The sequence below is a fragment of the Ictidomys tridecemlineatus genome, chromosome 10, assembly GCF_052094955.1.
Source record: "Ictidomys tridecemlineatus isolate mIctTri1 chromosome 10, mIctTri1.hap1, whole genome shotgun sequence".
Classification (NCBI taxonomy): Eukaryota; Metazoa; Chordata; class Mammalia; order Rodentia; family Sciuridae; genus Ictidomys; species Ictidomys tridecemlineatus.
In genome coordinates, this window is record NC_135486.1 from 100,070,047 (window position 1) to 100,130,994 (window position 60,948).

General features: G+C 34.2%; 1 pseudogene; it reads right to left on the bottom strand.

Moving 5' to 3' along the window:
* Positions 1-13,942: 13,942 nt before the first annotated feature.
* On the bottom strand, positions 13,943-60,141 carry LOC101974185 (G-rich sequence factor 1 pseudogene; annotated as a pseudogene).
* Between the last annotated feature and the right edge of the window lie 807 nt (positions 60,142-60,948).

The following is a 60,948-nucleotide window of genomic DNA, read 5'->3' on the forward strand; positions in this document are numbered from 1 at the left end:
GTGATTAAGCTCTATGAGAGTAAGGAAATGATATCATAGTGAACCCAAATCTGCAGGAATAAATGAAAAGAATAAAAAATATAAATGTCATTGTAACTAACTATGAATGTTAACATGCTCTTGTTTCTTCTCCCAGTTCTTTTAAAATTTATGATAATATAAAGTAAAACTTGTATGTACTTATTGAGTTACTTACATATATACAATAATACCACAGAAAAGAAGATTAAATGAAGCTATATAAAGTCACACAGAATGTCTGTTGTGCTAAAAAAGAAATATCAATCAGAAGTAAGTTCTTATAAAATGTACAGAAAGTCCTCTGTATCCACACATTTTTATGTCCATGAATTCAAACAAATGAACATTGAAAGATATTTTTTTAAAAAAATTAAGATTAAGTGTTGTCGCGACCCCCTTGCCCGCAAGGAAGACGCGACTCAGGAATCTTCTTTCAGCAGTTTATTCAGGCCCTTGATATTCTTCTAATAATTCTTCTAATAATCCTCGGAATAATCCTCGGATGCCCCTCCCAGCCTTAATAAAGCACCGCGAACCCCAATGCGAAGCTGCCACGTGGACCCTTCTCACAGGGTGCTAGAAAACAATACACCAACTCTCTCTGATAAGGAGTTGACAACATGCCAACTCTCTCTGATACGGAGTTGTCCTTCACAGACCACAGTGGAGCCAGCGCCATCATGTAATGGCGACCACAGTCCGCAGGAACGGCTCACCACAGCTCCCCCTTTTTGTTTCACTAAGACAATACAGGCGAGAGTAGAGGTCCTATCCCACTGTGCAGAAGTGGCTGCATAGTATGGCCCAGCCCTAGTAGGCGCCTTCCCCAGATCTGACACCATATCAGCCGACGCCGTTTTTCGTGGGGCGGGGCGGAGACACGTCAAACCCGCATGCAATAGGACATGCTCCCCTTGAGGTCCCTCTTCTCAATGGATCACTCAAGTGCAGTGCCTTGCCTCGCATCCTGTATCGTGACGATCGTGAGTAAGAGGGAATAGCTGAGGTTGAACTGTGGCTTTCTAGAAGTACAACTACAAACAAGTTGGCAGCACCCTGAAAGAAAGGCACGGACTTTAAGGCGATAGAGAAGCACTAGCGTGGAAACCCATGTGCGTGCAATGGCAGCAAGACCGGCAGAGTGCAAAGGCTTTCCAACACTAGAAGGATGACAAAGAAGGACATGTCGAACCCAGTGCAATGTTATAATAACTTGGGGTGCAACGAACATGTCAAAGGCACTAGTGCGGAAACCCATCTGCGTGCAATGGAAGCAAGGCCTGCAGAGTGCAAAGGCTTTCCAACACTAAGAGAATAACGAGGAAAGACATGACAAAAGTTTATTGCTTAAGATGCGCAAGCCAGACCTGTGGCGAGTTACCATTTTCTAAAGCTGCAAGAGCTTGTATGATCATAGCCTTATCTTGAGCACTACGAGCTTTAAGGCGACAGAGAAACCACAAACAGAGGAACATACCAAAACCACACAGTGCACCAAAAATGCCTACTCCCACCCACTCCTTAAAAAAGGAAAAAGCAGAAGATATCCAATTGGTGAATTGACCCAGAGTCACGGGATCGACACGGGTACTATTCAAGACAGCTATCTGGGTTAGTTGAGACTGGATCATGTCTTCCGCTTCCATGGACCAATTCCCGGCCAAATATCCACCAATGATGTGGGAAGCATTCCTGGAATCATTAAATCTGACAGAGGTTATACATAAATGTGCACGTTGGTCAATGCAGCCTAAAAGTACTAGGTCAGCCAATTCCTCTACCTGAGCTTGAAGAAAATCTATTCTTTGGTTGGCAGCTAAAATCCCTGACAAAATATGTTGATTAATCGCATTTTGCGATTCAAGTATAGTGGACGTTTGTTGAACAACTTGATTAATGGTGGCAGCAGTTTGTACTTGACTGGCCATGGCTACTCCGGCCATAACTGCTGCAGCAGCAGATGCCGCCACGGCTGTCACTATAGCTGCTGTGATTCCAAAATCTCTGCGGACTCTAAGTAGCTCTACAATAGGAAATTTATCTGGATCCGCAGTGACTGGGATTGGGACAAAAGTTGGAATTTGCATAATCACTGCTACAGTCCAAGAACCATTCCAACACTCAGATAAGAAACAGGTAATATTAGAACAATCCAGCATCCCCGATGAGGTGTCATTAGCTAAAAGGAACAGGAACGGGGATTGGATACAGACCATTGCAGGAGGCAATGTGGCATAATGTAACAGAGAGTTGAACGAAACAGATGTAAGCCTATTACCTCGTTCACTCTCCTTAGTAGTGCCAGAAACATTAGCCAGCCAACTTTTGGCTCCTAGTAATTGAGCCAATGCAGAAATATCGGCTGAAGCCCCCTTCTCATTGGAAATGAGCCATTGAAACCAGGACCAACCTGTTCCTGTAGAGGAGTTGGCATTGTTGTTAAAGTTATAAACATATCTCTTCAGAGGGGGGGGAAAGGAGAAACCTTTAGCAACTTGATGTTTCTCCCAAGAATGATCCTGACAAGGCGTAAATGTTGAGGGAAAACCAAAATTAGGGGTACAGTAAGGAGAGGCCTTGAAATGAGTGGCATTGCAAGTACTATTAGAAGAAGGAGGCCCATTGGGATTAGTACCTCGGAGATAATAGCTAAAGTAGTTATGTTTAAAACAGAGCTAGTTGCGGGGGTCCCTGAGCCTGATTGCTTCCCTGAAACTACTTGGCTCAATACAGCACTGAGAATACTCCCTGAGACTCGACTGGACCGCAATAGGTCCTCCCAGTTAGTCAAATTTTTGGTCTTAAGGCTAATACAATTAGTGTTCCCAAGGCTGAAACAAAAAACTCCTGTGAGATTAACTTGAGACTGATTAAAAATATATTCCATGTCCCCTCTAGGAGAGGTACAAGGAGCAGACATCTCACATGAGGTAGAAAAAAAGAGTGGGGAGGACACTAGAATTACTATGAACTGGCATTGGCATTGGCCATGCCCGTGCCACTGCCCACCACTGCATTGGTGTCATGTGTACCGTTGGCACCAGCATAAGAGCCAGAGCACTCATCAGAATGAAGCTCCTCATCATGGAACTGTTGTGGCACCTCCTGCTGCTGATTATTAGATCTCGAGACTCTTCTTGTCAGGCTTTCAGGGATCCACAGCGGCTCCGTGCGATCCTGGGGAAAAACACATACAGATCCTCGTGCCCATGTCAGCACGGGGTCAGGGCCGTTCCATTGGCCCGTAAGAACATCCTTCCACTTAACATAGCCAGTCACAGAGGGCTGAGGGGACACATGTCTATCGGCCGCAGAGCGGCCATGAATATCCAAATTCAAAAAATTAATGGTAAAAAGAGCTAAGGACATGTAATGGCGGCCACAGTCCGCAGGAACGGCTCACCACAAAGTGTAAAGATTATTTTTGGTTCATGGTTTCAGACGTTTCAATTTATGGTAGAATGGCCTGATTGCTTTAGGTCTATAGCAAGGTAGTGAATAATCAGAGAAGCACTTGGTGGAGGAAAGATGCTGATCTAATGGCATTCAGGACACACAGAGATCTCACTTTTATAAAAAAGCCATTCCCCTAAAACCATTTAAGGTATGAATCAACAAATGTATGGATCCATTCATAAGGCCAGAAGCCTCATGATCCTATTACCTCTCCACTCTGCTATAATTGGAATGAGGCTTCAACCCATGATCTTTTTTTTTTGAGGGGGGGGGATTTAAGACACAAGTCATATCAGTAATTAAAAATATGTTTCCATCTAACATCAGAGGGAAATAAAAGGTAAAATGATAAATAAATTCAAAAGTATTAATTAGAGACTTCAACTTTCTCTTATGATGCTACATAGAAAAATCAATAAGGAAAAGAGCAAGAACAGAGAATTTTTGAACAACAATGTAAGACAACAGACTTGTATAGAATACTCTCCTGAAAAACACATTAGACATTCTTTCTAAGTGCACATTAAATATCCTCCAAAATAGACCATGTAGTAGGCCATGAACAACCCTAAAGAATTTAAAGAACAACCCTGAATAATACAAAACAATGTAAATGCAATGGAATGATTTCCTTCTAGAAATCAATAGCAGAAGAAATTTGGGAAAATTTAAAAATAAGGGGAAATAAAACAAAATATTCTAAAATTACCAAATTTTTAAAGAAGAAATTTATAAAGAAAGTGGGAAAATACCCTGCAAAACATGAAAACAAAAACACAACATACCCCATGTCAATGTTTATAGCAGCTCAATTCACAATATCTAAGCTATGGTACCAACCTAGGTGTCCCTCAAGAGATGAAAATGTGGTATATATACTCAATGGAATAATACTCAGTTTTAAAGAAGAGTGAAATTATGGAATTTGACAATCAATGGATGAACTTGGAGAATATCATGCTAAACAAAATAATCCAATCCTGAAAAACCAAAGGCCAAACATTTTTACTAGTATGCAGATGCTAATTCACAATAAGGCGGGGAACATTTAAGACACATTACATATTAATAATTAGAGAATAATAATATTATTACCTTAGTTTAGGTAGAGAGAAGTGATGGAAAAAGAGGGGAGAAGATGTAGGGATGGAAAAGAAAGTAGAATGAAACAGACATTATTAATTTATGTATATATGTGACTATATAACCAATATGATTCTACATCATGTACACTCAGAAAAAACAAGAAATAATACCCCATTTCTGTATAATATATCAAAGTGCATAAATGCATGCTACTGTCATGCATAATTAATTTAAAAATTAGATTAAAAAACATTTTCCAAAGACAAAAAATAAAGAACAAACCAACATTTATTAGGACAGAGCTAAATAAAAAAGTACATAGAGAAAAAATAACAGGTATAAAAATGGTTAAAATCCAAAATGTAATTTTCTAGATAAAGAAGAGAAAACCTTAGAGAAAGAAAAAATCACCCCTACACAAGTAGAAGAAATAAGATAATAAGGTGTATGTACAAATAAATGAAATTGAGAACAGAAAGAAAAAGACTGAAAGAAATCAATGAAAAAATTAAAGTGAGTGGCAAAGAATAATGCAATCAGATGGTCACTGAAAATGACAGAAAAGAGGACTTTATGAGAAGAACAGAATCCAAACTGCAGGAAATTTAAGAAGTAAAAATGGGAAGGAAAAATGAAGATGGCATCTGTAGATTCTTCTTCCAATAAACTTGAACTAAAAGAAGTGAGGAGGAAGAATCAGAAAATACAAGAGAGAAGAAATGATAAACAGAGCAGGGTCTTCCAAGAGACTGAAAGGAATTAAGAGCCCAGGCAAAAATAAATTTGTGTTGGGAGTAGTTAGAATAACAGAATTCTACTTATGTTCACACTTGAAGAGTTGGAATGCTGTGAATTTTATTAGCCTCAGCTAGACAGGACCTGTAGGCTCCTGAGATGCCATTAAAGCATATGAGATGAAATTTTGGCTAGAGAGGTCAAGTTTTCTAGAAGACTTTTAAGAAACTCTTTTTCACTCTAAAAAAAACCCATAAAAGAGATACCCTCTTTTCTTACAATCTTGATGACTTTAATATGTAAGTGAAATACTTGTAGCTCAAGCTGCCAGGTGTTCAAAAGAAAGGGAAAATTCTGACAACAAAAGGCAACTCATCCATGATTGTACAATGGAAAGACAGAAAGAACCAGTTTCTGAGGACAGTAGTTAGTTGCTACATGAAGCAAGTATAAAACCAGATCTTCTAGTGATATAAGATAATAAAATGTACTTATTATTAAAATCATTTTCAGTTGAGTCTTTTTTTTTCTTTCCAGCTGAAAGCAAGAAAATAATACAGAAAAAATGCCATTTCTCCGATGGATGTGAGTGAAATTAACTTTGCATGTGGCATTCTTGGGAACTTCAGAGATTCAGATACAGTCTATATTTTCATTAAACTAAATAAAACTCATATTACTTAGTTTACAAAGGTACTTCCCTTAACAGCTTCTTCTTGCTTTAAATATTCAAGTATTTCTACTTCTAGCAATTGCTTCTGGTGATGATGATGATGATGACCTATAGTTATGTATTTTTTAAAGGTAGGCATTTTTTCCATTTATTGTTAAATTTCTGCATTCCACTTGGCTTCTTAGTGAACCCATACTAATTTTTCATTTTCTGTTAATTACAATTATCATTTTAGCTTCATTTTTCATACTTTTGTCATAAAACATACCCAATAATATAGTTTACAGAGGAAATTCTTAAATTTTAAGAACATCTTGAAAACCAAACAATTTATGAATATTTATTTTTATATATTTTCTAAATCTGGTCAAGAAAATAAAATTCAACTACATATCTAGAATGATACATTTGACTTATATCAGAGAGTAACAAAATCAATAATGTAGCTTCATTGAAAAATACCAGTAAAAACACATTTTTAGCATTAATAGCAAAAAGTACTAGAGATATGCACTTATCCAAGCAGTTCCCAAATGGCTTAAAAACAATTTTTAAAAGGTAAATTATAGTACAGCTTTTAAGGTGCAGAACAGTTTTTCTTATAGAAATAATGTAACCATTCCATTATTAGGTCATCCAATAAAAGCCTTGTAAACCATAAGCATAAGACTACAGCTTGAACTACACCAAGGTAAAATAACACTATTTCCTTCTACATCATTTTCTGCACTCATCCAAAGATCCAGGGGTCACTGCCTAGTATGGGCTCTGTTCACTTCTTCAAGATAACCTCCCATCAATCTCACCCCACATATTCATGTGTCAGATAAACTGAACTCCAACAACCTGCAGCCTCTTCTCTCCTCTAAGACACTGATTGCATGCCCATCTTCTCCTCTTTTTGTAAGTCACCTCCCCTAAGCCTTTTGATCTCAGTTTAACTGCAACTTCCTCAGGAAGGACATCCTATGTCTTCCACTGAGTTATGTGCCACTGATGCAGGTTCTCACATATCACCTTATCCTTCCCTATCACAGAATTTACCACACTTTATTATAATTAATGTTATAAATCTCCCAACAAACACCACTGTATCTGGGACTCATTTTATTTGTTATAATCATTCTCCATATTGACCTCAAGTTTCTTTAAAAAGCACAAACCTGATCATGTCATATCCCTAACATCTATCAGTGGCTTCTCAACATATGCTTTACTTTTGTACCTCTGCCTTTCTGTTCATATTTTTCTTTCCTCCTTCCAAAAATTTTGTCCATTTTCTGAATTCTTGCTGAAGAGTCATCTCACTAGAGAAGAATCTTGCATTTCATTAGCCTCTTTTTGTTTAAAAAAAAAGAAGAAAGAAAGAAAAGAAAAAAATGCTCATGGTACTCATGGTAGTTTACGAAGTGCTTCTGGATGTGTCTGTCTTCACTAACAGACAAGGGCTTATCTAAAGAAATTCTCTATGTTAGTCACAAGCACATGGTCAATACTCAAAATATGTTAAAGGAATAGAATACTATTTATACTTAAAATCATTAGAATCTATGGAATTTATTGCTGATAATAGAAACACATTTGTAACCTAAATCCAACTACCATACACCCATAAGATAAATTTATCTAGAAAATAAAATATCTCAAGCTACATGCATGAAGAAACACTGTAAATTCAAATATGCTCAAGGACCCAATTCCACTCACATAAATGCGACTATCCTTAAATTTCACAAAATGTGGAGGACCATAATGCTTCATGTTAGAACAGCTCACTGGAGAGGAGTTTCAGAATTAAGTCTGTGATTGAGGAGGTAGAGATCAAGTTTGCCAGTTGATTTTTTAAGTTACATATTTTATCTTAAAGACTATCATAAATTTTAAATTTTTATCAATAGTATAAAATCTGAAGTAGTTTATTTTTACATATTACTTTTCAAGTGCTACTAAAAATCACACTGAAAATATAATTTTGTACTTATTACAAAATTTTGCCAAACTCATATTTCTAATGATCATGTTATTTTAACAACCCAACAAACTGCAGTTCATTTAAAAAGTCATAAAATTTCAAAGATTTTGGTGAATTTTCATCTAACAATTACTGGGTGCCAGGCCCTGAGGGAGGATTTGACTATCCCAAACCTCAAGACCCACCTGTGAGTGATAATGACTACTCATGTGCCCATGGCAGCAGAGGAGGATGCTCACAAGCACTGAGTCAGGAGGGATGCCCCCAGGTTTTGACTGCAGCTCTAAAAGGGTAAAAAATCTGAAAGGGGACAAAGATATAGAGAGGAACCACCCATGAGGATAAGGTACAAGAGTCTAAAATCACACAGAATATCCAGAGAAAAATAGTGACTAGGAATAGATAAAGCATATATTTTAAAAAAAGCATGAATGGGCTCCTTTCTTTTAAACCTCTCAAGAACATGGAACTATTTTAAGTAATTTGAGAGAATGGAAGTGGTAACTCAAGGTTGATTTTAAAATGCATTTCTTTGATTTCTCAGTTATGGTGTACATTCCCATATTTACTATACTACTTGTTAACTACTAAAATACTATCCCCACTTATGTTTTGACAAAACTCTTTGGGTATTTTAATTATCAATCTTTAATCATGCTTGATACACTTCTGTGCATTGTGGTGCACATTTGTAATCCCTGAATCTTGAGAAGCTGATGTAGAAGGTTTGAGAGTTCAATGCCAGCCTCATCATCAAGGAGGCACTAAACAATTCAGTGATACCCAGTCTCTAAAAAAATACAAAAATAGGGCTGGGAATGTGGCTCAGTGTTTAAGTGCTCCTGAGTTCAGTCACTGATATCACTCTTCCCCCCAAAAAAACATAAGAACAAAAAACTTTCAATTAAAATAAAACCACAAGAATAATTTGAAATTTAATTTGCTCTGCTTATTTATTGCTTAAAGCATTGCCATCTGTATTAATTCAAATAAAGGCTAAAATATTGTAAATCAAGACCAACAACACAATGGGTAAATAAAATTAAAAATAAAAAGAGTTAATGTCTCGTTCATGAGAGTTTAGGGGCAGGCAAGTGGTCCACAAGAGGTAGGTAGCTCTGTTCTACAAGTTTGTCTAGAGACAGTGTTCCACCTGACTCAACACAGCTCTCCCTGGAGCACTGCCCTGTCCCTAGCTCACCAACACTTCATGGGTAGGAAAGGAGATGTATAAAAGCATATGACAGAAAAGCAGCTTTTGTCATACAAATATGCCTTAAAAGTAGCATATATAACCTCCACTCTCACCCCACTGCCAAACACATAGCTTAGTGACTTTATCTAGCAATAAGAAACCTGAGAAATAGGTTATTTCTATATAGAGGCTACATGCCTAGCTAAATATCAGAAGTGGGAGTGTGATCTTCTTCCCACTATGCAACAGTAATCTCCTTTCTCATGAGTTAATTGGAAGTTCCACTCAATTACTGAAATCTGTTCAAAGTCTAGGATCTCTGGGTGAAAACAACCCTCTTCAACAGGTATCAATGTGGCTCCTTCCCTATCAAGTGACTTATATCTGAGAACTAATCTTTGGTATGTCCTACCACCATTACACCCAGTATGCAATGGTCAAATACAAATATGATTAGGTGTTACATTCTGAATAGAAAATCAAAAACAAATACCTATTTTATCAATAATGAAACACCATTGCAAAAGAATTACAGTGAACCTATGATGCAGGAGAAAATAATTTTTTTTTTAAATTAAGTTTCCATTCCCTGAAAGTAAATTTCTTTTCCATTTTTCTGGGGGAGCCCTGTCTTGGCCTCTGGCAGATACTTTCTTTTCCATTATTCTTTCTGCTTCTATATTAAGTGGACATAGAAGCACTGTGCCTCAACATCTAATTGCCTACGTCCTGATGGTGTAAATTTGGGAGCTATGAGTTACTCAAGTGTCAAGCAATATCAACATACCATAGGCTTTTGCAAGTCAAACTTTTTTTATTTTTTACAACATAATCATCTCAAAACTCAATAGATTTCTTTGTTTTTTTTTCATTGCCACAAGAAAGTAACCACAAATAACTCTTTTGTTTGTTATGGATATTAAACTTGTCAAATGTGTTCTTTATTTTCTGACACCAGTGAAAGATCCAATCCTCTTTCTGTTGATTTACAGCTAGCTACTGTAACATTGTCTGATTCATACCAGGAGTTTTTTTCACCCCAATTACATCAGCAACTTGAGATATTTCTTTTTACTTGATTTCAGGCTCAGTCACTGACTTGGGTGGCTTTTGCAATAAAATATAAAGAAAAGTAATTTCACTTCCAAGAAGCAGAGTCTGTCACTTCTCTTTTTTCTTTGTTATAAAAATGGCAATGCCCATACTCCTCTCCAAATATGGCAATTTTTCTTTAGATTAAATCTTTGGTGTCACAGAGGATATAGAACACAGCCTCAACTAACGTATCATGAGTAAAAAGTAAACCTCTATTCTATAGGGAATTAAGACTTCATATTTGAAACTGTAGCTTTTACTTAATTCAATTGATTTATTCAGGTGTAAAATCAAACCCTTAATTTAATTCTTGCCTGAGCTAGCTTCTACAGTTAAACCAAGAAAATTAAGAGGAGGTTCTTGAGAATGACAAATGACAAGCTTACCTTCACTATTTGGCCACAAGAGAAATTTTTTTCCAACACTGCAATGCCCCACCTTATAATAAGTTCAGACCACAGACCATGAAAAAAAGTATCTTCAATAGCTATAAACTATTAACCCCCTTTGAACTCGAAATAAAATTAACTTGCCCCTTTCTTGATGCCCTCTTGTAGTTCCTGCTAAAGAAGCAAGCGATATTCAAGTCATGTTAGCAATCTGATTCTTTCTAACTACTTCCCTGGAAGAATAGTATGGATAGAGAAATTGATGCAATATAAAAATTATCAGAGGTGACAGTCACCAAGTATTGTACCAATGTATAATTCAGAGTCACTGGTTCTTTAACTTACATTTTTCAATATTTACTTTTTAGCCATAGGTGGACAAAATATCTTTATTTTATTTTTACATGGTGTTGAGGATAAAACCCAGTTCCTCATGCATGCTAGGCAATCATTCTACCAAGCCCTATATAATGTTCTTTAATTATATCAGTCAATGATGTACCTAATGTCATGCATTTATAATTATAGAATACTCTAATTCACGTACTAAATTTTGGCATTTTACAGGGTATGGGTTGAATAGTTGTAATGAAGCAATTCCCAAATACAATGGCTCAAACAAGGAAAATATGTATTATTTTTCATGAAACAACATGGAGCTACCCATGTGGCTGAGGGGAGAGAAAGCAGTATTAGTTTCCTCCACAAGGTCATCCAGGGCTGATATCCTCAGGACAGAGCTTCTATATGAGTTCTAAGCAGTATTTGCCATTCCAGTCTGTGGCAGGGAAAAGAAGATGGGCACACCAAATACAGGACAAGCACCTTTAAAAAGACAATTCAGAAGCTGCATATTTCATTGCTGTTCACATATAACTGGCCAAAATCTTAACACCCAGCCACACAAATTACAATGGTTACATCTCAAAACTATGATAAATCTAAAATATAATTCAAGAATGTGTTTAATACACCTGGCCTACCAAACATCAGAGCTTAGCAGCAAAGCACACTGTAGATTACCAGTCATTCATCTTCATGATCTAGTGTCTTACTGGGATCTTCAGCTCCCTGCTGTTTGTCAGCATCAAAAAATAATATCCTGCAGGATGATGGCATATACATGTAATCCCAGGTCCCCAGGAAGCTGAGACAGAATAAATGCAAGTTCCAGAGTAGTCTGTGTAATTTAGCAAGAGCCTGTCTAAAAATTTAAAAAGCTGGAAATGTAACTAAGTGGTAGATAACCATTGGGTCTAATTTATTCTCTCCCCAAAACAAATATGAATGGTATAAAAAGATTAAATTCAAAATCTGAAATTATATTCTACTGAATGTTTATTGCTTTTATGATGAAAAATCCTTGATCACACCATTATACATCAGTGCTGTAGAATAATATATTTGCAACTCTACATAATGACAATTTCTTAAAGGAAATAAAAGCATAAACAACACAGTGAAATTTTGAGAAAATTGTCTCTGCTGAAATTACAGACTTGTTTTTCAACAAAGAACATTATGAATTTTAAAAATAGTCAAAACACCAGAAGAATATGTTTCCAACATTTAAAAAAGACAAGGGAGTATTATTCAATATATGCTAAGTACTCTTACAAACACAATAAAAAACAGAAAATACAACTGAAAATTTGATAAAAAACATAAAGTAAAATCTGCATTACCATGGGCTGGGCTTGCAGCTCAGTGATGAAGACTTGCCTAGCCTGTTTGAGGCACTTGGTTTGATTTTCAGCCACACATATAAATAAACAAAATAAAGGTTCACAGAAAACTAAAAAAAAATATGTTAAAAAATGAGTGTTAAGAGAAATTCAGGATGCTGCATTAAATTTGAATTTCAAATAGATAATTAGTGTTGTTCAGAAATAAATATATCCAAATTATTGCATAATACAAACAAAAATATTAGTTGTGGTTTACATAAAATTCAAATTTATCAAAAAATCCTCCATTTTTACTATATAAATTTGGCAACTTTAGGTGAAATACACACAGCTGGCAAGTAAATAAAGAGAAGGTTGGGTTCACCAGTATTCAAAGAATACACATTAAACCAAAAATACCATTTTACCTAATATATTAGCAAACACTAGAAAACAAAACATATTTTTGGAAAGCATACTATCCTCTTTTTATCCAATTGGAAAAGCATACAATTCTCTTTTTCCCAACTTACTCAAAAGACCATCAAAAGATCGTTTTTTTTCTTTTTTTGCACATAAAGATAGGTTATTAATTAGTGTATAACTTATACATTTTAAAGCTACCCATTTTATCCAATATTTAAATAACAAGATATTTAATATTAAAGCAGAAGGTACTGTCACAATGTGGCAGAAGTAGCTTTATCCATAAACCCTTCACACAATTATACATTAAAAGCTATTTTTATTTAAAGCAAGGCCCCCCTACTTGTTCTAAAATATGGGATGTGCTACTGCACTGAAAAAGCAAATGAGGAGACAGACTTTTTTCCTATATAGAAATGGTTCAAATCAAGTAAAGCCATCAATGTCCTTCCAAGTCTGGACTATTGTGACATATCACTTTACCACTAGCAAATACCTTTAAGGTTTACCCAAACCAAAAAAAAATGGGGGGGGTCAACTTTTAAGTTGAGACTAGACTTTTCTCAAAATAGACAGGCACCAATATTAAATTTTTTAACCCCAAGGTTTATAAAGGCAAAACATTTGTAAAGACAAAAAACTGCCAAATGTCATTTATACTCACTAACCTGTAGTATTTATTTATTTTAATCACTACCCCTATATAAATAATCAAATATAGCTAAAATGAAAACTATTCTGCCACACCATAGTGGTTTAAAGGTCTGAAAACTTTCCTTGCTTTGGTGAGTGTTTTGTTACAATAAAACATTATTTTATCCATAAGAAGATTTACATCAGAGCCCTCAATTTATAGGCAAAATCAAAACCTTGAACAGATTACTTTTCAAATGAGAAAAAGATTTTAAAGATAGTACTGAATAAATATATGTGGTCTTTACAATGGGTAACAAATCTTCTGCAAAAAAAAACAAACTGCTTAATTATAAAAAATAAAAAAATAATAATCTTATTTTCTTTATCAGATCCTGAACAGCTTAAAAAAATTTAAGATTTGTGGTTTATTTCACAATATCAAATTTATTTTTTCTCCTTCTCAGCAGTTCACTATGAATGTATTTTAGAAGCATGAACCCCAAACCCCAAATCCTTTCTCTAGCTGTTGCTGCCAAAAAACAGAAACTTTATAGACCATGTCTAAGAAAGATGTGAAAATGAAATGCTTCTTGTTTCATCCTTACTATCCGGTGTCCCTGGAAGTCTTATTTTCCTTCTGGACATGAATTCAGGAACAGTTCCATATACCTATGTTGAACATGGGACCTATCCTTGAGCATAGCTGCAAAAGCATCCTCATTGGTATCCAAGTGCACATCAGTTTTTACAGTAGCTTTTTCACTGGAACTGTATTCCATGGTGATTCTCACAGGCTTCAGGGAAGCAAAAAATTCACAATAACTTGGGCATTATCTTGAAAAGAAAATCCTTTCTTGTGGACAAAATACAATGAAGGTGTAGTTTCAAAATCAACAGCCTCTGGAAACTTTTCTGACATCTCTTTAGGCAATTTTTCAAAACCTGTCATGGGTATAATGTCCTCATTTACTTCATGTTCTTCAAAGATAATTTCTGGCTTAGTTATATACTTAGCAGTAGCAGAAGATGCCATTTTCTTTCCCTTATGAGAGCCAACATGGGTTCGAACTTTATTCCTTCTGCTAGAAATAACTCTGTATATCAGTTACCATTTTTTCCCTGTGTTTCAACAAGGCTTGGTTGGCCATTTCTGGTTCTTCAAACTGCACATATGCTTTCCATGTTTTTCTTCTACCTTTATACGCTATCACAAAATAATGTCCACTGTATTCAGTCCTGCAAAGAAGTCTATGATGTCTTTCTTATTGCAACGATAAGAAAATCCTCTTAAACGAACTACACCATCATTCACCACAGGTGATGATTTGACCTGTAGGCTCTTCATTAAGGCATCTCCATCATCATTTTTTATCTCATATACTTCCACATATCACTTACCCATGTACATGCAGTGCTTTTCTTAGGCTTTCTGCACATCCTTCTCTGACTCCATTTCAACTAAGGCATCACCCCTTTGTTTTTCAACTCTATTTAAAAGGAAATGTATTCCATTCTCACTATTGTGGATTCTGCAGTCTGAGAAAAACTTAAGCACATCTTCCACAGTACATGACCAAGGCAATCCTTCAGCTCCAATGAGATAAATATCATCCACCTCCTCTTGTAACTTGGATGGGGCCAATTCATACTCAAGGAGTGGTGGAAGGCCCTCTAGGTAGATAGTTTTGTACTCCTGGATGTAGCTCTGAGATGAGCCCGCGGTGGCCGCCAGTGACTGGGGTAGCAGAGTAGCATGCAGAAACAGGTACGAGGCGGTGGCTGCTGCTTAAGAGGCCACCAGGAAAGGGCCCATCAGTCTCTTGGTGGGCTGAGGTCTAATCTGGAGGCCCAGTGTTTAAGAGGCGGCCGCAGATGCCCTGTGTAAGTGCAGCATGCAGCAGTGGCAGCCAAAAATGCCCAATGGGAAGGAGCCAGAGGTGGACTAAAAGGGTAAACAGGCAGCTCTGGTGTTGCAGCTGCAGCCCCCGCAGCTGCTGCTGTTACAGCTTCAGCCCAGGAAAAGTGCCCAGAGTACACAGCGCATTCTGACCAGGGGTTCCTCCTGAGGTGGGACTAGAGGCAGCTACCTGTGAAGTGCTAACAGAGGGGAAGTGGAATCCAGGGCCAGGGAGGGGTCACCAGGGGCAGTTAAAGATCCTTTTGCAAATCAGTTCACTAGGCAACAAAGACCCAACTAATCACTGGATATATGCAAAGAAATACTTTCAAATCCATTACTTTGTAGGACAAATATTGCTGAAATAAACATAATAACCACATTCAGAAATAGTGACAGTTTAATTCTTATAAATAAAAGTGCTAATTAAATATAAAATTTTAAGTTTAAATATTCAGGATTAAGGTATTGAATGTCATATGGTAAATAAACAATAGCATTTCCATAAATAATTCTCTAATATAAATTTTAATGCTGGGCTAAGATTAATGTAGTTAGTTGTCTTTGCAGGTAAGAAATTAGGCCTGTAAACAAAAGAGTCAAGATTTACATTTTTTCAAAAGATTTCACATAAAATTGTTTTGTCTTTACTACTAGATAATACCTATCTAGAAGGCACAGGTTTGTCATAAAAAAACGTAGGTTAAAAAAAGTTACAGCCTTCATGTAAAAACAATACCAACTCTTTTAAATAAAATTATTCTGAACTTATATGAAAATATAGTACTTTAAAAAATTTAAACATAAAAATAAATTACATGAAAAACTCATTTTGGCTTCTCTTACTTCTAAGATAATGAATGCCCCCACTTTATCTTAACATCTATACAAGAAAAATAATTTAAATGAAATTATTCTAATTCAATATTAAAAAAATGTTTTGTTATAATTTCACCAGATGTAGAAGGTAGCATTTTATTTCATTCTGAAGAGTAAATATATTTTAAATATTAAACAACAAAATGTATTTATATAAATTCTGCTAAGATATAATAATTGTAGTAAGATAATTAAAATATACTAAAATGATTAAGTGTAACTTACCATATTAAAGGAATAAAATAATCATCAAATCTTCTAAAATGTTAGTAGGAAAAATTGCTACTAAACTTTCCTTCCACAAAAGAATCTATCTATAATAACAGCAAAAAACAACAATCTTTCAGATCCATAATTCATCATCTATGAATACTAACCTTGTCACACATATAATACAATGAGAGAATAATAGACATAAAAGTAACACAATATTCATCATAATTTTTAAAGTATTTCTACAAAAAGAAAAAAAATACATTTTACAACATAAATAATTTGAAGCAGTGTGTCTCAAATGTGAAATAATCTTGAAAATGGTAGATTGAAAAGAAATAGTATTTGTTATACCCCTTTTTCAAAGGTTGAAAATCAAAATCAGATTACACACACACACACACAAACACAATAGCTAACACTAATATGTTTAACATAAATGTGAAGAATAAAGAGTACCTATTCTTCAACTTCAAGAAAGAAAAAGATTATTCTTCCATTTTTGCCAAAAGCTGTAAAAAGCTTAAGTAAACATTTAGTTTTAAATTTTCCATGATCAATCAATCTTTCAATGATCACTCAACTTTTCCATTCAGTGAAGATAAATAGCCAATCAGCAACTTCCTGGATTCCATAATCTCCTCAAAGTCAGTCAGTCTCTAAATTCCAAACTTAAAGTTAACCAATCATTAAATTGTTAACTTTTGAAAATCGTCCAATCTTAAGATGCCATGCTTTCTCAAACCCCATATAAGAACATTTTTTTCTTTTGTCTGAAGTGGGGCTGTGATCTCCAAGCATAGTTCTCCATTAGGAAATATGTAATTCAGCATTGTTTCAGCAATATTTGATAGTGATTTTCTAACTCAATATTATAATGAGTATTACAAATTAACATTTTTCTCCACTGGGGTAAGAAAATTTATTTGTTACAATAATCCAATATAATGTCAAGTTTTGAATCATCAACTTTTATGAAAAAGTATAATTCTTCTTGCCCAATATATATGCACACTAGCCAATGTCAAACTCCCTCTCTCCCTTCTTCCAAATTCCACAGTTTTACATTATCAATGGTCCAAATCCAGCCAATGAATGTACTATATGAAACATTATAATATTCAATCACTGAAATTTATACCAATAATTGAATAACATCAAATAATCTTTTAAAATACTGCTTAAATATTTAAGTATATAATATTTTTAACCTAATGAACATGATTATCTAGCTTGGTTTTTTAGAACCTGGAGCCCTAAATTGAAAATCATAATTTATACTGATTTGTGCAAACAAACAAACTCTTAAATTCCCCTATCTAGGAAATAAAATTACTATCACCATTTCCTATTGCCTTACAAACATGATGTGATCAGAGTAAAATAAACTCTGAATATTTCAGAAAGAAGATAAAAACTGTATTATTATCATATACTCTGTTGTTAAAGTCAAGTCATTTTGAGGTTTAGGTCACAGTGCAGAAAAACAGCCTCCCCCTCAAACATGATATAAATAAGGGCTACCCAGTTTATCTCATTGTCTTCATGGATTCCAATTAGAAAATGAGATTACAAATCCATCTGTATCAGGATGGCAATATAAATCCTGGCCACCTGCCTTAGCTATGCTCAAAAAACAGGTGAGAGCTACCTCTGGGACTACTTTTGGGATTGAAAAAGTACTACTTTTGGTAGTGGGATTGAAAAATATATTCTAAATAGCAGACAGTGATACCTTAGGGTGAAAGAAAACTCAGTAAACTTTCAGTGTTTCAAATCTTAGCAGTATTTCACTCAATTTAACAACCAAATCCAGCAGTAAATTTTACTATGTATCAAGGGATCTGTTTAGTCATGTAAGCATAGATTAGGTAAGTTTATACATAAATTGTCAATTTTATTTTTTGAAGAATACCTCAAGAGACACCACAGCTCAATGCAAAAAGCAAAAATTACATTATGAGTTGGATGACTTTGAATACAAAATTTAATCTCTCTAAACCAGCTTTCTTATATATAATGTGGGAATAGTTACTCTATTCAAGGGTTTTTAGGAAGATTACATGGAATAACAATAACAACAACAACAACAACAACAAAAAGAAACTGGGGACTTTGAAAGGGTCCCAGGCATCAAGACCTACCTACAAATCCTAGAATTTCTTATCACTAACTTTAATATGGAAAGTCATTTTACCTGTGTCTGTTTCCTTATCAGTCAAATAATGAAGATTATGTAGTCCTACATACTTTGCAGTGTGTTTGTGACAATAACATGTAAAAATAATATAAAAAGACTCTTTGAACTGTAACCAAGTAACTGTAAGAGAGTTAATTGTATATGAAAAAAATAAAAAAATTCATACTAGCAAACCTGTTACAATGCAAAACTATATGATGTCCAAATTAAATTAATTGTATAAGAAAAAAATTCATATTTTAACATAAACACAAAAGCACTAGATACAATGATAACCAAAAATATTTAAGTTCATTGTAAATAGTTTCAAGAATTTTTTTGTGAAATTAATGAACAAATTAGCCCAGCTATCCAAAAAACTAAAGCCTCAAAACAAAACCTCAAGTGGCTTGGCCTAGGGCTCTGCAGTTAAGGCATTTGCCACTTAAAGCATCCACCTCACTGGGAGAAAGAAAAAAAGAGCATGAAAGAGGGAGACATGCAAGAGTTCCAGGGTGAAGGCCTAGCGGAGTCCAGGGAGTCCTGAAAGATGAGTGGCATCAGCAGAAAGATGAGACAGGAATCATATGGTTGGAGCAATCTCCAGAGAGAGAGCTCTAATGCAGCTGTCTCTGGATCATCTTTTATTACAATTTTTCTCATCATTATACATTCAGAATACATCATTGATTATACAATTTCAAAACTTTGCCAAGACATAAAGTTTCTTTAAACATAATTAGAACAATGTAACATCAATTTACATTTTTATAGGATGTGAGTTTTTTAGCTATCAATCATTAATAAAATGCATCATTAATTTACATTTTTTTCAGATTTTGCCATTATGTACTATTTTCTTATTAACTAATGCCAAACTACATAACCAGACTCTAAGTCTCCTAATGTATCATTAACTTTTAAGTTTTAAAGTACACCTGCACTTTTATTTCTAATCTAAAATTTCCATATAAAAAAGTCTCTTTAAATATTATACTTAAAATATCCTAAAGTTTATAAACCATTCTTAAGACATATCAGAAACCCATACAACTAAAAACCTAACAAGTCTAAACCCAAAAATCTAAATAGAATAATGCTTCTAACATTATTCTAAAAAATATGTCTTATAAAACTACTTTAATTAATTTCTAAATTTGTTCTCTTAAAACTGAGCTGCTTTCTCAAAGATTTTCTTTTTTCTCAGTCAAGGTACACTAGTCCTTATATCTTTATAATCTTTCTCAATTAAAAATAAGTTCTAAACATCAAGTCCACTTTCCACCAATATTATATATGCTCATCATAAATCCCTATGTGAAGTATAAGAGGGTTTATAGAAATGAAAAGAATGTATCCTTATATGTCTTAACTTTTCTAAGTGTATAACATAACTTTCCTTAATCAAAATTAAACTACATATGGTGGGTTTTTTACAATAAGCATAATGATTAGGTTTCCTGAGAAGCGAGAAATATAGGCTTGGGTTCTAGTTGATATAATCATTGTGGTGCCTAAAATTCTCATGACCTTTTGGAGAATAATTGTTTTCCATTATCAGTTTTGTCCTCAATGTGCTGAGATAGTAGAGAAGCTTTCTACTTTGTCCATGATATGCTGAGGGGTAGTAGAAGAGCCTTCAAGGCATGAACTACCTGTTATGATCTAGCCATCTGAAATTCAATTTGGTTTGGCATTTAACATACTCATGCCTCCTGTCAGGAACATGAGCATGAAAATGAAAAGTCCCAATTACATAAAAAAGGGTCTCATGGTTTTGGTTTCCCACCAACCAGCAAGGCTTTTTCAGCATTCATGCTCTCTGACCTTGTCAAGACAGTGGGAGAGGGGCTTTGCCAGCACTTATTTTCACTGTGACATTGTCAAGACAGTGAGAGGGGGATCGCCTTCACCACCCAAAAAACACCCTATTCAGAAACTGATGAGACTTCACTGCCAGTCATAAAATAGTCCAGGCTGTAGATAAAACCTGGCAAGCTGTGCTTTTTCTTGTGTATGCAAAATTCCCATGTGAATGTGCATATAACATTTAGAAATACTCTTCATCAGTTCATATATTTTTTACCAGATATGTTCCAGAATTAAAAAAATAACAGTAAGAATCCATCTTAAAATTTCAATTACAAAACATTTTTTTAAGTAAATAAAAAAAAAAACTTTAGGTTACTGAGATTCTTTAATCATGACAACCTTACAATGTGCCTCTGTGTGTGGCATTAGTGTTCTCATCATTAAAATGTTAAATTGTAAGTAGCTCAAATGGGTCACTGTATGCTTTCCTCAGAGTGGAGAATGTATTACAAAGCCATGATCTGATTTAGTATGCAGGGTAAATATCCTCATTATGAATATCATGTGCCACATTTTTATATCCATTCATATACTGAAGGATATCTATGTTGGCTCCACAAATTAGCTATTGTGAATTGTGCTGCTATAAACATTGATGTAGATTTGTTCTTGTAGTACATTGATTTTAAGCTCTTGGGTATAGACTGAGGAGAGGAATAGCTGGGTCAAATTGTACTTTTATTCCCAGGTTTCCAAGGAATCTCCATACTGCTTTCCATATTGGCTGAATCAATTTGCAGTCCCACCAGCAATGTATGAGTGTATTTTTTTTCCACATCCTTTTAGACACTTATTGTTGTTTGTCTTCATAACAGTTAACATTCTGACTGAAGTGAGATGGTATTTTAGAGTAACTTTGATTTGCATTTCTGTAATTGTTAGAGATGATGAATATTTTTTCATTTGTTTGTTGCTTGATTGTATATCCTCTTCTGAGAAGTGTCTTTTCAGGTCCCTGGCCCATTTATTAATTGTGGTATTTGTTTTTTTGGTGCTTAACTTTTTGAGTTCTTTATAACTTAAATATTAGTGCTCCATGTGATGTGAGAGCGGTAAAATTTTTTTCCCAAGATGTAGGCTCTTTTGCTGAGAAGAAACATTTTAGTTTTAATCAATCCCATTTACTGCTTCTTGGTTTTAATTCTTTTTTTAGGAGAGAAAGAGAGAGAGAGAGAATTTTAATTTTTTTTTAAGTTCTCAGAGGACAAAGCATCTTTGTTTTTATGTGGTGCTAAAGATGGAACCCAGGCCACATGCATGCCAGGCAAGCACGCTACCACTTGAGCCACATCCCCAGTCACTTGGTTTTAATTCTTGCACTATAATAAAAGATAATAAAATCATGGCATTTGCAGATGAATGAGTGGTGTTGGAGAAAATAATTTAAGTGAGGTTAGCCAATCTCAAAAAAAATCAAATGCCAAAAGTTTTATCTGATATAAGGATTCTGATTCATAGTGGTGTAGAGAGGGGGAGCATAAGAGAAATGGAGGAACTCTAGATAGGACACAGTGGTAGGAAGGAAAGGGAGAGAGCAGGGGATTAGCAAGGATGGTAGAATGTGATAGACATCATTATTCAAAGTACAAGTATGAAGATATGAATTGGTGTCAATATACTTTATATGCAACCAGAGATATGAATATTTGTACTTTATATGTGTAATAAGAATTGTAATATATTCTGCTGTCATTTATTTTTGTTTTAAAAATCAATAAACTAAAAAAAAACTAAAAAGAATACAATGTGAAGGAGACTCAGGACATTTCCAGCAGGGTAGGAGAGGTCAGCTCATGAAGAGGGGGAGGCCAGGCATGGGAATGGGCCTCTGACTCCCTGTAGCTGCTATCATGCCCTTGTTTTGTGTCTATAAACTGAGTCATTTGAAGAATATTATCTGTCAGGAAAGGAGAAAAAAGGCCTGGATGAGAAGAGTAAGACAAAAAAAAAAAAAACCGCCAGAGGATTTCTTGCAGAGGTCCTGAGAGTGTGAATAAACTGTAGTTAGGGACATCAGTTGAGGACATCTGAAAGGCAAGTGTGAGAGAGCTAGGCAAAAGTGACTTCTCTCAGATGAACAGTAATGCTTCTTTAACTCTGAGATGGCCCTCAGCACAGTTGGGAAGTCATTTCTTTATCAGTATAAAATCTCTTCTTTTACTAAACTCCCCTACCCCCACCATGCCATGAACTACTACTCTGAATGTTCCATACCCAAATTGTTCACACAGGAATCTTTATGAAACTTTCTTGATAGCCTATGGGCCCTCCAATTGTGAACTTGACTTTTCCATTCCTCTGAATGTTTTGTAGTACTTCTAGGTCTAATCCTTTCTACTCTCCTCTTATTGAAATTTACTCAGAGATTGATAAGATAATACTGACTAACAAAGAGGCTGGCATCTGTAAATGGGTACAAGGGAGAAGCCCAAGGGACCAGGGATATCAGGGTCTCCAGTACCTGTAGTGGTAGTCTTCTGAAGGTGGTTCTCTATGTTGCTTTCTCCCAAAAATGAATATGGTTTTGTGTTTGTTTTTGCTGAAGTGATGGGGATAGAATCTAGGACATTGTCCATACTAAGAAGGTACTTTGCCAGTGAGATACATTCCCAATCCTAAAATAATTGTATTCATGTATATTTAAGAGCAGATGGGCTACACTTAAAGTAGGAATAACATACATTGGTCATTAGGTAAAAAGGAAAAAAGAAAAAAGGATAGATGAAAAAAAAGCCCTCCTAGACTAAGATTCACCTTTCTAAGGCAAGGAAGAGAAAGAATTTGAAAGACAAATGCAGATAGTAATAATGCTCTCTCCATGGTCACAAACTGGAATAATCGTCTTAGTGTCCTCAAATAAGAGTATGCAATTATTTAGGTTATAAATATCTAATGCACCAATATTGAGAAACAACAACATTAATGTTAGTGTATAATCACATAAATATTGGTATTTAATGATGGCAGGGAAAATTTCAAGGACTAGTTCATTAAATACAACTAGGTCTATGACCCTGATTGAAACAACCCTTTCTTATTTTAGAAAGAAGAGAGGTAAAACTGATCTCACATTTGTCTTTTCACAGAATTCTTTCTTCAACTACTTGATACAATATACAATATTCTTCCAGTTACCCAAATGATTTTATTATGTACACAAGACCAAGATCTACCACATACATGCAGGACTAAATATTCTTGCTCCTTGCGAATTTTGGAAGACACAAGAAGAAAAATCAAATTTTGGTATCTCCATTAAGGATATTTAAGTCATATATATTATTATTATTGAATACTGCATCTGTAGGAAAAGTAATATTAAGATTTAAGGATTAGCATGTATTTTTATCTCCCCAGTTGTCTCAGTACCAGAACATGGTGACCCAAGAATATCTAGACAGAACAATAGTACAAAAGAGGTCGGAATTCTATATTGAACTATATTAGAATTTATTTTAGGATGAAACTTATTTTAAAAATATGTAGAATATAATTAGCCTTAATTTTTTGATAATAGTTTAAAGATTGAGAAGAATTTCATAAAAAAATAAAAAATAAATTCCAGTTAAATATCAAATACGAAACAAACTGAATAATATAGTGTGTATACACACACACACACACACACACACACACACACACACATACATATATATATATATGTAATTAATAAGGCTAAGACTTCTAAAGCATAAAATATCTGAGAGAAATAGCAAATTAAAATATCAGTTCCACTGTCTATATGAAAATATCCAAGTATATTATATGTGTATATGTCTGTAATGTTGTGTTATTATATCTATATAATAAATAAATAAGATATGACAAAAAGTAAAGCAAATTTTTTCAACAAATATGGCAAAGCATTAGTTTTACTTATATGTAAGAGATCTTAAAATATTTTTGCTTTTAGTGTTTATGTTTCTTTGTAATATTGAATATAGAGTCTAGAGCCTCATGCATAGTAGGCAAACATTCTACCACTGAGCTACATCTCCTGCCCCAAAACTTAAGACCTACTGAAAAAAAAAGAATAAAAACTTTGGGGAAACTTAGATAAAATGTACCAATAAATAATTAAATAATTTCACAATAAAGAATAAATTTAAGTTGGTGACACATGTGAAACAAATATCCAATCTCACTAATGTTATAAAAGCTGTGAATTTAAATTAATAAAATATTTTATTTTCATATGATTATTCTCAATGCTGATGAAAACAAAATGCAGTATTTCCTTTTATATACATTTGGTTCTGGTTTAAACTTATTAATCTCAATTAAAAAAAAGCAAATAGGAGTCAAAGCCTAAGTTAATGTTTTGCTGATCAATTATATTTTTTATTTTTTGACTATAGAGTTTTTAAACATTTCAATGGAGATTTCACCTGTAAAAAGTTATAAGGCCTTTACTATTATGTTATGTGTTGTATGTATTATATTATGTGTGCACACTTGTGTTTTGTGTTATATGTTTGAATGTACGTATGTCCATATATCATATATGATGAGCACTCATGAAAAAAATGGAACCAAATATTTTTTTTTATTCACGTGATTTAAATGGTTAATTTAAATTGGGTAAATAACTGTTAAGAATTATTTTAATATGTAAACAAAAAAGAAGGTTAAGAAATGTGTTTGTTTACTTTCACCTTTCCTTTTCATTATATTTAATAATTCTCTTCAAGATAATGTAAATTGTTAAGAAAATTGTTTTATTTAGTGCCTTCTGGAATGTTACACAATTTTTTCTTTAGCCATTATTGCCAGAATTCCTATCTTCATCCCTGTGCCCATGAAGACAACGATAAAACTAATCTACAGTTTCTGCAATAGCCATCACTGAACCGCTTACAGAACTTGCCTAAACTATGTGTCACTTGTATGCATTGTGAACTCACTTGTATGCTGCCGCAGTCTGTCTGGGCACAATTCAGAGCCACTTGTCAAAAGAAACTAACTTTATTTTTAGAACTACAAACGCCAAACAAAACAGCTCCTCAGGAAAAAACCCTCAGAGCCCAACTGCCACCACCGGCTTCCACAAGCCTCTCACCCACACAAGCCTTACCACCTCCCACAATCTTCCTCCTCTTGAGGCCGATTGGCTGGGTCGTGTGGGCAGAGCCAAAGAAGTCCCGCAATGAGCAGCTCTGTGGTCTCAAAGGGCAGGGAAACAATGAGCAGCTTCGTAGAGGAGCCAATCAGCTAGATGTTGCTGGGGCCGCTGTGAGCCAATCATCAGCTGGCAGCTGGAAGTTTGCTGGCAGCTGGAAGTTTGCTGGCAGCTGGAAGTTTGCTGGGGCCCCTTTGGCTGTGACTCTCAACATCTCCCCCTCTCTGTTTAAACAACAAGCATGTGGCTTGGGGACCGTGCCTGCCTTAGGTTGTCCAATACTACATATGGTCCTTACCCGTCTTCAAATGAGCTGACCTCAGGGTGTCAGCCTCCTGTCGTAGGTTGGTACCACTGTAATTAAATCTTACCCGTCATTGACTACTGGTCCAGTATACAGCCACACCTGTGGAGAGGTCTTTGTACCAACGGGGGGGGGGTGAGGTTCTTTGCCTCACCTCTGTTGACCTCCAAATTTTAGCTGAACGATCATGACAAGCAGAAGGGAGGAAGATACACCAAGCCAATTGACGGCTTTTGTTGGAAAAATTGTACCACCAATGACATCATCAGCAAAAATACCCCAACACTACCACAAGTCGATGCAGCAACAGATAGTTCACAATGCATACAAGTGAGTTCACAATGCATATAAGTGACACATAGTCTAGGCAAGTTCTGCAAGCAGTTCAGTGATAGCTATTGCAGAAGCTGTAGATTAGTTTTATCTTTGTCTTCACTGGCACTAGGATTAAGATAGGAATTTTGGGAATAATGGATAAAGAAAAAAATTATGTAACATTCCAAAAGGCACTAAAAAAAAACCAATTTTCTTAACAATTTACATTGTCTTTACGGGCACTGGGATGAAGATAGGAATTCTGGCAATAATGGCTAAAGAAAAAATTGTGCAACATTCCAGAAGGCACTAAAAGAAAACAATTTTCTTAACAATTTACATTATCTTGAAGAGAATTATTAAATATAATGAAAAGGAAATGTGAAAGTAAACAAACACATCTCTTAACCTCCTTTTTTGTTTACATATTAAAACAATTCTTAACAGTTATTTACCCAATTTAAATTAAACCATTTAAATCATGTGAAAAAAATATTTGGATTCATTTTTTCATGAGTGCTCATCATATATGATATATGGACATACGTACATTCAAACATATAACACAAAACACAAGTGTGCACACATAATATAATACATACAACACATAACATAATAGAAAAGGCCTTATAACTTTACAGGTTAAATCTCCATTGCAATGTTTAAAAACTCTATGAGCTCAAAAAACAAAAAAGAACTACATGATATGGGAAAGGGCAATAATAAAATAGATATTGAAAAAAGCATCCTGGTTCTGTTGCAGATGTAAGGATAGTCAAATTGGAGTTTTGTATATCAGCTGTTATGGATTTGAGCCAAATCATCTTCTTTTTGGTCTGTAGAAATTGCTTTAGTTAATCTTTTTGGAATCCAAATCAGCTGCTGTTCTCCCTGTGGAAACACAAAAACAGGCCCCCGACTCCAGACAATCACTGGGTCAGGACCTTGGTTAATCTCTCTGGAATCCAAATCGGCTGCTGTTCTTCCTGTGGAAACACAAAAACAGACCACCGACTCCAGACAATTACTGGGTCAGGACCTTTCCATTTTCCTGTTAGAATATCTTTCCAAAGTACCTTGGGCTTATGTACATTTTTTGGACACATATGCCTTTCTGTAGCACTAAGTCCTGATGAATCCAAATTTAAAAAGTTTAGAGTAAAAAGGGTTATTTTAAGTTTATCTTTGGGGAATATATACCCTTTCCCAATTCTGTCTTTTTGCTTTAATAAGTACATTTTAATAGTTTGATGAGCTCTTTCAACTATGCCTTGTCCCTGTGGATTGTATGGGATTCCTGTTATATGAGTAATGCCAAATGATGAGCAAAATTGTTTAAAAGAGGTAGAATTATAACCATGGGCATTATCTGTTTTTAACTGTTTTGGAATGCCCACAGTGGCAAAATTTTGTAAGCAATCAGATATAACATCTTTAGTTTTTTCTCCGGCATGAAGGGAGCCCATCAAAAATCCAGAAGAACTATTAATTGTAACATGCAAATATTTTAATTTTCCAAATTCTGGCAAGTGTGTGATGTTTATCTGCCAAATATGGTTAGGTATCAATCCTCTAGGATTGACTCCAAGATTAACTTGTGGTAAAAAGGTCACACAATTTTGACATTGTTTTATTATTTGTCTAGCTTGTTCCTTAGTTATTTTAAAACTCTTCTGTATAGTATTAGCATTGACATGGAACCTTTTATGAAAATTTATAGCTTCTTCTAGTGTAGAGAAAATATGTTTGTCATGTGTAGTTTTATCTGCTAAATCATTGGCCAAACTAAGGGCTCCAGGCAATCCTGTATGTGCCCTGATATGTCCTATAAAGAATGGATCTTTTCTGTCCCAGATTAAACTTTGTATAGTGGAAAACAAAGAGGAAACATTAGAAGAAGGGGAAATCCTACCAGCATCTTCAAGGGATACTATAGCATTAATTATATACTGAGTATCTGAAAATAAATTAAATGCAGAATCTTTAAACATCACAAAAGCTTGTAATACTGCATTAAGCTCTACCTTTTGAGCTGATTGTTTGGGTACTAAAAATGTAAAAGTTTGATCAGGTGTAACTATTGCTGCTGTACCATTATTTGACCCATCAGTGAATATATTTGGAGCATTCATGATAGGTGTTTTTTTTTTGTCATTTTTGGAAAAATTACAGGATGCAATGACCAAAAAGACAATAAAGGATTAGATGGTAAGTGGTTACCAAATGAAACATTAGATTTGCACATGATTATTGCACAAGTATTTAACTCATTAGCTAATTCATCAATTTGATTCATAGTATATGGAGTAATAATTTTATTGGGAGAAATTTCAAACACTACCTTTGCTGTTTTTATTCCTTTGAGTATTAATTGTCCTACACCTCATGATACCTAGTATGAATAGTGTTAGGAGAATAAGATAAATGTGTCCATAATAATGGACCTTCTTGCCAAAATAATCCTGTAGGAATATTTTTTGTTGGTAGTACAATAAATAATAAAGGCAAACTTATACCAATTCTATCCAAATGCATATTTTCCATATATGTTTCAATGATTTTTAATGCCTTTCTTGTGCTTCAGGCGGTAGCATTCAGGTGAATTTGGATATGATGGACCTTTTAGGATATCAAATAAAGGTCCCAATTCTCCTGTTGGAATACCTAGATAAGGCCTTATCCAATTTATGTCTTCTAATAACTTTTGAAAGTCATTAAGTGATTTGAGTTGATCTACTCGTATTTGAATTTTTGATGGATGGACCATGGTTGAGGATAATAGAACTCCTAAATAATTAATTGGAAAATTTAATTGTACTTTATCTATTGCTATCTCTAGATTATAATTTTTTAATAAGTTTGTAAGTGTGGCATAACATTCTAGCAATGTGTTTTTAGCTTTGTGTGCTAATAATACATCATCCATATAGTGAAATATTTGTAGTTCAGGATTTTGATTTCTAAGTGGCTGGATTACTTTGTTAACATAAATTTGACACATAGTTGGGCTGTTAGCCATCCCTTGAGGGAGTACTTTCCATTCATATCTCTGATCAGGACCTTCATGATTTAGTGCAGGGATAGTAAATGCAAAACGTCGACTATCCTCAGGATGAATTGGAATTGAAAAAAACAATCTTTAATATCTATAACTAAAACATACCAAGTTTTTGGCAAAGCAGACAATTGAGGAATCCCCGATTGAGCAGGTCCCATAATGACCATTTCATTATTAATTTCTCTTAAATCTTGTAATAATCTCCATTTACCAGATTTCTTTTTGATGACAAAAATGGGAGTATTATGGGGAGATAGAGAAGGTTGTATATGTCCTTCCGCTAATTGTTGTTTGACCAGATCATGGGCTACTTGTATCTTTTCTTTAATCAAGGGCCACTGAGGAGCCCATACTGGTCTTTCTGATTTCCATGTAATTTTTATTGTCTCAGTGGCCCTTTGTGAAAATCCAACCCATGTCTGTCTGTTCCTTGATCTATTTGTATTGGTGCTGCTATACCTTGTTCTTGTTTTTCTAATCTTTTTCCTTTCCTAAAACCTTGTCTAGCCATAATAGTGGGTGCATTTTGGTTGATGTTATTTGTTAATGTCAAACCTAATTGATCTAAGACATCTCGTCCCCATAAATTTACGGGAAGATGATCCAATACATATGGCTGTATAGCTCCTTCACATCCTTCAGGATCCTTCCAATCTAATACAATTGCACCTTTATCAGTATTAGTTGCCACTCCTAGGCCTTGAAGCGTTTGAGTGGCTTGTTGTAATAACCAATGTTTTGGCCATTCTTGACGAGAGATGATGCTAAGGTCTGCACCTGTATCCAGTAGCCCATTAAATTCATATCCTTGAATATTTTAGCACGGGGCGAGAATCTAAATTTAAAAAAAAGCATAGCCCAATCTACACTTGTGGAGCCTAATCCCTTGGAACCTCTTTCTACAACATGACTGGAAAATTTATAATGTAGGCTTGGTATTATTAGTAACTGTGCTATTCTATCTCCTGGTGAAATTACTGATATACCCTTTAGAGAACTGGCTATAATTTTTATTTCACCTTCATAATTGGGATCAATTACCCCAGGACTTATCAAAAGTCCTTTTAGAGTAGAAGAGCTGCGTCCCAATAATAAGCCTACTGTTTTTTTGGGAAGAGGTCCTTTTACCCTTGTGGGAATGATTTGAACTCCCATCTCTGGAGTTAGTACTGATCTGGTGGAGGCGCAGATGTCCAACCCTGCGCTCCCTCTGGTTTGTCTGATGAGGGATCTGATGGACAATGTGTCATGGTCACTACATTGATGGGGTTGCTGGGTTTCTCCAGTGCTCTGTATATTTGTGGTTTGGGGCCCTGGAGCATTGGGGCCCCCTGTCTATATTTTGCCAATGGAGCCCGATGCCTTTCTCCACGATATCGTGGATAAACACTTGGTCCTTGTTCATTTTTTGATAATGGAGTACCCTCTATGGTGGTTTGAGAACGACATTCATTAGCCCAATGTAATGGAATACCCTCTATGGTGGTTTGAGAATGGCATTCATTAGCCCAATGTCTCCCTCTATGGCATCGTGGGAAAATACCTGGTATTCTACTCTTTTGATACCTAGTTTTGTTAAACCCTCCTCCTATGGGGCAATTCCTTTTAAAATGTCCTGTTTGTTGACAAATGTAGCATGTTCTTGGCCTGGCATATAAAGCCTGTTTTACTGCAGCTGCCACAATTTGTCCTTGTTCATTAATGTCTCTGGCATCTAAAGCCTGTTTTACTGCAGCTGTCATGACTTGCTCTTGTTCATTAATGTCTCTACATAATTTAATATATGTGTTTAAATCTTCCTGTTTCCATGGTCTAATGATATCTCTGAACCAAGATTCGCTTGGTCATAAGCCAGTTGTTTTATTAATGGCATTGCTTGTTCTGTATTCCCAAAAACTCTGGTAGCTGTTTGAATAAGCCTATCTACAAATTCAGTGTAAGGTTCATTAGCTCCTTGTATTATCTTAGATAATTGACCTTGTAAGCCTCCATGTCCTTGTAAAGTCTTCCATGCCTTAACTGCATCTACAGCAGTTTGTAAATATACACCAGGATCATATGCAATTTGTTTCTGCTGATCCTCATAAGGTTTTTTTCCTAACAACATATCTAGATTTCTCTGAGGATAACCAGCTACTGCATTTTGCCTAGCTGTCTCCTTGCAAAATTCCTCATTGGCAACCTTCCATAACAGGTATTGTCCTCCATTTAGCACAGCTTTACAAATATTAGCCTAATCTGCTGGCGTCATGTTTAAGTTGGTAATTGATTCGACAAAGCTTACAGTGGGTGCTTGAGGACCATAGGTTGTTACAGCCTCTTTTAGCTCCTTCACTGATTTGAAATTTAAACCCTGGTAAATTCGTTGCCCTCCTACCTCAAATACAGGGCATACTTGAGATCCTGTCTCAGGATCCCAACTATCAACTGTGGGGGTTGGGAGTCTCCTAGCATATGGAGGTGGTGCTGTTGATTGGACACTTATGCCCTCTGGTGATAGAATGCTGTTAGTCTCCTGTAGAGGTGGTGCTGTTGGCTGGACAGTTACGCTCTCTGATAGAAAGGTGTTATTAGCAGTCTCCTGTTGTAACTTTTCCCCTGATGGCTTTTCCTGCTCTAAACTTCCTTCCTCTGTCTCACTAGCTCAAAAGACCTTCTCTTTTACTTGAATTTTTTCCTCTTTCTGACATAACTTGAGAGACCTTCTCTTTTACTTGAATCAATATGTCTTCTCCTTCCTCTACCTTTTTCTGAACTGAAGGCTTTGGACTAAGCAATAAGCAAACCAGATACGAACGTCCACAATGGCAATGTGCCAACTGGCAAATTCCCTGGGTCGTTGTTTTCTATTCTTTTTAAATCTTCCATGATGGTTCCATTGTGATATATCTAACAACTCCTCCTTAAAAAGCCATGGGCTACATTTTTGTATTATGTCAACGTATGCCCTGACTGCTCTTGATTTTACTGGGAAGCCTCCTTCCTTTAATAATTTAGTTAACAGTCTTTCGGTTTGTTTTTTACTAATTTCTGATCCCGTATTTCTACTATAATACAACCCAAGAAGATGACGCCAAACAAAAACGAGACAGAATGCAATAAAAATGGAACAATAATTCATTATATCAGCCTTTCTATCCTCCTGAAATGTGTATCCGTCCTTTCTCCCTATCTGTTCCTCAGACACAAATAGTTTTTCCTCAGATGTGAGCAGTTTTTCTTCCATCTCACTCATCTCCAGAAACAGGCAAGTTAAAATAAAAATGAAACAAAACAAAAGAGGAAACTTAGAATGGCTACCCATCCTCTCACCCTGCCCACAGGGGCGAGCAGTTTACTTTTCCTCAGTCACTCCTTGTGCGAGCCACCAAATTCCACAGTCTGTCTGGGCACAATTCAGGAGCCACTTGTCAAAAGAAACTAACTTTATTTTTAGAACTACAAACGCCAAACAAAACAGCTCCTCAGGAAAAAACCCTCAGAGCCCAACTGCCACCACCGGCTTCCACAAGCCTCTCACCCACACAAGCCTTAACACCTCCCACAATCTTCCTGCTCTTGAGGCCGATTGGCTGGGTCGCGTGGGCAGAGCCAAAGAAGTCCCCCAATGAGCAGCTCCGTGGTGAAGCCAATCAGCTAGATGTTGCTGGGGCCGCTGTGAGCCAATCATCAGCTGTCAGCTGGAAGTTTGCTGGCAGCTGGAAGTTTGCTGGGGCCCCTTTGGCTGTGGCTCTCAACAACAGGGTAAGACAAGGAGCAAGAGATAGCAGAGACATCTGAGCTCACTCTAAGAAAATCATTCTTTTGAGACCTAATATCTTCCACAAGATCACTATTAATCACTCCCAAGGATTAATACCTCTCAAAAGGGGAATGCTTGAGGAGGGAGATGGTGGGGAAAATAAAACAGAATCTCTGACCCTATACATTAAAAATAAAAAACAGTTGAAAGAAGAGAGTTGGTGACAGAAAATTACTCTAAAAATAAATACTGCAAGACTAGAAGATCTTGCAGTTTGGTCACAAAAACAAAAGATAAGGACAGAGATTCTCATTCCTGAATCTTGACCAGGGTGGGGCAGAGAGAGAACAAGAGAGAAAAACAAAACAAAACATAAGCTCACTTTCTTAACAATAGCTGGGAAGAAAATCATACCAAGTTGAAACACAACAGGAACAGGAAAGCCAGTGAAAGAAATGGAGCAGTTTAAGCCAAGTTCTGCACTGAAATCTAGGCAAAACATAGCTGCCATTTTGTTGAATTCACCCCAACCCAGCCTCTCTAGAAAATCAATCCACACAGCTTCTCCCTACCTTCAGAGGGCAGCAAGTAAAACCAGAGAAAACCACTCTGCAGTGAGGTGCTTCAATAACCCACTTAGAAAGAACTAGCAAAGGGATTGCTTCTAAAGTTACTGAAATAGCCTTAGACAGGGGAGTGGAGTGGAATATACCTAGAACACTCCTAGGGAATGCCACTACTCAGAGAGCACTCAACACAACTTCTACAGGAGGCTTTGAAAACAATGGGCAGCTCATATCTCACCCAAATCCTGGAGACAGATAAAACCCCTGTGAGCTACACCAACCAGGACAAGCTTGTGTGCCATAGAAAGCCAACAGAGAGCCTGCACCTCAAGGCCCAAGGTTGCACAAGGGAGGTTACTGATGGCAACTGTCCCAAGGGGATCTCAACAGAGAAGAGAAGACAACTGATATTCATGATAGTGGGCAATAAGAGCTCAGACACAGGTATACCAACCTCCCCTTTATCTCAGGGAGTGGAGAAACCCAGCACACAATTTACAATCACAGGCATCAAAAACTTAGATGCATGTGGGCCCACAGATCCTTTCCCAGTCACAGAGATGGTACCTAGGTATCTATTTCCAAAAAGAGACTGCAGAATGGGGAAGATCCTTATGAAATGCTCCTCAGATAGGGCATTTATATCCAGTATAAAAACTCAAAAAGCATCAGAAAAATAAATAACCTAATTAGTAAATGTGCAAAAGAACTACACAGACAATTTTCAAAATAAGATATAACCAACAAAAAATGAAAAATAGAAATATTCAATATCTCCAGCAAGAAGGAAAATACAAATTAAAAACTATACTAACATTTCATTTCACTTCAGTCAGAATGGCTATTTTCAAGAATACAAACAATAATAAATGCTGATGAGGCTGTGGGATAAAACATACAGTACTACAATGTTGTTGATACCATGAATTACTGCAGCCATTCTGGAAAGAAGTATGGAGATTCCTCAAAATACTAAAATTGGAACCACCATATGAACCAGCTATCCCACTCATTGGTATTTATTCAAAAGATCTACAATCAGCATACTATAGAGATACTGCTATATCAATGTTTAAAACCGCACAATTTGTAGTATCCAATGTGTGGAACTAGCCCAGTTTCTTGTCAAAAGATAAATAGATTTTTAAAATGTGGTTCATACACATAATGAATTTTTCTCAGTGATAATGAAGAATGAAATTATGGCCTTTGCTGATAAATGGAGGACAGGGCAGAACATCATGGCAAGTGATATAAGCCTGAATCAGAAAGTCAAATATTGATTGCTTTCTCTCATATGTGGAAGTTAAACAAAAATCAGAAAATAAGAGGGAGAGGAAGTCTCACAAAAACAGAAAATAGATATGTAGGGAATGAGGGTGTTGAAGGAGGGCTGGTAAAAGAAAGAAAGGGTGAAATGGAATTGACCAAACTATTCAATGTACATGTATAAATATAGCATTGAATTTTATCTTCATGAGTATCTATAAAACACTGATTTTGAAATATTTTAAATAAACAAAAGGAAGACTATTAGAGTATAGGAAAAAGAACAGGGGGAGACATTAGTGGAGGAAAGAAAAAGTACTGGTGACTGAACAAGAGCAAATCATGTTATTGCTGGTATAATTATGTTTATTAACTACAATACGATGTATAAGTATAATGTATAAAGATAAAACAATTTTTTTAAAAGAATGCTAAATTAGGGGCTGGGAATATAGCTAAGTTGGTAGAGTGCTTCCCTTGAATGTACAACGTCCTGGGTTCAATTCTAGGCATGAAAAATAAACTTAAATATTTAATATTCCTACAGTTTAATTTTACCACTGGTAATTTTAAAAAAATGCTAATTTAAAAGAAGATGAAATTTTTAATATCAAATATAAAACTGTTGATGCTGAACTCTCATCTGTTATACAGATTGAGAGAGGTGAAAGTGATCTATATACAGTTTGAGAGAGGTGAAAGTGATCTATGCTGTTAGCTTTCACATACTTGTCAATCTTGAGGATTTTTTAAAATTTCTTTTAATTTATTTATTCCAATCAGTTATACATGACCACAGAATGTTTTTTGATTCTGAGTACACAAGTGAAGCACAATTTTTCACTTCTCTGATTGTATACACAATAGGATCAAACTATTTCTGCAATCATACCCGTACCTAGGATAATAATGTTGATCTCATTCCACTATTTTTCCTATTTCCATGTCCCCTCTCCTCACCTCCATCCCCTTTTCCCAAACTAAAAATCTTACACTCATCTCATGCTGCCCCCTTATTATGAACTAGCATCCAGTTATCAGAGAAAACATTTAGGGTTTTAGTTTTGGGGATTGGCATGTTTACAGCAGGACAATAGTCTTGGGGCTATTTTGTGAGAGACAGCAAAGCATTTCAGGCTAAAGATATTGTTTTTCTATGTATGAATTGTATGCAGTGGTGGGTGCTTGGTTTGTAAAATTTCACTGAGCATTGCATGCTAACTTGTAAATAAAACCACTTAAAATATATATCAGTTATTAAAAATTAGTTACAGCAAAATATTACTATCCCATTTCATATAATGTCAAGGTGAATAGTGAAGGCATTAAATGAGTGCATATTCTGATCATTTTTTTGAAAAGATAAAATGTATCATCTTGGAAATAACAACATAAATCAATTGTAGAAAATTAAATAGAACAGGGATCATAATGAAAATATTTGTTTAACAATATTTTCCATTAAATCCAATATCATATGCAAGATGTAAGACAACACTCATTCACCAAAGGCAAGACATTTTTGAAAATACAAACACTGATACTTTCTTCAAGAGACATAATAACACTGGGTTCAATCCTCAGCACCACATAAAAATGAAATAAAGATACTGTGTCTACCTAAAGAAACAACTACTACTACTACTACTACTACTACTACTACTACTACTACTACTAATAATAATAATAATAATAATAATAATAATAATAAAGTGCTGCAGATAGTCTTGGCATCAAAACATGAGAAAAAAGGGTCAACTTGGCTCTACTACTACTACTACTACTATTACTACTACTACTACTACTACTACTACTACTACTAATAATAATAATAATAATAATAATAATAATAATAATAAAGTGCTGCAGATAGTTTTGGCATCAGAACATGAGAAAAGAGGGTCAACTTGGCTCTGGGCAGACTCAGGAGCTATTCTGTTCATTAAACTGCTGCATGAATGTCACCCCTAGTCTGCATACTATTCATGGGGAGCTGAAGCTGGAGACATATTTGGACATCTTAACTACAGCAGCACTAATTCAAATTGGGAACTTAGATCTGTGTGGCTCAGTCTGATACATGAATCTGGCAGAAACTAGCCAAAATATTTAAACTGAGCCTAGAAAATCAGGAGAATTTCTGGCATAGATAGCAATTTTCCTGGGAAAAATGAAAGTCAGAGAGGCTGAAGAAAGCTTTCCTTCCTCTCTTCCCTTAACACAACAGTGCCCAGGACCAGTGGCAGTGTCTTAAAACTTTGAATGAGCAGGAGTGATGGAGCTTAGTGCTTTGGGTAAGATCTCAGGAGGCCAGAAAGAACAGTACCCTTGAGAAACAAAAGTGGTGAAGGACTGGCTTCCCCTCTCATGAGTGTAGCCCTGGGGAGAAGAGTGCAGTGTACTCCAAGGGGTTCACTGATTCATTTATGCCCAGTAACTTTCCATGCAATAAAACACCTGGGGCAAAGACTAGACTTTAATGCCTCCCCTAAGAACATCTTGTAGAACCCAGCATAACATATACCCTGGAGGTGCAAGCTGACAGCACCTGTCACAGCTCTCCATACCATTCCATGGAGAAGGGAAGCTAAGAGATGAAAAGACACACAAAACAACAAGCACATACTCCTAGTTACACTCCTGTGTTTTTTTTAAGTTTTCAATGTGTACTGATGGATATATGATCGACATTTACATACTTGTACATGTACATATTTGTTTCTGCTTTTTCATTTCTAGCATTCTCAAACAGTTATTTTTTTCTTACTCTATTTTGAGGGTTAAAGTTTTCAATTAGCATGTTTGAATTGATTTTTATATTCTGTTTCAAAACTTTTATTTCCCTTTGTTTCTATTTCTCTCTTTTCTCTTACTATAGTAAAATTCAATTATTTTCTTTTTTCTCTTTAATTTTTTACTTCTTAGTTTTTCCTCCTTCCTCCTCATAAACAACACATTCTACATTACCTCTGCATCTGCCCTATTCATGTCTTAAAACTGCAAATCCCCATTGCTTATTTCCTCTTAATGAACTCTATTGTTAACTTCTCATAACACTAATTGGTTTATAAAACTCTAGACACCACCACAGCAAAAAGTAATACAACTGAAACCACAGGAAATGCCTATTCTTTGATTTTATGAAAGATATAATTCTTGATTACTTTTGTCTTTACTGACAAAAACTGATACATTTTTGTTTATTGTGCCAATTAACATAGTGTGAAAATAAAAAGTTAGTGTTATGTATTGTACACACAGTTGTTTGCAATTATTTGGCTCTGCCCTAATCTGTGAGGCACAGGATATCTACAAGATCACAAGAAATTCATAGAGTAGAAGCTCTGGGGCTTCAGACCCATTTAGATGCATTAGTAGACAAACAAACAAAATGAACAAGCAAGAGAACAAAAGGCATCCCAAACAAAGGAGAAAGACTCAACAGTAGATTCCACAAAAACCACAGTAGAGGAAAAGTCAGAGAAGAAATTCATAAAGTTTATGGTTCAAGTGATCTATCAGCTAAAAGATGATGTAAGGAATGAAATCACATGAAGATATAAAAAATAAGACTATTAAATAATAAAATAAAAGTTGTAAAGAAAAATCTATCAGAAATTCTCAAAAAGCAGGAATCAATAAACCAAATTAAAAATTCAATGCAAATTATCACCAAAAGAATAGATGACTTGAAGGGCAGATGTTCAAGTAATAAAGAAGTAGTACATATTCTTGAAAATAAAGTTCATCATAGAGAAAAGATGTTACCAGACCATAAATAGAATTTTCAAAAATAAATAATAAATAAATAAATAAATATATGCAAAGGCCAAATTTAAGATTCATTGGGGTACAAAAAGGCACTGAATTTCAAACCAAAAAAAAAAAAAAAAACCAAAAGAAAACAAAACAAAACAAACTTTTCAATGAAATGACAGAAAATTTCTAAAATCTTAAGAAAGAAATGGAAAATCAAACACAGGAGGCATATAGAACTCCAAATATATAGAATCACAACAGACTCACTTCTAGCCACAACAGTATAAAAACACCTAACATATAGAATAATGCTGGAATTTTAAAACCTGCTAGAGAAAAATGATTGGTCACATTCAGAGGCAAATAAATATAGATCTCAGGTAATTTTTCAAATAAGACCCTAGAAGCTAGAGGTCTTGACATAATATATTCCAAGCTCTGGAAAAAAAATAAATTACACCAAAAATACTAAATTTGTTCAGATTTGAATATGAGGTAAGACTTTCCATAATAAATAACTTAAAAAATTCATAACTAGAAAGTTGGCTTTACAAAACATACTTAATAAAATATTTTGTGAAGAAAAATAATACATATATATGTATGTATATATATATATATATATATATATACATACATATATCAAAAGAGAGGAAAACTACAACTAAAGAATAGTTAAAGTAGAATCTAAAATGTGAAAACTAGAAATAAATCAAAATAATAGGAAATATAAATCATCTCTCAATAATAACACTGAATGGGTTAATGCAATCAGCTCACCAAAAGACATATGCTAGCAAAAAACAAAACCCAACAATATGCTGCCTCCAAGAGACTCACCTCATAGGCATAGATATCCACAGATGTACTGTGAAAGGATAGAAAAAACATCTCATTAAATATGAATCTCATAAACAAATGATGTTTCTATTGTCATTTATGATATAATGGACTTTAAGCAAAAGTTAATCAGAACAGATAAAAAGAGCTATTTCATACTGCTTAAGAGAGTAATACAAAAACAAGAAATAACAATGGTAAATATATATGATCCAAACTATGGAGCATCTATGTAATCAAAAAATTTCTTCTCAATATCCAGAACTGAACATATCACAAAACAATAATATTGAGAAATTAACATGCCTCTCTCATTACTAGACAGATCATACAAATACAAATTACATATAAAAGGTACAGAATTAAAATTATAATTAATAATTGAGACTTAACAGAATTATATAGAATAGTTCAACAATCAATGACTGAATGCACTTTCTTCTTAGCTGCATTGGGAACATTTTAGAAAATAGACCATATTTTAGTACATAAGGCAACATTTACCAAATACCAAAAATAGAGCTAATACATTGCACTCTATCAGATCATAATGGAATAAAACTAAAAATCAACAAGATAAAAATAAAAACTAAAAATAGGAGAATAAATTCACTACTGGATAATGAATAGATAGCTAAGCAAATCAGGGTTGAATATAAAAAGAATATTTAAATGTAAGTGAGAATACTGGCACAACATATAAAAAATCTTTGGGACACTATGATGGCAGCTCTTAGAGAAAAATAGAGCATCAAGCTCATATATTAAAAGAATAGAAAATTACTGAGTAAATAATCTAACATTATATCTCAAGATCCTAGGGAAAATAAAAAAAAATAAAGTAAGCAAAAGACAGAAAACAATAAAAATCAAAGATAAAATCAAAGAAATCAAGATTTAAAAATTTTAAAAAAATCCAGATGTTGGTTCTTTGAAAAAATTAACAACTGATAAACTTTAGCCAAGCTAACTATGAAAGAAAAATGCAAAGTACCAAAATCTATGGTGAAACTGGAAATATCACCATAAATACTACTGAATATAAGGATAATTAGAAGTTATTTTACAGAAACTATAATCCAATAAACTAGAAAATCTTTAAGACATCAATAAATCCCTCGAGACATAAGCTACCCAAATTGAACCAAAAGAAAATAGACAATTTAAATAGATCAATTACAAATAACGAGAATGAAGAAGTCATCACAATCCTACTAACAAATAAAAGCCCAGGACCAGATGGATTCTCAGCCAATTGCTTACAATCCTTTAAACAAGAACCAATACCAATCCTCCTCAAATTATCCCATGAAATAGAAAAGGAGGGAACTCTTAAAACTCATTCAATGAAGCCTATCTCACACCGATATCAAATCCAGACAAAGACACATCAACAAAAGAAAAATTCAGACTAATACCCTGGATGAACATAGATGCAAAATTCCTCAATAAAATACTGATAAATATACAAAAACATTAAAAAGATAGTGCACCATGACCACCAAGTGGGATTCATCCCAGGAATGCAACATTGTTTCAACAAATGGAAATCAATAAATGGAATGCAATATTGTTTCAACAAATGGAAATCAATAAATGTACTCTATCACACAAATAGACACAGAGATGAGAACACATAATCTTCCAAATAGATGCAGTCAACCATGCGACCAGCGCACTGGTTTCATTAATGAGGTTCTTGACATAAAAGTTAACTAGTGAGATCGTAAATAAATACACAGACTCAGTTACCTTTTTCTATAACCAGGTTCAAGAGGACTCCCCCTCTGGTTCTCACCTGGAACCACCCTGTAGGGCAGCAAGGATTACTCAGGGCTAGCAGGAGAGAGAGAGAGGGAGCATGCCAGGGAGTAGCCTTTTATTGGGGAACAAGAAATTCAGGGGAGAATTCCATCCAATGAAGGTTGAGGGGGGCCGTACTCCAAGGTCAGGGTCAGTGATTGGCCCCCGAGGTCAGTGGTCAGTCACACCCCCACATGAACAGGATCTCGCACCAGGAGAGGGCCAGGAAAGTTCTGACACAGTTTAGCCAGAGCACCTCAGACCCAAACCAGGAGTTGCCCAGTCACGTGTGAGAATGACTCCCCACAATGCAGCATCTATTTTTGTCAAAATACCACATCCATTCATGCTTTAAACACTAAAAACAATAGGAAGGAAATATCATACTTCAACACTGTAAAGATATATATGACAAACCCAAGGCCAACATAATTCTAAATGGAGAACTACAGCATTCCTTCTAAAAATTGAAATGAGACTACTTTTACTACTTCTACTAGTACACAAAGCAACTCTTAGCAAATACAAAGTGTAGAGATAATATTCTGTAATCTATTAGATCATAATGAAATAAAACACAAGACCACCAACTTTACTAATGAATGATGAATAGAGAGCTGAACAAATCAGATCTGTTAATCTCTAGCCAGAGCAATTTGGCAAATAATTGTAATTAAAGGAATACAAATAGGAAAAGAAGGCCTAAAACTAGCTCCATTTGAAGAGGACATGATTCTATATTTCAAAGTCCCAAAAAAAGTCTACCAAAAAACTTCTAGAACTCAAATGAATTGATCAAATTGCAGGATACAAAAGTAACAAATCAATTGCGTTTCTATACTATAATTATGAATTAGCTAAAAGAGAAATTAGGAAAACTATCCCATTCAAAATAGCATAAAACAATCTTGGAAAATATTTAACAAAAGAGGTAAAAGACCTCTACAATGATAATTACAAAACCCTCAAGAAATAAACTGAGGAAGACCATAGAAGATGGAAAGACTTCCCATGTTTTTGGATAGGCAGAATTAATATTGTCAAAATGGCTATACTATTTAAAAAGCTATATACCAAAAATCCAAGGCAAACATCCTTCCAAATGCAGAAAAACTGAAGCATTCCCTCTAAAACCTGGAACAAGACAAGGATGTCCTATTTCACCTCTTCTGTTCAACACAGTCCTTGAAATTCTAGCAAGAGCAGTTTTTCAAAGGAAATTAAAGGGGTATGACTAGCAGAAAAAGATCTCAAGCTATCCCTATTTTCCAACAACAATATTCTCTATTTAGAAGACCCAAAACTACACCAAAATAACTTAGAACTCAAAAAAAAAAATGCAGCATAGTAGGAGGATATAGAATTATCATCCATAAATCAATTAGGGTCCTCTACAGCAATTATGAATCAGCTGGTGAATCACAATGGGCTCAAAAAATTTAAAATACATGAAAAGTAAAAGATCTCTATAACAAAAATTAGAAAACACTAAAGAAAGAAATTGAAGATGACCTTAGAAGATGGAAGATCCCCAATGTTCATGGATAGGCAAATTAATGTTATCAAAATTGCCATATTACCAAAACACTATATTTTTATTGCAATTCCTACTAAAATTTCAATGATATTTTTTCATAGAAATACAAAAGGCATGCATGGAATTTACTTGAAAAGAACAAGAGGCCCAATACTTCCAAAACAATCCTTAGTGAGAAAAGTAAAATAATCACAATATACAATCTCAAATTCTAGAGCTACAAAATGTCATGATTTGGGCAGTAAAACAGGCAAGAAATCCAATGAAATAGAAAAGACAGAAACAAAACTACATAAATACAACTATCTCATAGTAGACAAAGACATTAGTAAAATACACTAAAAGAAAAAAATAGCCTTCTCAACAAATGCTACTGAGAAAACTAAAAATAGTATATGGCAGAATCAAATTGAACTCCTATCCTTTACTGTGCACAAAACTCAACTCAAAGTCATCACTTAGGCATTAGACCAGAGATCCTGTACCCACTAGAAAACAATGTAGGACCAACACTCCATCATGGCAACCTAGGAACTGACATCCTCAACAAAACTTCTAAATTGCAACAAATAAAATCAAGAGTCAATAAATGGGAAGGTACAAAGTAAAAGGCTTTTTCATAGCAAAGAAAATGATCAAGAACATGAATGTAGAGCCCCCAAAATGTAAAAAAAAAAAAAAATCTTTACCACCTGAATCTCAGAGAGAACATTAATCTCACAGACACATAAAGAACTAAAAAAAAAAAAAAAGCTCAAAAGGCTGAGGCAGGGGGATCAAGAGTTTGACACCAGCTTCAGCAAAGATGAGGCAATAAGCAACCCTGTCTCTAAATAAAATGCAAAACAGTGCTGGGGCTGGGGTGCAGTGGTAGAGCACTTGCCTTGCAGGTGTAAGACCCTGAATTTGATACTGGATCACCACATAAAAATAAATAAATGAATGAATGAATAAATAAATAAATAAAGATAGATATTGTGTCCATCTACAACTAAAAAAAAGTAAAATAAAATAAAATGCATTTTTTTTTAAAAAAATTGTAGGACATGAAGTAACAATTAAATACGGATTCTGAAAAAAATCAATTAGAAATCTTGAAAATAAAGAGCTCAACACCTGAAATAAAAATATCGAGTTGAAGTCAGACCTGTAGAGTAGATCAAGTGAAAGAAAAAATATCAGAGATTGAAGTTGATCATTAAATAGCACATTCAGCAATACAAATAAGAATTAAAAGAATTGTAAACAACTTAAAAACCCTCTGGACACAATTTATAGACTAATCTAATGAATCATTGGTACACACAACGAAGAAGAGGTACACGCTACAGGCAATGCAAGCTTTCTCAGTGAATAAAAGAGATTATTTCTTAAATCCTGTGAAAGTTATGGACATCCAGGTATAATAAGATTTTAGAACACCAAATGGACATGACCAGAAAAGAACCTTTCCACAGAATAGTCTATAAAATTACCAAAGGTGCACTGAAATCTATAAAATTCAAAGCAATTATAAACACATCAGAAAAATATTAGATTTCTGAGGAGAAACTGTAAAAGCCCAGGATAGCAAGAAATGGTATATTTCAAGCCCTGAATGAAAGTTAAAAAAGAAACAAGGACAAAAAGTGGAAAACGGATAGAAATGGTGGTCATCATGTAAATGTAAAAAAAAAGAAAAGAAAAAAAAGAAAAAAAAACAGAAACAAAAATTCAAGTATCACATGCTCTCCATAACATGTTTAATCTTGGAAGAAAATAAGAATGACTAGAAAATGGAAGAGAGATTATTAAAGAAGAGGGAAGAAAGGTAATTGGGAATGAAACAAGAGAAAGGAGGGGAAAAATGGAAGTAAGAAGAGTGGTTAGTATTCAAGTATTGTATATGTGTGTATCAAATTATCACTGTGAAATCCACCAGTTTGTGCCCACAATAGGAGTTGATATTAATAGCTCACAGGAACACCTGTTTTTATAACAGGTGACATTATAGAAAAGCCCAATTTGTTATAATATCATGATAGAAGAAACACAACCTACTAATTTTAGAATATTTTTATTCTTTCTGGAAAGACATAAAATTTCAGATTCAAAATTAGTATAAAATTTATTATGACAATATCATTTAGATAATAAATTTAATGCAATTAATTGCTAAATAATTCTGGATTCTATGTGATCAAAAAAATTAGAAAAGTATGAATGAAATTTAAACATTTACTTTTTCCATTGTTCTTTTGTGATCAAAACTTTCTTACTCTTATTACACAGGGCATGCACACGAAGTGTAACTCACTTTTGTAAGTCTTACCTGGGATGAAAATTGATGACATCTGAGATTCTGCTTTTATATATTGAAGAATTAGATTCCTGTTTTTATGTTTGAAAAAAGTAATAAAATTCGTATTTTAATACTCATATGAAAACACTGACCAAATATAGTGTTTTAAATATACTTTCAGAACTTTTTCATATGCTCTCCAAATTTGTAAGCACTATAGACATTTTATTAACTTGAAAATTATTTCTAAAATGTTTTCTCTATTTTTGAGATGGCATTTAATGATAATGGCCAAGGCTCAAGCTATTGTCCTAGCTCAGGCTATGAAGTAGCTGGAATGAATGCATGTGCCACTGCAACCATAACTTGTAATAAAGAAGAAAAAAGTAAGATGATCATGCATTGAGAGCAAGACAGGCAAATATTTTAACTAGTGTAGTGTGAACTCAGAAAATGCCCTGTCTCTGTAAATAATATCTCCTTGTTCTTGCACAAGTCATAGGCTTAAGGCCTTTTGGAAATATGGGACATATCACTTTAGTTTACCAGCTTGTTAGAAAGATTTACTAAGAAATATTGAAACATGTTAAGAGAAGTAGTAAAATAATGGCATATTTAACTTTGTAGAATACCAAATATAACTAATATGCATTTTTCATAGGTTCTAGTATTAAAATGTCAAAATTATTAAAAAATGCTCGAGTCCTAATTTTCATTATCAATCGTGCTCTTCTTTGTGCTTTGTAACTCAGAGCAAATCAGCAATTAAGCTAATTTATAACTTTATTTATAAATATCTCTTAAATTAGAGAATACAATCATCCTCTTCTGAGAGAATAATCAATAACAAAAAATGCAAGACCTGGTTTGGACTTCTACTATTTCTTCTCTACCAAGTTGGACAGAATCAGCAGATCATTGTAAGAGTAGCTACATCTCCATGTTGATCTCCAACTGACTTGGAAGACAAAATCCTTTTTAATACAACAGATACTGAAGAGTCACAATGGGGTTTAGCTCTCTAAAATTCAATGAATTAGCTTAATCTCTTTATTTTGAAGAACAACTTGATATATGCTGAAAACTTTAGGCAGTATTTGTAAAAGCTGGGGAAATTTTAATTACTCGAAACAACAAACCACTAGAGGTGCCCATTAAAAGTTGGCACCTACCCTGGGAAACAGTAATATTTCCCTCTCCCGCTGGCCCTGCTATTAAAGGGAATCTATTTCAAAAAAGGAAAAAATTTAGGGCACATACCTGTTAGCCAAAATGACAAAAAACTCCCATCTCTTCCAGAGACCTTATTTGAAGCTCTCTGATAGCTTTGAATGATAGCAATTTACTGATAGAAAAGACAAAATCTTCAAACAATAATGTACCCCAAAGGGTAAGGCTAATATGAACGTTCCAAATAAGGCTCCTAAAAAAATACAGGGTCAGAGTGCTTAATATTTGTTGGTCAAAGATAGAGGCCAAGCTGTCAAAGCAGAGTGCTGCTTGGAAATAATGGTTGAATAAGAGAGCATGAGTGCTTGTGACCTAATAAGAATGTTGTAACTTTTAAGTCTAAGTGTGTGTTACACTTAAATTGGGAATAGTCAGGGATTGGGACTAGTCAGGACATGTTGTAATAAAAGCTATTCACTACCAGTCTACAGGGTCAGTTCGGGCAGACACACTACAGTAACAGAAATGACAGAGACAAAGGAACAATTTAAAATCCCTTTATCTTCCTCCATCTGACTACAGAATTATCTTCCTTAGACTTCAAGGATATTATTAAGTCCTTGGTAAATTAAAGGATAATGGTGGAAAAGCTAATTTCTGCTAAACTGGGCATTTCAAGACCCAAATAGCTAATTAGAAAAATCATAGGTGCGATACTATTTGTGCCCATGAGTAGGGGTTATGCTTGGAATGAAATGGATAATGCTGGAAACCCTAAGGATAAAGGCTTACAAAGTTACTGGCTAGTGGTATACCTCAGTGCTAGAACAATTTCCTACCAAAGCATGAAGAGGAGAGGAGAGGGGAGGGGAGGAGAGAGGAGAGAACAAACCTTGGAGTGTGACTCATGCACACATCACTACTTTTTTTTTAAAAAATAATTCATTTATTTTAATTATTTTTCTATTTTAATTACAGCAGAATGTATTTTGATTCACTGTACACAATTGCACCACAACTTTTCATTTCTGATTATACATGATGTACTGTCACACCAAATTTGCTGTCCTAATTGTACCAAGGTAATAATGTCTATCTCATTCCACCATCTTTCCTGACCCCATTCCCCCTCACCTCACCTCCCTCATCTTCACCAAAAGTTTCATCACTACCTCTAGGGTAGACTTTTGAAGGGTTTCTGACTAATGAACTGTCCTAACTCACTACTGTTCCACACATAGTGACACTATAAAATCTCATCTCATGTGTGAGATGCACAGGTATAATTATTGTGAATATGCATCGAATGTTGATTAGTATTGTAATGTAAATACTTATGCAGTATTGTCACTAGCAATTTCATAATACAAAGCAACCCATCCACAGTTATCTGAAGAGACACATTAACAACACATTGAAAAAGCAGATCAACTATTTGTGTTGATTTATGTTCCACAGCCAACATGAGGGTTTTTCTAAACAAAAAATGAGAGATAACTTCAAACTTCAGTATTTTTAAAAAATTTATTTAAACAGCCAATTTATCATATTTAAGCAATTTTATATATTTTCTTTATATACACTAATAGACATAAACATCTTGGAAGATCAAGCCTTTATCTTTGAGAATCATATGTAAGTCTAAAAGGAAAACAAACACACAAAAAAATAAATCTCTTGTCCCAAAAGGGGAGAGTTACAAACTTAAAATCCTTCAATGGACAGTAACTATGATGAGGTCATTCATCTGGAGTTGGCAAAGATTTTGATGAATAAAGCTTCTTTTGCTTCCTAGAGTGATGTAACATTGTAATTCACAGTCAGCCAAAGGTGAAGAAGTAAAAAAGCTATTTGCAGGTGTAATACAATAACAGTAGCACTATGATAATAATAGTAAATGTTGCTTCAGTCACTCACTCTGAGAAGCACTTTCCAGACACTAAAATCAATCCTAAATTTATAATCTTGCAACCAGCCTTCAAGCATATGTTACCCTCTTTTTCTTCAGAAATTGACAACATGTGTCAATAGCAATTAAAACTCATTTAGAAATAATCAAAAATAATATTCCACAAAGAAAGTAATTTGAAGCAAACAATCATCCAAAGAACAAAATTATTTTCAATGTCTATTTTATGCACAACAAAGCATTTCCAAAAGGAAATTATGCCAAAAGAAAATAAAATCTAAAAGAAAGTTTAAAAAGTTTTTTCAATACTAGAGAAAAAAAAGCAAACTAAAAGTCCATATTTATAAAACTAAAATGAAAACTCTAGCTAACACAAGACCATGTGATCAATAAAATCAAATAATAATCATCAGCTAATAATTATAAGGACATGTGAGTCACATGACATACTCTTATTTTCATCAGTTTGAACAACTACTTTTATCCCTAATTGTAGTTCATGTTCATATATTTCACTGTATTCCAATTGTTATATCCTTCCCATTAATTTGATATTTTTAACTTGAGTGATTTTCCCTATAATATTAAGCCTTTTAATAAATAAATAAATAAATAAATAAATAAATAAATAAATAATGTGCTATACCTTCCCTTATCATCAACTGCATGTATGTTTGCTTTATTCTTAATCAAAATTCTACCATCATCAGTCTGTTTTTCTTTATGGTGAGAAAAACTGGTGATTGGCCACTCTGAGAAAAAACATAAAGAATTTATTCACAACATTAATACTTCTCAACTGAATTTAACCTTACGAAATACTGTATGAATATAAGCATATAATAATAATGTAAATTAAGAGTAGCTTACTTCCTCTTCTTCCCACTCTGCTTCCATATGTGCTGATGTTTCACTTTGAAATGCATCTCCTTTGCCTAGAGTGGCCACATGAACTCCAGTCATTTCCCAAACTGCTTCCAACATTTACTGTTTCCACAAATCCTTGCCTTTGTCACAGCATTCATCATGGCATCTTGGAATTATGTAAACTGCACTCATCTCAACCAAGAGCATCTCGAGAACATGAACTGTATCTTCTATCTCAGTAGCCCCATTCCTTAACACATATTAGTAAAGAATTTAAGTATTATATATTTAATTAACGAGCAGAATTCTAAACTTGCCAGTAGAGTGTATCAATAATTTTAAAGAATGTCTACTTTTCCAGAAATACCAAGCCTCATCAGTAAGATTCCTTGTTTTATTGTTAGAGAAAATTTACAGAATTTTGCATTGTATGTCCAGTACTACAGAAATAGCTTTCTCATTGCTTAACACCTATTTAACAGTGATTTTTCAAAGGAAAAATTCACATGTAAAGAATTTAAGTTGCATGGATATAGTTCTAAAAGCTTTCCCATGACATAAAAGTTTTCTCCATGTTATACAAGTCCTCTTGATTCCATTTATGCAATCAGAATCCCAGATACCAATGTCAGGCATTCCTGTTCCAAAAGGGTCACAAAGATAATGGGCTCTGAATTAAAAGAGATAGTCTGCATAAACTATGTTGCTTTTTCTTAATTAGTCCCTGTGTCTTCTCTTATTTATAAGATGAGAGATATTTATCTTACATGTTAGAAAGCTCAATACAAAAATGTATTTTTTTCCTACAGAAATGGAGAAAATTTTTGCCAGCTAATCCACTGATAGGGCATTAACAACCAGAAATAACCAACTCAAAAGAACTTAACACTGGACTCGGAGGTATAGCACTCGGCTAGCATGTGTGAGGTCCTCAGTTTGATACTCAGCACCACATAAAATAAATTAAATGAAAGTATTGTGTTCAACTACAACTAAGAAATAAATATTAAAAAATAACTTACCACCAAAAATAACAAAAAACAAAAACCAAATGAACAAACAAACAAAAAACACCCAGTCAATAAATGAGCAAAAGAACTAAACAGAAATTTCTAACGAAAAAAAAGCCCCCCAAATACATGAAGCATCTCTAGCAATTAGGTTAATGAAAACCAAAACTACAGGAAGACTTCATCTTACTCCAGCCATGATAGTATTGATCAAGAACACAAACAGTAATACATGCTGGTAAGGATGTAGAGAGAAGACACACTTGTAACTGCTGGTGGGACTGCAGACTAGTACAATCACTCTGGAAAACAGTTTGGAGATTCCCCAAAACCTAAAAAAAAGAAACATGGCATGACCCAACCATCCCATGTCTCAGTATTTTGCTAAAACAACTAAAATAAAATTTGCTTGATATATTAATACAGCCATGTATGTTTATAGTAGCACAATTAAGAATAGCTAACTTATGAAATCAACCCAGGTGCCTGTCAATAGATGAAAGCATAAAGAAAGTGTGGTACACATACATACAATGTAGTTTTACTCAGCCATAAATAATAAATTATGCCATCTGCTGGTAAATGGTGGTGGGGAGGAAGAATATCATGCTAGTGAAATAAGCCAAACTAAGAAATGCAAAAGTCAAAAGTTTCATATTAGAAGCTGAAGTTAAATAAAAAAAGAAGGAAAGAACAGAATATCATAAGACATAGGAAAGACCCTTAGTGTAGAAAAAAGAAGATTGAGAGGAAGAGTGGGAATGAGAAAGAGAAGGCAATGAAGAAAGGATTCTTTAAAAATCATGTTATATGCATATATAAATATACCACAGGAAATAGCACCTTTATGTATAAGTATAAAGAAGCAATCAAATATAAATAAATAGACAAATGAAAGAATGTCCAGGCGAATAGGAAGAAGAGAATGGAGGAGAGGCAGGACAGGATGGGAAAAGAGGGGATCATTAACTCAACTGGAATTCAATGCCTGTATGATTTTGTTAGAATTTATCCAACTACTATGTGTAATATAAACTCTAATAAAAATAATATTAAAAATTTATTCTCACTTCTAATGATAAGTCCTGGTAACATAATACTAAGCTACTTTTCAAAAAAAAATTTAACCCTGGTTCCACGTTAATTGCTACTAAAAGATATTTATGATTTTAGAAAAAATTTAATTCAGAAATTTTATGTATCAACAAGATTTATGCTGATCTACTCAGATTATTTTTAGCATCATGAAAGACACTAAATCACTTGCATTTTTAAGGAACAAAACAAAGAGTAATACATACGACAGCTTGCAACATCCATGACTTATATACTTCTAGCAATTATTTATCTACTTCTAGCAACGAGCAACCTAATAAGACTTTCAAAAATTATAATGGGAACATGATTTTTATTGTATATAGAAAGAAAACTACTCAAATGCCAATTCTAAACATAAAAATCGAACCCCATTTCAAAGAGATGCATAATATATTATATAGGCCATGTTCTTGTATATCAGTAGAAATCATTATGAAATCTTTATCAAAATATATTATAAAAGACTTGTAAATTCATTTATAGAGGCAAAGTAGGTGGTCTAAGTGAATGCTGTGGCTGCCAGCAGCAAACTGGAAAACACATATTCTCAGCATGTTGTATGCACCCCCTCTACAGCACACTATAAAGTATTATGGCTCAAGTGAGACCACATGAGGTTCCTTCAGAGAAGCTTGAAGTTCAGGTTTCTACATGAGTCTCTTGAATTCTAAATGTGGACTCCATTCATTGAGACAAACTAAGTATACTCATGAGCTACAAAAGGAAGAGAAGGAATATGAGGAGAACTTTCAACATTTGCTACTATTCTAATCAAGAAAATTCTGCTTATAATCAGTATTTGTTAGCATGCATCACTGTTAATTTTAAAGAAATATATTTCAAATAATTTAGAAATAATGATGATTGATGTACACTATGTTGTTGGCTTCAATATCTGCATTAAATGAGAGCAGGTATGTTGATACTAATGTGTTCCTATAAACGATAGCATAGTGGAGAAAAGTTTCACCCTTCTGCTCTGTTACATATCTCTAAACCACATGTGGGCAGAGATAATGCAGCCATGTTCCATTCAAATAAAGAGATTACAAATTGAAGAAAAAATAGCATTAAAAAATACATTCAACTACTACTACTACTATATCTAGAACAGCTTTTAGTCATTGCCAGGAGTTATCGCAGAATAGGAAAAGAATAGATACACAATTAGTTACTGGGAAGTGAAAAGTGGAAAACTGATCTCTTAGGTTATAGATTTAGGTAATTTCATTGTTATTTTTGGACTTATACAAAAATTTAAAAAGCTCACATATTTGAAAAATCTATAGGTATGAATTGGAATTCTAATTTAACTACATTGCTATTTTTGAACACAATAGATAGTTGTTAAATTAATTTAAAACTCAAAAGTTTTCTTCATTTCCATTAGTTGTTTTGAGAGAAATATATCCATTTCAACTTGCTTGTTTAGAATTCAGTGTAATTAAATCTGAAAGAACTACCTAGATACTTCTATTCTAGAACAACAAATCATATTGCATACATATGTATATGAATAAACTATAATATTTATATATATACATGCTTAAATGTATTTAAAATGTATACATATTTTATAGTGTTATTTGTAAATTGCATAATATACATTGCAGCTAATCACAAAGGTAACTTTTATTACTATTCAGAAAAATTGTTTTCTTAGAAATGCTTTTCTTAGAGATGCATACCTAAAATAAAATAGGAGTAGGTATAAATGTACAATTTTTGCTTAAAATGCTATGTTTAGGAAAAAATATAAAGTAGTTTGATCTATTAATAATGAATTAGGATAATATTTATCAAAAATGTTTTAAGAATTACAACAAATTTATTAAAGCTCTCACTGTGATGAGACAGCAATTTTAAATTTCTGCAAAACAGTTGAAATGCTGATGTTATATTTGTTGCAAAAGAAAGTAGATATTAATTACTTTCCTGATAGTAGATAAAAATTACATAAAAATTACTGTAAACCTTTTTTAATTGTGCATTGACTCTATACTGAAATGCTCATGCAGTTCTATTAAAGATACAGGTAATAATGTGACTGAGAAGAATTTACCTACAACTTGTTCTGCTGCAAGGTGCTTAATGTTATGCCTATAAGAACTTGAACATACAATGTGTTATATTTTATTATCTCTTTCTTCAATAATCCATACTACTCTCCCATAGTGTTAGATATAATATTGAATCTAGGCTATGACAAAATAATTAATATCATGATAACAGAAACTGGTCTAACATGTATTTTAAAGGAAGCAATAACTTTTTTAGATCTCAGCCTAAATAACTGTCATGGGGACAATTAAGGAGAACAAAAAAGCAAACTACTGTCCACCAGGAATAATTTTCCAACCTTTTTATTGTATAAGATATGTCAAACTTAAGTGATCCCATCGACAAACATTTGTAAAAAGAAAAATATGACACAAAAAGCAACCTTCTACATTTTACCTTACAATACAATAGCATGAACTCATTCATAAGATGTCACATTTTTTTTCCTGTAACTTCAGGCAAGATTTCTAGAAATGCACTTCATAATATAAAAATTTCAAGTCCTAAAATTGCATTATCAGATGCATTTTCAAAAGAATTAGAAACTTTTCTAGTTTTCCACTGTTATTCTCATACAACAGATCTACTATCTTTTGTCCATACTATAATGCTTTACTACAGTATCATGATAGAATTGAATATTTGGTAGAACTACTCACAGGTATCTCTGTTATGATTAGTTAGTCTTATTCATACTTCTTCATCATACACAAATATTTTAAATAAAATTAAGCTATATAAATATCATACTTTATACCTTAATTCTAGAAATTATTCTTAATTCAATATATCCTGAGTGTTTGTTTTAGTTAAAAAAAGCAATATAACAGTGCTACTTATTTCAGTGAAGTGTTGTAGATTTTTCAAATACCTTAGATCATTTTTTAAATATTATTCCCAGAAATATTGATGTAGATATTAAAATGATATTTTATCTTATATCAGACTGCTGATACTTAGGGTTTTTTATTGTTCTGCTCCCTTAATAAAGATGTGTAACATGACATTTCTTTTTAATATTTATTTTCAGTGCATAAAATTATGTTTGTTCTAAGTTGCAAGGAGCAGAAAAATCACTGATAGATACTTCATTAATTCTCAATTAGAATGAGAGTATGATGCCACTAGAACATGATGTATTTTTCTTCTGCAGTTTCTTCAACAGTTAAAATTGGGAAAACAATCGCCTCTATTAAAGAATCAGGGGAAGAACTAAATTAGATAACTTCTACAGTATGTTTAACTTGTTGCCTAACAAAAGGAATCCATTATTTTTTTGTTATTTTCTTTTTTGTTTGTATTTTTTTGTAAAGGTACACCTGAAGTAATGTGACAAGAGTAAAATTACTTTTAGACAGAAAATTGTGATGGAAGTAAAAATAATAGGAAAAGGTAAAGAAGATAGGTGTCATGAAGACAATTTAGAAGGCTGTTAGTAATAGTGTTTAAATAGCTACAACTGACTGTGTTTCAAATATGTCAACCAACTGTTTACCAATACATAAACTTTTCAAACATCTGTGCAGAAAAGGAACCATTCATCTCCAATTGATTTATGACAGAACAAACACAGAAAGATAGCTCGCTGTCACACCTTAGATCACAAAGAATCACTTATGTTGTCAGATATTAAATCTCTCTAATCCTATGGCTCTGCTGTAGCATAATGAAAAAAAACCATAAGATGGATGACAATTAAAAAATGAAAGTTGTTGCTATTTTTGTTGGGTATTGGCTACATATGTAAGCTGTATCCACATGCCATTTACTTAAAACTAACACATAGTGTTCTAAAGAAATTACCGTATTTATTGCTACCTTTTAGATGGAGAACTAGGAACACAAAGAAAATAAGTAAATTGCTTCAGTTCCTAAATAGCAAATGGTTCAGATCTTGATGATCTGACATGAAAAGAATACATGTCTTCTTGTCCATTTTAGAGGACAAGATAGCTATTTCCTCTCATCATATAAAAAGCTGTAATATCAAATTGCCTTTTAAATCTCCAATCAAATGTGTTATTAAGTAAATGGATAAATATATAGATTCTTATATCAAAAATAGAAAGAGAAACATTTTGAAAAGTCCATGTTATTATTTTCATGCTAAATATCTCCCACTCACAGCCTAACCTCAGTAAGCCTCCAGGTTAAGTTTCTTGAGGCATATTTATACTTCAATGATTGATATTATCAAAGAATGGTGGCCAAATCAAGCTGACTATACACTAGATATAACTAGCTGACAACTAGTTACTGACAGAGAGATAAATAATTAATGTAATACTCCAATATTTCAGTAATATAAAAATTATCAAAATAAATCCTTTGAGTTGTACAATATTATGATTAGAACAAAATAGCCTTATCCTTTAATTTGTTCCAATTAAATCACAAAACAGACTTTATTAGCTTATTTTAAAAAATTCTTATCAACTAATTGGTCATTTTTTCATTTATTTTTATTCATAATTTTTGAACACCAGAAAATAAAGCCAGGGGTGTTCTACCACTGAGCTAGATCCCCAACTTTTATTTTCAGGGATGGAAATGAAATCATTTTTGAGAAAGGGTCTCACACAGTTGTTGAGGCTGCCCTTAAACTTGCAAATTCTCCTGTTTAATTGACATTATGCCCTATGTTTTCAAAATAAGATTATTCTCTGGTAAGTATACAGCTCTATATAAAACAAACATGGGGATTAAGACCTATAAAAATTTCAACATTGAAATTAAAAAAATATTACCTCCCATTACATGTGTTCTCATTAAAATAAATGTGAGAAAATCACAGAAATGAAAATAATATACAAAGTGTTGTAAACCTTTGTCTCAAACTTTTACAATTATATACCATTTTGGATAATACATTATAAATTTTCTAAACAAATTATTTAGGTAGCCAAAGTGGAAGACAAAAGGAGGTGGTGATACATGCTATACTTTGCAATTAGTGGGGGGGAAAAAACTATGATAAAAAGAGAAAAAGAAAAAAAAAGGAAACACAGTTGATATTCCAAATATCTCAAATATGTTTAATATTGATTATCTTCCCCAGAAAATCAGTTTCACTGTTACTGATTTTACCTGATCAATATCTGATATTCAAAGGCGTATTACAAAAAATGAATATAGCAGCAGACCAGACATTCTCAATCTTAATTTTTCTGTTTATTAACTATTTAATTTTAGATCACGTTATTATACTTCATTTTTAAGTTCAAATCTTATAGGAAAAATACACATACAGACAAATATCTTTACCTAAACACAAAAAAAGTCATTCTGAGGTTGGGGTGTGCTTCAGTAGCAGAGAACTAGCCTGGCATGTGTGAAGAAATGAGTTTGATCCTCAGCACCACGTATAAATTTAAAAAAAATAATAAAAATAAAAATAAAGGTATATCAACAAGTAAAAAATATTTTTTAAAATAGTCATTATTTCCTTCTCTCCCCATATGTGTGTATATGAATGTATATTTATGTAATATGACCCACAGTCATGTTATGTGGCTGTGTATATATACACACACATACACACACATACACACACACACAGAGAAATATTTAGAAAATTTCACTTTAGCTGGACAAAATTATTAATAAAAATTCAAGAACTGGAGACAGTTCAGTTGATAGTTTTTGGCTTGCATGCAGAAAGCCCTGAGTTTGATCTCCAGCACTACAAAAATATTTGAAATATTAGTATCTTCATAGCATTGTTATTGAAATTATTTTTCAATAATATCAAATTATTCTTTTTTAAAATTCATGCCTCACATGGCCATTTTATTTATTCTTGCATTTCAATACATAAATTCAACAGTATCTGTGAAGTTCACCATTTTTTAAACTACAGTCTGAGATACAAAGGTAGATTTGAGGCACTCCTAACAAATATGGTAAAGTAAAAATGACAACTCAATTTTTAATACTAATAATACAGTGGAAACTTAAAAAATAAATTTATTGAAATGAACTCCGTAAATGATTAAGAAAGTAATAGATAACTCTGCATAAAAATCTAATAAAGTTCCAGCCAGAAACTGTCATTGTTTGTTCGAGAAACATTTAGAAACTTTCCTTTTACATGACAGTATTGAGAATAGTGAGATAGTGATTTGGCTAGGCATATATTTTCATACTTGGAAAGCCATAATATTAGGGAAAGTATTGAGATACAGGTGGTAGGCAAGTCACAAAAAACATTTTTGAAGAATATGATAGTTGGATGTAAGCTAGTTTAGTTGCTACAAATAACAATAAGAAGGTTCCTCCAAAAACTGAGAGTAGAGGTACCACGTAATCTTGCAATTCCACTTTGGGTGTACACAAAAGGGGATGAAATGGACATGTTAAAAAAACACCTTAACTACTGTGTTGATTGTAGCACAGTTCATAATAGCCAGGAAATGAAAACAACAGAAGTGCCCATAAACTGACAAACTGAATAAAGAAAATGTGATACATAAAAAGAAATATTATGAAGCCATAAAATTAAATGAAGTCCAGTCATATGCAACAACATGATGGACAGGGAGGACATTATGCTAAATAAAATAAGCCAGGCACAGAAAAGCAAGTATTAGCTGATCTGACCTACATGTTGAATCTAACACAATAAATCTCACAGCAGTTGAGAGAATAGTTGTTACCAGAAGCTGGGAAGAGTGTGAGAGGATGCAGAGAGATTTGTCAACCAGAACACCATTACAGTTAGGAGAAATAAGTTCTGGTGTTCTATGGCAGAACTGGGTGAATATAGCTGACGTAATGTATTGTATATCCAAATCTAACTATAGGAAAGATTTTTTAAAAATATATTTACAATAAAGCAATGATAAAAGTTGAGACAGATCATTACACATGAAACAAAAAGATTATACTATACCACATCAATATGTACTTAGCATGTGCCAAATGAAATGAATCTTTGAGAAAAGAAATATTACCCATGAATTCAGAGTAAATGAGAATGAAATCCAGGCACAGTGGTGGACACCTGTAATGCCAATGAGGTGGGAGATGAGACAGGAGGATCCTTATAGGGAAGAACAGAGGTACTTTCAATTAGACAGAGGTGAGTGGAGGGAGGGGAGGGAGGTAAAGGAGTAGGAAGAATACCTATGAATGAACATTATTACCCTAGGTACACATATAATTACATGACCGATATGATTCTATGCCACATACAACCAGAAAAATGAGATGTTAAATGCCTTTTATGTATGACATCTCAAAATTCATTCTACTGTCATGTATAATTAGAAGAAAGTTTAAAAACATCAAGTATGCATCCCTTCTCTTAATTTCTATGACCATTATCCTAAACCAAACCATCAGCAGCACTTAGCAAGATGTACAATGTCCAACTAGAGGAGTTTATCAGGGACTAGGATGCGCCACAGAACTGCTGTGGGAAAATCAAAATTCACATATTTACTTCCCTCATGAGAGCCTTCATTTGCATTTTGAGGTATTCTTAATGGCAAAAATAATAAAGTGAACTTAGAAAATTGTAACCAACCCCCAGAAAGTATTCTACATATTGAAAATCAGAAAGTGATATGATTTTAGGGTTTTAGTAGTTCAATTAAAATATATAAGCTTGGTTACATCTAGGCAAATTTATTAAGCTTCTACACTTAAAATAACTTTTAAGAGATATTCCTCATGTAGTTCTCAATCCCATGGTGAAATCTCAAAAACAAAACAAAAAAATTAATTGAAATAGTGCTTGTTAATATGTTAATATTCTTAATTGTCTATTTTGGTGTTAACTTGTGTAACCCCTAAGTAAAATTTAGTTATGACATATGACCCTGTGTTAAAAAGAAAATTAACCCTAACTTGTTAACAGCCTTTTATCAGGATGCTGATAATAAATTTAATAAATCCCCACCTATTGAACATTTTCAGATGTTCAAAACCATTAAATGTTAAAGTGAAATAACAACAATAAGAAATTTTTTCTTACTATAACTGGTGGTATAAACAACAAAAGGCATGCAATATGTATGTTATTACAAAGACACACATTTATAAAATACATGTCTCAACAGAGAAAAATGTCATCAGAAGACATTCTGTGAATGCCTTAATAACTTGACCATTTCAGTTCCAGTGCTTAACTCTCATTTTAAGACAAAACCAACTGATAACTGATTTTCCATGAGGCATGCATAAGACACAATAGAAGAATGCACATCAAAGTATTTCAGACTGAAAATATCCTTTGCACAGCATAAAGAAAAATGTCAATGGAGATTAAGTCTACTCATTGGGAAATAGTGAAATATAAGGCAAAGTAAATGAGGACTTTCAAAAATGGTTTCCATAAAATTTGTCATTTTAAAATATGGAAGCCACTGGTATATTAAAAAACATGAGTCATTACAAATCAGCTAATGGCTGGACTTACACTGAAAAATCGGAATTTACTTCTGTGGAAGAAAAAAAAAACACTTGCAGACATAGTTCAGAACAGTTTTTAAAATATGATACATCCAAACTTTTAACATTAGAGACAAGCTTCCCTTGAATTCATGTGTTTTACTCGTTTTCCTTTCCCCTCCCCAGTTTAGGCGAGGGGCTCCACCCCCAGCAGCTTCCCAGTGCAAGAACACCCCCAGCCACTGTCCCAAAACTACACCCAACTATGAGCTCTATAACCCGGCCAAACCCACTCAGCCGCCTGAAGGAGCCAGCACCAGGAACAGCACACTCCCTCCTCTGCCCCACCGGCCTACAAATATAATCTCCACTGCATCCACCCAGCCACCTGTAAGAGCACCACTGCCTCCCAGCGACAGGAAGCTCACGCCCTCTCTAAGCACTGCCTTGCCCAACTCCTCGCCAGATGCCTCTCCAGCCAGGCCTGTGCCCGCTGCCACACACTGCTGGGGATACTGAAGTCCGCCCTACCTGAGGCTCTCCTCCTGGCTCCAGGAGAACCAACAGCAGAATGGTGGTGAGAGCCAGGCTGCTCCTGTGGGAGTCCCAGGACCTCACCAGGAACTGCAAAGGGGAAAGGTGCCGCCATGCCTACCCAGAAGGTGACAAAGCCCTGGGACAAGGCAGGAGGAGCCCAGGCAGCAGTCAGCAGGAAGTACCTGGGGGACCGGAAGGTATGTTCTTCTCCTCTGTCTGCCGGCCTCTTCCAGGCCTCCAAGAAACCTAGGGAGCAGAATCAGCAGGCGGTGCCTGCGTGCGATCCTGGGAGAAAGAGCTCCTGCGCCAGTGCGTGCACCTGTACTTGGAGGGCAGGGCTGGGCCCTAGTTCCTTTTCTCACAAGGGCTTTTTCAACTAAGAAAAACCTGGCTCTAAATAATTATCAGGGAACCCCATATTGACCAGATTCATCAGTCACAGGAGAATTTTATAATTTAGCCATTTGATAAAACTATATTGGACATAGGGAGAAGCAGACATTCAAGAATGTTTAGGACTAGGTTCTAAAGATTAAGAGGTCAAATGGAAGCTTACATAATGGCAGAGGGAAAAAAGAAATTATGCCCTAACTTGGAGAAAAGAACTTTTAAATCTTCAGTAAGCCTGGATTAAAGACATTTTCAATAACAGTATAATTCTGAACACAATTTGGATCAATCTATTTTCCACAAATAAAGGTTGATTCTTTTATATAACACATAGGAGAGGCTGAGCCTCATTTCTGATGTCATAGTATTACAAAACTTCTTAAAGTTCCATGGGTGCATTATGATATTTTATAACTTTTTATTTGCTCATTGTGAGCACTGACTTGAATTCCTTTCTGTTGTTTAGAGAGCGAATTAACTTGGATATCTTTCAAGATGTCACTAAACTTGTTCTCTGAAATTGCAACTG